General features: G+C 47.6%; 5 protein-coding genes across 24 annotated transcripts; all 5 read left to right on the forward strand.

Moving 5' to 3' along the window:
• The first annotated feature begins 27448 nt into the window (after positions 1-27448).
• Positions 27449-35007, forward strand: LOC125536513 (constitutive photomorphogenesis protein 10-like). Of its 2 annotated transcripts, XM_048699740.1 has the most exons (11): positions 27449-27774; positions 27937-28129; positions 28324-28431; positions 28747-30003; positions 30191-30218; positions 30305-30347; positions 30507-30559; positions 31936-32252; positions 32463-32536; positions 34494-34641; positions 34776-35007. In XM_048699740.1, the coding sequence occupies exons 3-11, from the start codon at positions 28368-28370 to the stop codon at positions 34871-34873; spliced, it is 2082 nt and encodes a 693-aa protein (XP_048555697.1). In that variant the 5' UTR covers positions 27449-27774; positions 27937-28129; positions 28324-28367; the 3' UTR covers positions 34874-35007. The 2 variants fall into 2 exon arrangements, with proteins under 2 accessions (XP_048555697.1, XP_048555696.1); XM_048699739.1 differs by lacking the exons at positions 27449-27774; positions 27937-28129; positions 28324-28431; ... (2 more) ...; positions 30305-30347; positions 30507-30559 and adding an exon at positions 31624-31880 and having other exon boundaries at positions 31998-32252.
• Positions 35008-35150: 143 nt separating this feature from the next.
• Positions 35151-37241, forward strand: LOC125536512 (involucrin-like). The gene has a single exon (XM_048699738.1). The coding sequence runs from the start codon at positions 35643-35645 to the stop codon at positions 36885-36887; it is 1245 nt and encodes a 414-aa protein (XP_048555695.1). The 5' UTR covers positions 35151-35642; the 3' UTR covers positions 36888-37241.
• A 4556-nt stretch (positions 37242-41797) lies between these two features.
• On the forward strand, positions 41798-44245 carry LOC125536514. Of its 19 annotated transcripts, XM_048699744.1 has the most exons (6): positions 41806-42070; positions 42402-42481; positions 43192-43343; positions 43464-43525; positions 43662-43720; positions 43753-44199. In XM_048699744.1, the coding sequence occupies exons 1-5, from the start codon at positions 42035-42037 to the stop codon at positions 43701-43703; spliced, it is 372 nt and encodes a 123-aa protein (XP_048555701.1). In that variant the 5' UTR covers positions 41806-42034; the 3' UTR covers positions 43704-43720; positions 43753-44199. The 19 variants fall into 19 exon arrangements, 10 of the variants coding, with proteins under 10 accessions (XP_048555707.1, XP_048555699.1, XP_048555701.1 ...); XM_048699750.1 differs by lacking the exon at positions 43662-43720 and having other exon boundaries at positions 41800-42070; positions 42402-42856; positions 43192-43338; positions 43786-44245; XM_048699742.1 differs by lacking the exon at positions 43662-43720 and having other exon boundaries at positions 41800-42070; positions 42409-42481; positions 43786-44199.
• A 2644-nt stretch (positions 44246-46889) lies between these two features.
• LOC125536518 (chlorophyll a-b binding protein 7, chloroplastic) lies at positions 46890-48379 on the forward strand. Its single transcript, XM_048699753.1, has 5 exons — positions 46890-47174; positions 47275-47312; positions 47425-47728; positions 47835-48045; positions 48142-48379. The coding sequence occupies exons 1-5, from the start codon at positions 46972-46974 to the stop codon at positions 48157-48159; spliced, it is 774 nt and encodes a 257-aa protein (XP_048555710.1). The 5' UTR covers positions 46890-46971; the 3' UTR covers positions 48160-48379.
• Positions 48380-48591: 212 nt separating this feature from the next.
• Positions 48592-50723, forward strand: LOC125536517. The gene has a single exon (XM_048699752.1). It carries the CDS (start codon positions 49451-49453, stop codon positions 50681-50683), a length of 1233 nt encoding a protein of 410 aa, XP_048555709.1. The 5' UTR covers positions 48592-49450; the 3' UTR covers positions 50684-50723.
• Positions 50724-70649: the final 19926 nt, after the last annotated feature.

The following is a 70649-nucleotide window of genomic DNA, read 5'->3' on the forward strand; positions in this document are numbered from 1 at the left end:
CGGACACTACTCTTGGTGATTACAATCTTCTATGAAGGACTTGGAGGAGGAACCCGCCTTGCAATGTCGAAGACAATTTGCGCGCCGGACTCGTCGTCATTGAAGCCTGGTTCAGGGGCTACTGAGGGAGTCCTGGATTAGGGGGTGTTCGGATAGCCGGACTATACCTTCAGTCGGACTCCTGGACTATGAAGATATAAGATTGAAGACTTCGTCCCGTGTCCGGATGGGACTTTCCTTGGCGTGGAAGGCAAGCTTGGCGATGCGATATTCAAGATCTCCTACCATTGTAACCGACTCTGTGTAACCCTAACCCTATCCGGTGTCTATATAAACTGGAGGGTTGTAGCCCGTAGAGAATCAACTCCATACACAATCATACCATAGGCTAGCTTCTAGGGTTTAGCCTCCTTGATCTCGTGGTAGATCTACTCTTGTACTACCCATATCTTCAATATTAATCAAGCAGGAGTAGGGTTTTACCTCCATCGAGAGGGCCCGAACCTGGGTAAAACAAAGTGTCCCCAGTCTCCTGTTACCATCCGGCCTAGACGCACAGTTCGGGACCCCCTACCCGAGATCCGCCGGTTTTGACACCGACAGGAAGGAAGAAGTTTACCGTCAACCATGCCTTCGATCTCGCCGAAGCCGGCAGTCAGCATTGCCTCCTTATCAGTCCAAGCGGAGCGTTCGGTCTCGAACTCGGCAAGGAGACCGGACTCCTTCACCTCCACCTCTTTCTGAGCCATCTTGAGAACCTCCACCTGCTCCGCCAGCTGCGTGGCCAGCCGGTCACGCTCTTCGGCCAGCTTGCTGCACTCCTCCTCCCTGGCGCGCAAGGCGGTCTCGGCTTCACCAAGCTGCTGCTGCAGGGCAGCGTTGGCCTCCGCAAGAGGGGAGAAAGGAAAAGGCATTAGCAGCCAACGGAAAAGAAGAATAGTTGCCAGGGAGATCTGGCCCGACTACTCAGCAGTCGGCCCGAATCTCGGGGACTACAGCCCGTGGGTGCGCCAGCGTGCCCCCACGGAGAAAGTAAACAAGGACTTACTCTGGCTCTCCGACAAGTCGATGGCCCGTCGGTCCAGCTCTCGGACGTTAGAGTTGAAGGAGACTACGCGGAGGTTGTGATAGTCCTATAAAGAAGATAGCGGATGAAGTCAGTACTCAGAGCTCGCCAAATAAAGCTCCGAGCTGCATGCTCAGCAGCAGGCCCACAGAGAAGTACAAGAAATACAAGAGTCAAAGATGAAGAGGCATACCCGGATGGCCGCTCGCGACTCCAGGAACGCCTGGTTGCACCGCTTCAGGGCGTCGGCTTCGGCTCGAAGTTTGCCTTGGACGTCCAGGATCGCCTGGTTCAAAGGACCCATCCCGCCTCCTCGCACCCAGTTGGCGGCTGCGGCGCTGGTTTCCTCGGCGTCCGGGATCAAGGAGCTCGCGGCACCGACTTCCAGCGCGCGCGGTGCCGAAGCCGCCTTCGCAAACCGGCGGCGTGATGGTGTGTGGACCTCAGGAGTTGGGCCCGTCACCATCTCGTTTTCGGCTAGTGGCGCTGGCGGGTCGGCCGACTGTTTATCCTACGCTCCCTCGGACGGCGGTGCTGGAGCACGACTACGTCCAGCATGACGACGTCGCTGCCTTCCCTCTCCATGACCGGGTGATCTTCACTGGCACCCCCAGTCGGCGCCACAAACTCCGGCGGTGGCAGCATGGAGTTCAAGGGGACGACGAAGAGCGGCTCCTGGCGGCGTGCAGTTTCTTCAAGTGCTTCTTCGCGGCGGCATCGGCCTCGGCCTCCGCCAGCTTCTTCAGCGCGGCGGCCTCCCGCTCCTCACGCGCGTTTCGCTCCTGCGCCTCCCGGAGGTCGGTCGCAGGATCGATTCGCCGGCTGGTGGTGGAGGCCTCCGCCGACCCGATAACGGAGGCGGCGGCCGACTTCTCGAGCAAGAGCGGAGCCCTAAGTCAAGAAGACAAGGAGACAAAGTTCAGATAGAATCAATGAGAAAGGAAGGCACGAGAAAGGATACTTACGCCGACACCATGGGAGGGGCCTTCGGGAGTTTCTGAAACTTGGCCGCCTTCGCGGCGGCTTCCTTCCGCCTGGTCGCGGCGGTTGGGTTCTTGGCCTTCTTCGGCGTGCTGCCGAACAAGGCGGCGCCCTGTTTGCGCTTTCACATACCGCCTCGTGCAGTCGGCACGACGGATGGGCCCGCGTCAGCCTTGTCGGCGCCTTGTGAAGGGCGCGGCTCCTCCCCCTCCTCCTGGAAGTCGTTCGGCCACGACTCGACGCCGACTCCATCTTCAGAGCCGTCTGCTTCGTAGATGCCGCCTGTGGCATCATCTTCCAAGGCGGCCGCCCCTAAGTCGGGGTCGTCCACGTCGCTCATGGCTCGGTCCGGCAAGTAGGGGCCACCCGCCCCCACGATAGCGGGCGTCACCTCGGACATGTAGATCTGTTTCAAAAAAGCAAGAGGCCGACTGGTCAAATCGACAAGACGAAATCAAAAAGAAGCACGGAAGGGGGAAAAGGTTGAAGGGCTTACGACAAGCGGTGGGTCCGCGCGGGAGTATGGCTGCTTGCCGAATTGCCAGGACCCGTCCAGCTTGAGGTCAGAGATCTCGTTCACCAAATTCGCCACCTCGGCAGCCGGCATCTCCTTGGTACTCAGCCGGCACAGGTCGCGATGCCCACTCATCCGGTAGATCAAGTGAGGCCGGCCTTGGAGCGGGAGAACCCAGCGCGCAACGAAGGCGACTAGCAAGTCGGACGCTTTGAGGCCTTCGGCCTCCGTCAGCACCCGGAGTTGGTTGATGGCAGCGGCGCCATCTGCCGACACTGGCTTCGGCTTGTAGCCCCAGTTGGCCCGAGGCTCTGCTGGCGGGCCGGCTTCGTAGGCCGGCAGGTTGAGGAAGTCGACGACCGGGTTGACGTTCTCCACACAGAAGTAAGATTGCTGCCACATCTTGACTGACTGTGGCGGCTTGATGGAGGGGAAGGCGTTTCCTTGGAGACGGATGGCGCACGCCGACGAAGGCACCGCACTGAGCAGCCACCTCCCGGACTGAGGTGCCCAACTTGGTGTAGAAGAACGCTCCCCACAACTCGATGGTGGGAAGGATGCCGAGGTAGCCTTCGCACATGGTGACGAAGGCGGATACGAGCATCACGGTGTTGGGCGTGATGTGGTGAGGTTGGAGATGGTAGAAGTCGAGGAACGAGCGGAGGAAGCCACTCGTCGGCAGGCCGAAGCCGCGGATGAAGTGCGAGCGGAAGACGACCCGCTCGCCCTCTCCCGGCACCGGCGAAATCTCCCCCTCGGGAGGCACGCGTGCCTTCACGTAGCCACCGCCGGGAAGACGCCGTGTGTCGCGGAGGAAGGCGATGTGGTCATCGTTGACGTTCGACCCGTCCCAGTCTCCTCCCCGCTCGCGCGCCATGAAGAGCTTGGCGAGGCAAATGGCGCGGCAGGGGAGCCGGGGATCGAAACAGGGCCAAGAAGGGCCCAAGGCGGAAGAGCTCGACGGAAACGGCGGCGGCGGCACTCCAGCGGAGCTCGAGGGCGCTGCGGCGAGAGGAGGAAGAAAGAGGCAACAGTGGGGAAGGAGGAAGCGCGTGCTTCGCCGCTTCTCCTCCTCCCCCTACTTATAGCCGTCGGGCTACGAAGCCGAGGGGGCGGGCGTGAGATCATGGGATTAACTGTGCCCACGACCCCACGTCCCCTTGTTTTATCACGCGAGTTACCGCGCGCGGTAACTCCGCGAAGAAGCTCAACCGGCCGCCTCGGCCGCGACGGATCCGCTCGCGTGCCGAGGCCCGGTAGTGGCGAGCCTAGCCTGCTGACGCGTCCCATCACGCGCGTGGGCTGGCAGGCTGGCCCGGTTGGTTGGCACCAAGTGGCACGCCCACGGCGAGCGGCGGGCATGGAGGCTTCGCTAGTACGCCACTTGATTCCCGCCGTTGCATTCGAAGTTTTCGGTCAAGTCCGACTAGCCGTGGCCAACTCCCTTCACGTGGTGCGCTAGGAGTCGGATGAAGCTTCAAGACCAGAGCACTCGGAGAAGGAAACTGTTGAGGCTTCTCGGCTAATCAGCTGCAACACCTCACCAGCTTTGGGGACTACTGCCAGAGTAATGGGCCACGGGTAGCCTAACCCAAGTCCCTGAGCCTTTCAAGACATCGGGGCTGGCTGCGCCCCTCAAATACACCAAGAAGAAGTGCCGCCTTCTGGTGGCCGGCTGTCCCAAGCGGCCGGCTGCCGGAAGGCGGCCGAGTTCAAGAAGGTGGCTCCAAGACGGGTCGACTTCCTGCGGGCAGCCTCCAGAGAGGCCGGCTCCTAGCAGGCGGCCCATCGCGCCCTCGGAGTCTGTGCTCCCATTTAAGAAGACGAGACAGGGTGAGGCTACAGTGTAACCCATCCCCCCCCATATCCAGGGTCGGGCGTGGCCACAGTGCTCCATACAGGCGGAGATCTCTGCCTGTACGTGGCACTGTTGCCACTCCGTCCCTAGCGCCCTTGCTGGCAGGCAAGGCCCTGTTCCCACGGCGACCTGTCGGTACGGCCGGCAGGCGGCGGGCCCTACTGGGCAGCGAGAGCCCGGGAGTCGGCGGAGGCCTGACCAGTCAGACCTGAGGGAGGCCGGCTCCCAGCAGGCGGCCCGTTCCTCCCTCGGGGCCCGTGCACCATTAACCAGATGAGACCCGGAGTGGCTACAGTGATCTCCCACTAGGCGGCGGGACTGTAGCCACGCTCCCCTGACCAAGTGATAACCCACAAGTATAGGGGATCACAACAGTTTTCGAGGGTAGAGTATTCAACCAAATTTATTGATTCGACACAAGGGGAGCCAAAGAATATTCTCAAGTATTAGCAGCTGAGTTGTTAATTCAACCACAACTGGAAACTTAATATCTGCAGCAAAGTGTTTAGTAGCAAAGTAATATGATAGTGGTGATAACGGTAGCAAAAGGTAACAGTAGTAAAAGTAATGTTTTTGGTATTTTGTAGTGATGATAGCAATAGCAATGAAAAAGTAAATAAGCGAAGCACAACATATGGAAAGCTCGTAGGCAATGGATCGGTGATGGAGAATTATGCCGGATGCGGTTCATCATTAACAGTCATAACCTAGGGTGACACAGAACTAGCTCCAGTTCATTGATATAATGTAGGCATGTATTCCGAATATAGTCATACGTGCTTATGGAAAAGAACTTGCATGACATCTTTTGTCCTACCCTCCCGTGGCAGCGGGGTCCTTACGGAAACTAAGGGATATTAAGGCCTCCTTTTAATAGAGAACCGGAACAAAGCATTAACACATGGTGAATACATGAACTCCTCAAACTACGGTCATCACCGGTAAGTATCCTGATTATTGTCACTTCGGGGTTAACGGATCATAACACATAATAGGTGACTATAGACTTGCAAGATAGGATCAAGAACACTCATATATTGATGAAAACATAATAGGTTCAGATCTGAAATCATGGCACTCGGGCCCTAGTGACAAGCATTAAGCATAGCAAAGTCATAGCAACATCAATCTCAGAACATAGTGGACACTAGGGATCAAACCCTAACAAAACTAACTCGATTACATGATAGATCCCATCCAACCCATCACCGTCCAGCAAGCCTACGATGGAATTACTCACGCACGGCGGTGAGCATCATGAAATTGGTGATGGAGGATGGTTGATGATGACGATGGCGACGGATTCCCCTCTCCGGAGCCCCGAACGGACTCCAAATCAACCCTCCCGAGAGGTTTTAGGGCTTGGCGGTGGCTCCGTATCATAAAACGCGTTGATTTCTTCTCTCTGATTTTTTTTCTCATCGAAACTCAATATATGGAGGTGGAGGTGGAGGTGGAGTCGGAGACGCAACAGGGGGCCCACGAGGTAGGGGGCGCGCCCCCCACCCTCGTGGCAAGGTGGTGGGCCCCCTGGCCTTCATCTTTGGCAGGTATTTTTCTTATTTTCTGAAAAGTTTCTCCGTGAATTTCAGGTCATTCCGAGAATGTTTGCTCATGCACATAAATAACACCATGCTAATTCTGCTGAAAACAGCGTCAGTCCGGGTTAGTTCCATTCAAATCATGCAAGTTAGAGTCCAAAACAAGGGCAAAAGTGCTTGGAAAAGTAGATACGTTGGAGACGTATCAACTCTCCCAAGCTTAAACCTTTGCTTGTCCTCAAGCAATTCAGTTGACAAACTGAAAGTGATAAAGAAAAACTTTTACAAACTCTGTTTGCTCTTGTTGTTGTAAATATGTAAAGCCATCATTCAAGTTTTCAGCAAAGATTATAACTAACCACATTCGCAATAATGCATAGGTCTCAACTTACTCACATCAATAGCATAGTCAACTAGCGAGCCATAATAATAAAACTCGGATGACAACACTTTCTCAAAACAATCATAATATGATATAACAGGATGGTATCTCGCTAGCCCTTTCTGAGACCGCAAAACATAAATGCAGAGCACCTTTAAAGACCAAGGACTGACTAGACATTGTAATTCATGGTAAAAGAGATCCAGTCAAGTCATACTCAATGTAAACTAACAATAATGAATGCAAATGATAGCAGTGCTCTCCAACTGGTGCTTTTTAATAAGAGATGATGACTGAGCATGAAAGTAAATAGATAGGCCCTTCGCAGAGGGAAGCAGGGATTTGTAGAGGTGCCAAAGCTCGGTTTTGAAACAGAGGTGAATAATATTTTGAGCGGTATACTTTCATTGTCAACATAACAACCAAGAGATGGCGATATCTTCCATGCTACACACATTATAGGCGGTTCCCAAACAGAATGGTAAAGTTTATGCTCCCCCTTCCACCACAAGCATCAATCCATGGCTTGCTCGAAACAACGAGTGCCTCCAACTAACAAGAGTCCCAGGGGGAGTTTTGTTTGCAATTATTTTGATTTAGTTTGCATAAAGCATGGGACTGGGCATCCCGGTGACCAGCCATTTATCTCATGAGTGAAGAGCGGAGTCCACTCCTCTTGAGAATAATCCACCTAACATGGAATATACAGACATCCCTAGTTGATACATGAGCTATTCGAGCATACAAAACAGGATATTTATTTGAAGGTTTAGAGTTTGGCTCATACAAATTTACTTGGAACGTAGGTATATACCGTATATAGGTAGGTATGGTGGACTCATGTGGAATAACTTTAGGGTTTAAGGAGTTTGGATGCACAAGCAGTATTCCCGCTTAGTACAGGTGAAGGCTAGCAAAAGACTGGGAAGCGACCAGCTAGAGAGCGACAACAGTCATGAACATGCATTAAAATTAATCAACACCGAATGCAAGCATGAGTAGGATATAATCCACCATGAACATAAATATCGTGAAGGCTATGTTGATTTTCTTTCAACTACATGCGTGAACATGTGCCAAGTCAAGTCACTTAAATCATTCAGAGGAGGATACCACCCTATCATACCACATCATAACCATTTTAATAGCATGTTGGCACGCAAGGTAAACCATTATAACTCATAGCTAATCAAGCATGGCATAAGAAACTATGATCTCTAGTTGTCATTGCAAACATGTTTATTCATAATAGGCTGAATCAGGAACGATGAACTAATCATATTTACAAAAACAAAAGAGGTCGAGTTCATACCAGCTTTTCTCATCTCAGTCAGTCCATCATATATCATCATAATTGCCTTTCACTTGCACGACCGAATAGTGTGAATAATAATAATAGTGCACGTGCATTGGACTAAGCTGGAATCTGCAGGCATTCAATAAACAGGAGAAGACAAGGCAATATGGGATTTTTTGTCAGATCAACAATAATGCATATAAGAGCCTCTTCAACAATTTAATCATGGTCTTCTCCTATCGACCCCCCAAAAAAGAAAAGAAATAAAACTATTTACACGGGAAAGCTCCCAACAAGCAAAAGAAGAACAAGAAATCTTTTTGGGTTTTCTTTTTAATTACTACCACGAGCATGGAAAGTAAACTAATTAAAAGCTATAGCTAATTTTTTTTGTTTTTCTTAAGGTTTATTAAACACACAAGACGAAAGCATAAAAAAGGAAAATAAACTAGCATGGATGATACAATGAAAAAGTATGAGCACCGACATCTAGCAATGAGTGTGTGAACATGAATGTAATGTCAGTGGGAAATACGTACTCCCCCAAGCTTAGGCTTTTGGCCTAAGTTGGTCTATGGCCATGGCTGGCCTGGCGGATATCCATAATAGTAGCTGGGGCCGTACTGTGATGCAGCAGCTATCGCCTGCTGAGCTGCAGCGTGGCGACGAGCGGCCTCCTCTCTCCTCTCGTACTCATCTGCCTCCTCTCTGGTAATAGTATATCCTCCTCTTGCCTGATAATCAAAGAAAGCACGAGCAGGGAGAGTAATACGGACAACACGGCGTCTGTGAAAGATTAGTCGATACTGGAGAGGTGATTCATTCCTCTCGACAAACTGGTGTGAACCATAGCATTAAAATCTAGATAGGCAGGAGGTAATTCAATATCATCTTCGCGTACATCTATACCAAGAAAATTAGCTATGCAGGTTGCATAAATTCCACCAAAGAAATCTCCATTACGTCTATTAAGATGCAACCTACGTGCAACAATGGCTCCCAAATTATATGATTTGTCTCCTAACACAGCACTCCTAAGAATACTAAGATCGGGGACACACATGTGACATGCCTCATCTTTACCATTTATGCATCTACCTATGAAGAGAGCAAAATAATGTATAGCAGGAAAGTGAATGCTCCCTATGGTAGCTTGTGTAATATCTCTAGATTCTCCCACAGTTATATTAGCAAGAAAATCTCTAAATCCAGATTTGCGAGGATCCCTTATACTACCCCATTGTGGAAGTTTGCATGCAGTGGTAAAATCCTCTAAGTCCATGGTATAAGATTTATCATAAAGATCAAACAGGACAATTAGAGAATTACATGAAGTTGAAAATTCAAACCTCCTCACAAAGGAGCTAGTAAGATCATGATATTGACTGCACTTCTCTTCTTCGAAGCTCACGAGATCAGCGTTACGCAAATATGTGTTGAATTCTTCTTTTATTCCTGCTTGATCCATAAAATTTTCAGAAGGCCACTCACAAGGACGCACTGGAGCGTCTCTTGGTGGCTCTTCGTCAGCATCACGCATTGCAAGCCTGGGTCCTTGCTTCTTTGAAGAACCACCTTGGAACATTTTCCTAAGCATTTTTCTTCCTCTGAAAAATTCTGAAATTTTTAGTAACTTCAAAATAAAAGTAAACCAAACTCAATAATATTGATAGCAACTACTCCTACAAGTGCCTAGGGCCTATATCATGCATCAAAACTACTTTTGACCATATAAATTTGTCATGCAAGCTCAAGAACAGGGTCACCTAATCAGCAAAAATTTGCAATGAATAAAGCACTAGAACAAAAACCAATTGGACCAATGGAGGAGTCACATACCAAGGAACAATCTCCCCAAGCAGTTTTGTGAGAGGTGCTTTGAGCAAGGAGATCAAAAATGGCAGCAAAACGAGCTTGGACTCGGGTTTGAGCTGGTTATTCGTGTTTGGGGAGGAAAATGAAGTGTGTGCGTGCAGGAATAAGTGGAGGAGAGCCACCATGGGCCCACGAGGCAGGGGGCACGCCCTCCACCCTCGTGGCAAGGTGGTTGGCCCCCCTGGTGTGTTCTTTGTTCCATAAATCCTCAAATATTCTAGAAAAAAAAATCATATTTAATTTTCAGGGCATTTGGAGAACTTTTATTTTTGAGGTATTTTTATATTGCACGGATAATCAGATAACAGACAGAAAAATATTTATTTTATTTTATTTTATGTAAATAATAGAAAGTAAAAGTGGGGTACAGGAGGTTGTGCCTTCTAGTTTCATCCATCTCATGATCATCAAAAGGAATCCACTAACAAGGTTGATCAAGTCTTGTTAACGAACTCATTCCGAATAACATGGAACCGGAGAAATTTCGAATAACACTATGTTACCTCAACGGGGATATGCACATCCACAATAATAAGAATATCATATTTCTTCTTGACAGTAGGAAGAGGAAATTCAAAATCTCCAAATATAATCGATGGCATTTTTCCAATAGAGTTGATACTATGAACTTGAGGCTGTTTCTTCGGAAAGTGTACCGTATGCTCATTACCATTAATATGAAAAGTGACATTGCCTTTAGTGCAATCAATAAAAGCCCCTGCAGTATTCAAAAAGGATCTTCCAAGAATAATAGACATACTATCGTCCTCGGGAATATCAAGAATAAAAAAGTCCGTTAAAATAGTTACATTTGCAACTACAACAGGCACATCCTCACAAATACCGACAGGTATAGCAGTTGATTTATCATCCATTTGCAAAGATATTTCAGTAGGTGTCAACTTATTCAAATAAAGTCTACGATATAAAGAGAGAGGCATAACACTAACACCGGCTCCAAGATCACATAAAGCAGTTTTAACATAGTTTCTTTTAATAGAGCATGCTATAGTGGGTACTCCTGGATCTCCAAGTTTATTTGGTATTCCACCCTTAAAAGTATAATTAGCAAGCATGGTGGAAATTTCAGCTTCCAGTATCTTTATTTTATTTGTAGTAATATCTTTCATATACTTAGCATAAGAATTGGTTTTGAGCATATCAGTTAATCGCATACGCAAAAAGATAGGTCTAATCATTTTAGCAAAGCGCTCAAAATCCTCGTCATCCTTTTTCTTGGATGGTTTAGGAGGAAAGGGCATGGGTTTCTGAACCCAAGGCTCTCTTTCTTTACCATGCTTCTTAGCAACAAAGTCTTTCTTATCATAACATTGATTCTTTGATTGTGGGTTATCAAGATCAACAGCAGGTTCAATTTCTATGTCATTATCATTACTAGGTTGAGCATCATCATGAACATTATTATTAGCATTACCACTAGTTTCAGGTTCATTACCAGATAGAGTTTCAGCATCAGAAATAGAAATATCATTTGGATTTTCAGGTGTTTCAACAATAGGATCACTAGAAGCATGCAAAGCCCTATCATTTTTCTTTTTCTTCTTTTTAGAAGAACTAGGTGCATCTAAATTATTTCTTTGAGAATCTTGCTCAATTCTCTTAGGATGGCCTTCAGGATACAAAGGTTCCTGAGTCATTCTACCAGTTCTAGTAGCCACTCTAACAGCATAATCATTATTTTTACTATTCAATTCATTGAGCAAATCATTTTGAGCTTTAAGTACTTATTCTACTTGAGTGGTAACCATAGAAGCATGTTTACTAATAAGTTCAAGTTCACCTTTAACATTAGCCATATAATCACCCAAGTGTCCAAGCATATTTGAATTGTATTTCAATTGTCTACCAAAATAAGCATTAAAATCTTCTTGCTTAGCCATAAATTTATCAAACTCATCTAAGCATGGGCTAGCAAATTTAGTAAACGAGATTACAGCTTTATCATATCTATAGAGAGAATTTACCTTTACTACCTATGTCGGGTTATCAAGACCATGAGTTTCTTCAATAGGTAAAGGATTAAGATTATATGTTTCTTCAACAGCCAGTAAAGTAAGACCATGTATTTCTTCAATAGGAGGTAAATTCTTAACATCTTCAGCTTTAATACCCTTTTCTTTCATAGATTTCTTTGCCTCTTGCATATCTTCAGGACTGAGAAATAGAATACCCCTCTTCTTCGGAGTTGGTTTAGGAATAGGCTCAGGAGTTGGCTCCGGAGGTGTCCAATTATTTTCATTTGTCAACATATTATTCAATAGAATTTCAGCTTCATCCGGTGTTCTTTCCCTGAAAACAGAACCAGCACAACTATCCAGGTAATCTCTGGAGGCATCGGTTAGTCCATTATAAAAGATATCAAGTATTTCATTTTTCTTAAGAGGATGATCAGGCAAAGCATTAAGTAATTGGAGAAGCCTCCCCCAAGCTTGTGGGAGACTCTCTTCTTCAATTTGCACAAAGTTATATATATCCCTTAAAGCAGCTTGTTTCTTATGAGCAGGGAAATATTTAGCAGAGAAGTAATAGATCATATCCTGGGGACTACGCACACAACCAGGATCAAGAGAATTAAACCATATCTTAGCATCACCCTTTAATGAGAACAGAAATATTTTAAGGATATAAAAGTAGCGAGTTCTCTCATCTTTAGTGGACAGGGTAGCTACATCATTCAGTTTAGTAAGATGTGCCACAACAGTTTCAGATTCATAACCATGAAAAGGATTAGATTCAACCAAGGTAATTATATCAGGATCAATGGAGAATTCATAATCCTTATCAGTAACAAAGATAGGAGAAGTAGCAAAAGCAGGGTCAGGTTTCATTCTAGCATTTAGAGATTGCTTACTCCATTTAGCTAATAATTTTTTAAGTTCAGTTCTATTTCTGCAAGCTAAAATGGCTAAAGAAGCATCTTGATTAAAAACATAACCCTTAGGAATGGCAAGTGGTTCTTCATCATCACTTTCATCAGTATCATCAAATTCAATATTTTCAATTTCTCTAGCCCTAGCAAGTTGTTCATCAAGAAAAGCACTAAGTGGCATAGTAGTATCAGGCATAGAGGTTGTTTCATCATAAGTATCATGCATAGCAGAAGTGGCATCATCAATAACATGCGACATATCAGAATGAATAGTAGAAGCAGGTGTAGGTGTCGCAAGCTTACTCAAAACAGAAGGTGAATCAAGTGCAGAGCTAGATGGCAGTTCCTTACCCCCCCCCCCTCGTAGTTGAGGGATAGATCTTGGTTTTTGGATCTCTCAAGTTCTTCATAATGATAAGCAGATATATATCCCAAGTGACTCAAAGAATAGAGCTATGCTCCCCGGCAACGGCGCCAGAAAATGGTCTTGATAACCCACAAGTATAGGGGATCGCAACAGTTTTCGAGGGTAGAGTATTCAACCCAAATTTATTGATTCGACACAAGGGGAGCCAAAGAATATTCTCAAGTATTAGCAGCTGAGTTGTCAATTCAACCACACATGGAAACTTAATATCTGCAGAAAAGTGTTTAGTAGCAAAGTAATATGATAGTGGTGATAACGGTAGCAAAAGGTAACAGTAGTAAAAGTAATGTTTTTGGTATTTTGTAGTGATGATAGAAATAGCAACGAAAAAGTAAATAAGCGAAGCATAATATATGGAAAGCTCGTAGGCAATGGATCGGTGATGGAGAATTATGCCGGATGCGGTTCATCATTAACAGTCATAACCTAGGGTGACACAGAACTAGCTCCAGTTCATTGATATAATGTAGGCATGTATTCCGAATATAGTCATACGTGCTTATGGAAAAGAACTTGCATGGCATCTTTTGTCCTACCCTCCCGTGGCAGTGGGGTCCTTATGGAAACTAAGGGATATTAAGGCTTCCTTTTAATAGAGAACCGGAACAAAGCATTAACACATGGTGAATACATGAACTCCTCAAACTATGGTCATCACCGGTAAGTATCCCGATTATTGTCACTTCGGGGTTAACGGATCATAACACATAATAGGTGACTATAGACTTGCAAGATAGGATCAAGAACACTCATATATTGATGAAAACATAATAGGTTCAGATCTGAAATCATGGTACTTGGGCCCTAGTGACAAGAATTAAGCATAGCAAAGTCATAGCAACATCAATCTCAGAACATAGTGGACACTAGGGATCAAACCCTAACAAAACTAACTCGATTACATGATAGATCCCATCCAACCCATCACCGTCCAGCAAGCCTACGATGGAATTACTCACGCACGGCGGTGAGCATCATGAAATTGGCGATGGAGGATGGTTGATGATGACGATGGTGACTGATTCCCCTCTCCGGAGCCCCGAACGGACTCCAGATCAGCCCTCCCGAGAGGTTTTAGGGCTTGGCGGCGGCACTGTATCATAAAACGCGATGATTTCTTCTCTCCGATTTTTTTCTCATCAAAACTCAATATATGGAGGTGGAGGTGGAGTCGGAGACGCAACAGGGGGCCCACGAGGTAGGGGGCGCGCCCCCACCCTCGTGGCAAGGTGGTGGGCCCCCTGGCCTTCATCTTTGGCAGGTATTTTTCTTATTTTCTTAAAAGTGTCTCCGTGAAGTTTCATGTCATTCCGAGAACGTTTGCTCCTGCACATAAATAACACCATGCTAATTCTGCTGAAAACAGCGTCAGTCCGGGTTAGTTCCATTCAAATCATGCAAGTTAGAGTCCAAAACAAGGGCAAAAGTGTTTGGAAAAGTAGATACATTGGAGACGTATCACCAAGCATGCATCATTAGCACCACGGCTACAGTAATCAGCGGCCGGCATGACCCGCAAGCGGCGGGAGCAGCCTGTCGGCTCCGTACTAGACCAGTCGGCAGGGCCCACCAGGCAGCGGGCCCCAGCAGCCGGCGAGGAAGCCAGAGACCAGAGACACTGACAGCCGGGTCCTACACCCGGCCAGATTACCATTGTACCCCTGGGGGGTAGGCCTATATAAACCCCCAGGGCACCTATGCAAAGGGTTCCCAACCTGTTAGAACTAGACTCATACCTAGAGGAAGGAGAGAGCGTGCCTTTGTTGTTGCAAGTTTTACGTGGCTGCTACGGGCTTAGCAAGAACTGTTCTAACCTACGCATCAAAAACCACAATACGGTATAGTGATTGCTTTTTGATCTTCAGAAAGAACCCTGTTCATTGAATCCGATTCAACTAAAGTTGGAGAAACTGACACCCGCCAGCCACCTGAGTGCAAAGCACGTCGGTAGAACCAATCTCATGAACGCGGTCATGTAATGTCGGTCCGGGCCGCTTCATCCAACAATACCGCTGAATCAAGAAACAACTAGTGATGGCAAGAAATATGTATATACCCACGCCCACAACTCCTATATGTTCTACTCGTGCATATAACATCTACGCATAGACCTGGCTCGGATGCCACTGTTGGGGCACGCAATATTTCAAAAAAAATCCTACGATCACGCAAGATCTATCTAGGAGATGCATAGAAACGAGAGGGGAGAGTGTGTCTACGTACCCTCATAGACCGAAAGCGGAAGCATTGAGTAACGCGGTTGATGTAGTCGAACGTCTTCGCGATCCAACTGATCAAGTATCGAACGCACGACACCTCTGTGATCTGTACACGTTCAGCTTGGTGACGTCCCTCGAACTCTAGATCCAGCTGAGGTCGAGGGAGAGTTTTGTCAGCACAACGGCGTGTTGACGGTGATGATGAAGTTACCGACACAGGGCTTCGCCTAAGCACTACGACAATATGACCGATGTGTGTTTCTGTGGAGGGGGGCACCGCACACGGCTAAAACAATTGTCAACTTGTGTGTTCTAGGGTGCCCCCTGCCCCCGTATATAAAGGAGCAAGGGGGAGGCCGGCCGGCCCTCATAGGACGCGCCCAAGGGGGGCAATCCTACTCCAAGTAGGAGTTGGACCCCCCCCCTTTCCTAGTACTACTAGGAGAAGAAGGAAGGAGAGGGGAAAGAGAATGAAGGAGGGGGCGCCGCCCCTTCCCCTAGTCCAATCCGGACTAGGCCCATGGGGGCGCGCGGCTAGCCCTTGGCCGCCCCTCTCTCTCTCCTCTAGGCCCAATAAGGCCCATTACTTCTCCGGTGGTTCTGATAACCCTTCCGGCACTCCGATATATATCTGGTGACCCTCGGAACTTTTCTGGTGTCCGAATATAGTAATCCAATATATCAATATTTACGTCTCGACCATTTCGAGACTCCTCATCATGTCCGTGATCACATCTGGGACTCCAAACAACCTTCGGTACATCAAATCACATAAACTCATAATACCGATCGTCATCGAACATTAAGCGTGCGGACCCTACGGGTTCAAGAACTATGTAGACATGACCGAGACTCATCTCCGGTCAATAACCAACAACGGAACCTGGATGCTCATATTGGTTCCTACATATTCTATGAAGACCTTTATCGGTCAAACCGCATAACAACATACGTTGTTCCCTTTGTCATGGGTATGTTACTTGCCCAAGATTCGATCGTCGGTATCATCATACCTAGTTCAATCTCGTTATCGGCAAGTCTCTTTACTCGTTCCGTAATGCATCATCCCATAACTAACTCATTAGTTACATTGCTTGCAAGGCTCATAGTGATGTGCATTACCGAGAGGGCCCAGAGATACCTCTCCGATACACAGAGTGACAAATCCTAATCTCGGTCTATGCCAACTCAACAAACACCATCGGAGACACCTGTAGAGCATCTTTATAATCACCTGGTTACGTTGTGACGTTTGATAGCACACTAAGTGTTCCTCCGGTATCCGGGAGTTGCATAATCTCATAGTCATAGGAACATGTATAAGTTATGAAGAAAGCAATAGCAATAAACTAAACGATCATAGTGCTAAGCTAACGGATGGGTCAAGTCAATCACATCATTCTCTAATGATGTGACCCCGTTCATCAAATGACAACTCATGTCTATGGCTAGAAAACTTAACCATCTTTGATTAACGAGCTAGTCAAGTAGAGGCACACTAGTGACACTCTGTTTGTCTATGTATTCACACATGTACTAAGTTTTCGGTTAATACAATTCTAGAATGAATAATAAGCATTTATCATGATATAAGGAAATATAAATAACAAGTTTATTATTGCCTCTAGGGCATATTTCCTTCACAATTAGGATCTAGGAGAGCTGATTTGTAAGATTTGGGTAGAGAGGAAGGAGATAGAGATGTATGAAGATTGAGACGACCTTTTGCAGGTAAACGAAACTCGGACTTGGCACATGTGCGCATGGTATGATCATTAGTCGGAGCTGGAATGGGAATAGCATGAGTGGGAGGGGTGGGTGAAGATGTGGTGGACGCGTCCGGCGCAGCGGAGGAAGTGGACGCGGGAGATGGCGGTGAAGACTGCGGCGGCAGGATGTCTGCTGCGACAGAGTGTAATGGGTTTTCCTCTGCCAGAACAGAGGTGATGACAGAAGTGATCGTGGTAGGATCCGCTACCGCGGTAGAGGATTCGGCTAGTTTCGCTGGATAGGTCGGCGGGTGAAAGAAGGGAAGATGATTGCGGCGAGAGGGACTAGTGGACGGCATGGGTGAGTTGGGATCTAATTGTTGCCGCTCGGAAAAGGGAAAATGTTTTCAGCGAATGTTACATGACGAGACACATGAACACAACCACTAACAAGATCTAGACAACGATAACCCTTGTGCTCATCAGAAAAACCTAGATGGATACATGGGGTAGAGCGCGGGGAAAGCTTGTTAGGAGAAGTGGAGTAGGAGTTTGGGAAACAAAGACAACCGAAGACGCGAACGTCAGAGTAATTTGGATGAGAGAGAAATAAAGAGAAGTAAGGAGTAGTTTGTGGGTTAACTTTGGATGGATGAATATTGAGTAAATATGTGGCCGTGTAGAGGGCCTCAGCCCAGAACTTCGGAGGCATAGAACATTGAACAAGCAGAGTGCGAATGATGTCATTAAGAGTACGAAGAGAACACTTGGCTTTGCCGTTTTGAGGGGAGGTATAAGGACATGAGAAGCGCAAGAGAATTCCATATTGTAGAAAGAAATTCCGATTTTTTAAAGTTGTCAAATTAACGACCATTATCACAATGGATGAATCTTATAGGGAGGAAAAAGTGGACCGAGACATAGCGCTGAAAGTTAAGGAATATTTTATGAACGTCAGATTTTTTGCGTAAAGGACAAGTCCAAACATAATGAGTAAAATCATCAAGAATCACGAGATCATACTTAAAACCAGATACACTTTCTATGGGTGATGTCCAAAGATCACAATGAAGTAATTCAAAAGGAAAAGTACTAGAGGATTGATAGGAACTAAAGGGAAGGCGAACATGTTTGCCCAATTGACATGACTGACACATAGAAGAATTATGAGAGTCTCTATTACAAGGTATTGAAAATTCACTAAGAAGTGCGGATAACACATTTTTATTGGGATGGCCGAGACGTTGGTGCCACAGATCAACAGAGGCCACCATAGATGTTGGAGGAGCAGCGACCGGAGCACCATGGAGAGAATATAAATCACCAGAGCTATTGAATCAAGCAATCTCGGCTTTGGTCGGGTAGTCTTTCACAGACAAACCAAAGGGGTCAAACTCAACGGAAACATGATTATCAGTGGTGATTTGGCGAGCAAAAATCAGTTTTTTAATAAGAGCAGGAGCTACAAGAACATCACGAAGAAGCAAAGGATTAATTGGGGATTGGATTTGAGCCTGGCCGACACAGTAAATAGGAATAGAAGATCCATCACCGAGAGTAATAGAGGGAGAAGATGAAGGTGTGCAAGAAGAAAGCAAATTACTCGATGCAGACATATGACGAGAAGCACCAGAATCGAAAATCCAATTCGTACCTGAGTTTCCTTGTGCAGCAAAGTTGTTCATGGCTTGTAGAAAAGCAGCTTGATCTGAGCTCGGAGTCGAAGTAGAGGCCGGTGTAGTCATGGGAGCTTGCGGGTGTGGTGTGTCGGCAATAGGGCCGGCATCGGCGTAAAGAGAGAGACACCATCATTGTACTGCTGCATGTAGGGGGACGATGGAGCGCCATAGGATGCATAAGGACTGGTGTTGTAGATCGGTGGTGCGTAGGAGGGAGTAGCGTGGTACGCAGCCGTTGGCTGTCGAGGCACGAGGACAGGCGCGCCAGTGTGAGGGCGACCACCGGGCTGCCAGCCACCGGTATAGGCAGGTGGAGTACCATATGGTGTCGGGGCCGACCAAGGCATAGGCCACGCCTGGACTAGCCCTGTCCATGGATCAAGAGATGGGCGCCATCCGGGCAGCGGCGGTGGTGCAGTTGATGAAGACGGGGGCGGTGGTGGTGTAGTTGGTGGAGCCGGGGCGGAGCAGGAGCGGGCGTCGTGCGGAACTGTGGCGGCCTAGGGTTTTTGCCCCGGTAGTTGGGACTTGGACGCCAGCCGGATGGTTGAGAGGTGTTGTTGGTGGAGGTGGCGGTGGCGGCGTCGACGCAGGCGGATGAGGAGAAGTAGTGAAGACCTGAGGACGGGAGTCCTTCGTAGTTAGGGCACGATCGGCCCATTGGAGCATCGAGCGAACCTCGGCGAAGGAGGGACGCAGATGCATCATAGGGATGAAGGAGGCCTGCTTCTCGAACCGCTCGCTGAGGCCGACGAGGAGGGCGTTGATGAGCTGGCGATCATCGGTCGGATCACCAAGTTCGCGGAGTTCATCCGCGATCGCCTTGAGGCACTGGCAGTAGACGTCAACTGGTGAATCACCTGGCACCGTATTCCGAAGCTCGGTGTGGAGATTGTTGGCGCTAGCGTCGACGTTGTCCTGGAAGAGCTGACGAAGGGCCGCCCATAGATCGGCGGCGGAGGCACCGTCACAGTGGACGAGATTGAAGATCTCTGTGGAGACTCGCATGTAGATCCATTGAATAATGGCGAGATCATCCTTGACCCATTGCAGATCATGAAGTTGAGGAAGAGAGTCGTCGGCAACGTGAGAGCGGAGATTACATCGCCCAAGGTGGATGTCGAAAAGGTGACGCCAATGGTAGTAGTTGTGAGAAGCGAGGTCTAGGGTTACGGGGATGTAGGGGCTAGTATCGGAGATGGTGTCGGTGAAGGGGGGTGGAAGGGGGTATTGGTGGAGGTAGAGCTAGAGTAGAGGTAGAGGCGGAGGAGGCCGTGGCCGCAGCGATGATGGCGACGTGCCGCTCGAAGTAGCCGGGCGGGGGGCGACGGTGGTGGGGTTGGCGGGTTAGCCATACCCTAGGATCGAAAGTCTGATACCATGTAGAATTGTATTGAATAATTCTTGATGCAATATTGTGCCGATACAAGAAGTATATATAAGAGCTAAGTCGCACCTGATCTAGCCTTATTACAAACCGAGTAGGAGTCATAATCTCTACTATTAAAGGAGAATCTGCCATCATCGTGATGGTTCGACCTTGTTCGACCCCCCTCCTATCGCTAGCTATCGATAGTCCTCCCACCGCTTCTTCCATCCCCGCCCGAAAAAGGCAAAAAAAACCACGACCCACAAACGCATGATCCCACGCCCACGCAGCCTCCTCGTCTCCCGCACCCCATGGCTCCCGATCCCGTCTCTCTCCCGGCTCCTGAGAAAAAAATGTCTCCTGCTCTCGCCTCCTCGTCCGCCCCGCGGTCATGTTCCAGGCTGTCGGCGCTGGGATCCAGTCCCATGAAGAAATTCTCTGCTGCTCCCTCTTATCTGTACCACTCTAGATCGCGTCCAACCATCGGCGAGCTTGGCGGTGGGCGGTGGCGCAGAAGTAGAGCGCCAGTACTTCAGCGCTAGGGGACGTACTGGACCTGGGGATGGTGTACAGGTGCAGCCATACGACTCGGCCATGGCGGATGCGCTGTCCGCCGGGAACGCCAGTACGCCACCGTTGGGGACGCCGTGCTTGGCCGCGGCGCAGAAGGAGAGCGCCGGCATGTCGGCGCTAGAGGATATATATCGACAAATTTCTATTTTTCTTCTCTGTTCAGGTATCTATACTAAAGGTTGCAGTACAACACTAGCTGGTTACAATTTTGTAGATTTCCTTTTACCCTTAGTTTGTGCTCCCTCCGATCCATAATAGGGTAAAAGGAAATCTAGAAAATTATAATGCTAAGTAGTATAGTCCCTTACGGCCTAAGATACAAGTTAAAAAGTAGTATAGGATATGGGAGCAAAAGGTTCAGTGAAAAACTTCTAAAACCTGAGATGGAAGTATATTTTGTAGGCTTGTAGTGCATGTTCACCTGTACGAGCTAAAACTTCCTTTGTGTTTGTGGAAGTGTAGCTTGCCATTATCAGTTGAGTATAGGGCCTGACTAGCGTTTTGGTCTTTCATTTAATTTTTACAGCCTCAAGTTTAATGTTTGAATTCTTATATCGACCACATCACTAAAGTTTGGTTGGATTATGGTTGAATGTTAAGTCGAAAGAGGGATCGACCTTCAATGTTGCCTCGTCAGGCTGTTGAGTTTCAACGAGTTCTAAATCCATTCCCCCATCGTATGTCGATTGCCTTCTTCCTGATGTTTCCCCTTAGTGGCATTGTTTATTTGGTGTCTTTTTTGTACAAAATTACTTTATGATGTTCATCCCGCTAAGCCGCAGGGGAAATAGTACTTCGAGTATTTGTAATTTTGAATGATAGTCAATCAATCAGTCGTGGATCAGATGGCATAGTAAGTTTGTTTGCATTTCATATGGTAGTGACAGAGGCTCTTTTGCTCCAATCAATCAGTGGGAGATCAAATAGCTTAAGGTTGTCGTACACAATGCAATGTAACTAGAATAGTCTTTATCTTTTAATCACTTTCCCAGTTACATTTCTTCTAGAATTCAATTTTTACTTTGTGATTTATCGGCTTTTTGTTAGATGATTCATGCTTCTAAATACAATGCAGACCAGGCTCAAACATCAGGATACATGCCAGCTGCAAAGCAAATATATTAAAGTTGCTCAGGTGGATCTATTTTTGTTCCTGCTCAGGTGGATCTAATCAAGACAACTTATTCACAATCTCCCATTTCAACTGCAGCAATGTGGGGTGGCGCATGTGGAGTACGAGGTACCGAGGTAGAAGAGAAGATGGAGAAGGTGGTTATTCCGGCCTAACATTGAGTGTTGAATGTGGGGTATATGAAAATACTTGAGTTGAAGAGCATCCGGTACCTGAGATAATTGATCGAGGTGATGCATGACTTGAATAAAAAGAGTTGTGAGAATATGAAATGAGGAAATTATTGTTTCTGATTGCATCTTAATCTATAGACGAATTTGTATGTCGCTTGCATTGACGAATTGAAGAAACTCCCGTCGAACACCTTTGATGGTTGCAATTCTCATACAAACATCATTTAAAAAGTAGCAACAAATGTTTTATTCTTAAAAAAACATATTTATGCCATCTAAAAACTTTTTTTTATTCCGTGGCAACGCACGGGCATCCAACTAGTCCTAATACAAGTTGTATTCTAACACAGATAACAATATTTGGGTAAAAAATGCATTTTCTATGATGCAAGCACTATCCTTCAGTGTTTGGCATGCTGATCTGCGTCTAAATAAGGCACATGTTTCCTCCAACGCCTCTGTATACAAACCTCAAACAATATATTAATCGAAGTACTTTCCCAGATTTCCACTCTGTTCATGTGCACCCCGACCACCGAACATGCATGCATTGCAGCATCCGGTACACGACAAGGTCCGGAAAGGTTGAATTTATTTTCATAATTCATCTTGGCGTCAGTTTTCTGTTTGGGTAGCTAGCTGGAGTAGTATTGTTTATAAACAAGAAAAAAGAAGGTCCCACTTGCGCCCCTGAATCGGTAAATCCATTTACCAGAAAAGGGGAAAAACAAACTTCACCTCATGTCACTCCCACGAGCGACATGGGCGCCTCCCTCACGCCGGTGCCTAGGCCCTTCATCTCTCAGTCCCTCTCCTCGCCATCGCTGGCGGCAGCTGGGCCTCTTCCCCCCTTTTGCATGGCATCTGGGTGGAATGGGGCAGGACCACATCACCAAGGTCAGTGTTCTCAATCCCTAACTGCAGCATCAACTCCTCAAGATCGGCGTCGCCAGCAATTGGTGCAGAAGAACTAGTCGCCATGGAAACCCTAGGAGAATCTTTGAGAAAAAACTTCGAAAGGAAACACCCACTGAATACCCCCCCAGACCACGTGTGCCCAGGCCAGGTAGGCGCCGCTAGGGGTGCCCCTTTGTTAGCCCGAGCGAGGACGATGGAGGAAGAGATCATTGACGAGGGAATAATGCTCAACTCCGGGTCGCCTAGGGCATCTTGTGGCGGCGGCTATGGTTTCACCGAGCTGCACCCTTGGAAGCGACGTTGGCGTCCATCAAGCATTTTTTGGTTGATACGTGCATTGATCGAAATGATCGGCACCGACAAATTGCTCTACTTTGGTTTTCCACTTCTACTGCTTATTTACCCTGTCGAATAAATTAAAAGCTGAAAATGAAAACATAAACACGAGTTTCTGGTTTAAACACCCACCCCAAGACGGAATATAAAGAGCCCAGACAGAGTGTGGTCACACGAGTGTGCCCACAGAAAGGCTGGCCGTTTATACGCTGCTCTGGAACCTGCACACTGCCCACTCATCCCACACCGCTTTTCTTTCCTTTTTATACAAATAATAATAATCTCACACAGGCACACCATTACCACGTCCCAGAGGCTAAAAAGGGGCCTCTTTACTCGTTCTGTAACGCATGATCCCGTGGCTAACTACTTAGTCATATTGAGCTCGTTATGATGATGCATTACCGAGTGGGCCTAGAGATACCTCTCTGTCATACGGAGAGACAAATCTCAGTCTTGATTCGTGCCAACCCAATAGACACTTTCAGAGATACCTGTAGTGAACATTTATAACCACCTAGTTACATTGTGACGTTTGATACACCCAAAGCATTCCTACGGTATCTGGGAGTTGCACAATCTCATGGTCTAGGGAAATGATACTTGACATTTTTTTCTTGAATACGCAAAGCTTGTGTATCATTGCATTGATAGAAGAAATAGAATGAGTACAGATAAGGGTACAACACATGACACGAACGCAGACAGGCGTGAACATGGCACCCAGAGCAAAAAGAAAAGAGATGCTCGACCCGAAGAGGGGATACATCATAGCTAAACCAACCAAACCCGAACCAAGAGTGGCAACACCGGACCAACTAGAGCATCAACATCTCGAGAACCAAAACTGAGGACACCGCGAGCAAGCAAGATGGCGCCTTCAAGAAGGAGGACGACGTCGAGACGCCGTCACCATCCGATCCGGAGGAACCGGACCTAGGGTTTCCCCTGAGCTCGAAGAAGGGCGCAGCCGAGGGCCTTGACAGCGCCTCCAAGAAGGAAACGACATCCGCAGACGCCGCCGCTGCTAGCATCAGCAAGCCGAGCAGGGATTTCTCCCTGGCCTGAGGCTGAGCAATCCATAGCCACCGTATCTGGAAACAAAGATGAGGAAGCCAATGCCGGTCGGAGTCACCTTGTCAGAAGAGGGTTGGCGGGGCTACAACTGCCGTCGGAGGGTGGCACCGCCTCCGAACCCACGAGCATTGGATCTGGCAAAAGCGAAGGCTTTGAAGCATACAAGGCAGGGCGGGCGCAAAGCAAGCCACGAGAGGGTGGGCCGACGACGATCAGCAACGCCGGCAAACAAGGACTGGAGGGACGCAGATCCTGGCTACCGTGGCCATAGTCGTCGGGACATTAGAAAGCCAGGCAAGCTGGAAGGAACACAGCTGCTGGGTCACCAAGGCCAGACCCGCCCGGGAGAGGACGCCAGCAGCCATGGACACCGGAAGGGACGCGGGTCCAAGGTCGTCGGGGCCGGAGCAGCGCTAGCAAGCACCCGCCTAGAGGGCTTCGAGACCACCACTAGCACTGTATACTCGCCGCCACCGCGAGAGCCGTCGCCATGGCTCGGGGGATAGGACGAGCCGCCGGTGACGAGGGGGCCGCCAGCAGGAAGGCATGCGACGGACACCCTTGCGACCGGTTGCAGATCCCGCGCACAATCCAAGGGCAGCAGTACCAGCAGCTGGGCCACGGGCGGAGGAGGAGGGAGAACTGCTTGGGATGGCGCCCTGTGGCTGAGGCTGGCACACGGCGGCCGTCGCCGGACCGGCAGAGTGCAGCAGCTGGGAGGGGTGCGCCTGCGCAGGAGCTGCACGGCGCGGGGTAAGGAGGGTGGAGGGAGCACGCACAGGGGCGGATCCGCCCCGCCACCGTCTTCCCGAGGAGCGGCCCGATCAAGCTGGTCGGCCTCCCGGCGGCGGCGCAGCGGAAACGGGCGGGGTGGAGTCCTGCGGCGGTGGCGGATCTGGGGCCGGGGAAGCGCGTGGTGGGGGAGGCGGGGGGTGGGGGGCGGAACGGATTCGCCCCGCCGCCGCCATCCTAGGGCGCGGCGCGGCTTCGCCGGCCGGCCCTCCGGCGGCGGCGCAGCGGGGGCGGGTGGAGGAGGGGTTGCCCGGCGGCAGTGGATGCAGTTTCCCCCGTGTCGCCAGGGAGGGCGACGCGGGGGCGAGGGGCCTGTTTGGGTAAGTAGTTCCAACGGGAGGATCATGATGTGCGAGGGGCTAGCTGATCTTTCTCTAGCTCGTTCCTCTTCTACAGTTGACATTGGAAAAGCTCTAGCAAACGAACTACACGATCTTGTGCTATTCTCCTAATGATGTGATCCCGTTATCAACGGCATCCAATGTCCATGGTCAGGAAACCATAACCATCTATTGATCAATGAGCTAGTCAACTAGAGGCTCACTAAGGACATGCTGTGGTCTATGTATTCACACATGTATTACGGTTTCCGATTAATACAATTATAGCATGAACAATGGACAATTATCATAAATAAGAAAATATAATAATAACTATTTTATTATTGCCTCTAGGGCATATTTCCAGTAGTCCGCAAACATATAGAGGGCCGGATTTGCCAAATCCGGTTGTAGATGCTCTAGCCTTTGCTGAAGAGAAAAAACACTGTTACAGTCCTTATCAATTATCTTGGCAGCAGATACAATCATACAAGTATTCAGAGGAATTCAGAAGAGGAGGACAAGAAAAGGAGTAGCATGTGAGGCTGGAGAAAATGTTCACGAATTATTGAACTGAATGAATAAAGCGGACTTTCGGAGCACGGGTGCATTGAAACACGTTTTTTGGAACTCCTCAAAAATGATGTTTAAAAGATTTTTTTCTTTACATAAATATGCATGCATGTGGTCTAAGTATGTGTGAAATTTCGTTCAATAATACGTTATATTATATGCTTGTAATAGAATGTCTGAATGCTGTGGTTTCATTTGGTAATACAAGTGGAGCCGGGGCCGAGAGCCCTTTTTCTCTAAAAAAGGCAAAATCTTGGCCTCAAAATCGACAAAAAAAACAAGCCCATTTTTTCATTATTTGTCTTTTTTAACTGTCACATGCAAGCACGTATATTCATGAAAATTTGGCCGATATACTACATTGCTATATATGTATGTAAAAGAATCTATTTTTTTTCATGCTGTAAAAATCTTTTTGTTGAACTTCATAAAACCAGACTCAGATGACAATATTTGGGTAAAAAAAAGCATTTTCTATGATGCACGCACTATCCTTCAGTGTTCTGACATGCTGATCTGTGTCTAAATAAGCCACATGTTTCTTCCGACACATGTGTATACAAACCTCAAACAATATATTAATCAAAGTACTTTCCCAGATTTCCACTCTGTTCATGTGCACTTGGACTGCCGAACATGCATGCATCCGGTACAGGACAAGGTCTGGAAAGGTTGAGTTTATTTTTGTAATTCATCTTGGAGTCAATTTTCTGTTTTGCTAGCTAGGGTAATATTGTTTATAAACAAGAAAAAATAAGGTGCTACTTGCGCCCCTGAATAGGTAAATCTATTTACCAGAAAAGGGGGAAAATAAACTTCATCCCGTGTCACTCCCACAAGCGACATGGGCATCTCCCTCACGCCAGTGCCCATTTTTCCGCCCCTTTCCTCACCACCGCCGTCGGCTACTAGGCTTCTTCCTTTTGCGTGGCATATGGATGGAATGGAGCAGGACCACATCATCAAAGTCAGTGTCCTCAATCCCTAAGTGCAGCATCAACTCCTTGAGATCAGCCTCCGCAGCAATTGATGCAGAAGAACTAATCGCCATGGAAACTCTAGAAGCATCTACGAGAAACAACTTCAAAAAGAAACACCCATTGAATACCCCCCCCCCCCAGACCACGTGTGCCCAGGCCAGGTAGGCGCCGCTAGGGGCGCCCCTTTGTTAGCCCGAGCGACGACGATGGAGGAAGAGATCATTGACGAGGGAATAATGCTCAACTCCAGGTCGCCTAGGGCATCTTGTGGCGGCGGCTAGGGTTTCACCGAGCCGCATCCTTGGAAGCGACGCTGACGTCCACCAAGCATTTTGCTTGATACGTGCATTGATCAAAATGATCGGCACCGACAAATTGCTCTACTTTGGTTTTCCACTTCTACTGCTTATTTACCCCGTCGAATAAATTAAAAGCTGAAAATAAAAACATAAACACGAGTTTCTGGTTTAAACACCCACCCCAAGCCATAATATAAAGAGCCCAGACAGAGTGTGGTCACACGAGTGTGCCCACAGAAAGGCTGGCCGTTTATCCGCTGCTCTGGAACCTGCACACTGCCCAGTCATCCCACACCGCTTTTCTTTCCTTTTTTACACCAATAATAATAATCTCACACAGGCACACCATTACCACCTCCCAGAGGCTAAAAAGGGCTCTCTTTTTTCCTCCCCCACCCTTCTTTTTCCTTTTCTAATCCCTCGTGCATCGCCTCCCAAGCCGGATCTACAACACGCGCGGCACTTCAGTCAAATCCCCGCATTTCTTTACTCCCGTCGCCACTCTCAAGTAGAGTACGCTTAATTACGAGCAGACTAAGTTAAACTCCCAAGACACAGAAGCCAGGGAGCCAGCCAAGAGCAGAGCCAGCAGCTCACAGCAGGACACGCGCAGCCGCTCGCATTCTCTGTGCGTCAGCGCAGAGCTCCCCGTGAGGGTACGGCGTGGTCCGCTTCTTGCTCCGGAGGAGGGCAAGTGCGCACCACCCTTCCTTCGTGCCGTCTTCACCTGCGGCGATCTCTTCTCTTTTGCGGCGAGGGAGCCGGCGGAGGAGGAAGAAGCAGCGGGATATCAGGTGGTTTGTTTGCCCCCTTTGCTTGCCGCCGTCCTCTTCTCGCGACTGCGATGTCGCCGCATTTGTTGCTGCGCTTCTTGGAGCCTTGTGCCTGTTTGTCTTCTCTGATTTTCCGCCCCCAAATCCGCCGTCTCACTTGCTGCGCTTCGATCTCCCCTCCAGTTCGTCCCGGGGGTTCTTTCTTTGCTGCAGGGAGCGAGCAACCGTGATCGAAATTACTAACACTCTTCCGCCCGGTCCGGTCACTCGCCGATTTGCTTGCTTCCGGGCACCCTGATCCTGGCCCAGCCCGTCCGTCCATGGTCCGATGGTTCATCTTTTTCAGTGCGCAAGATCGATCTGAGTTCATGCCAAGGTGAGGGCGCGGCTTATTTATTGTACACATTTGTGAATGCATTGTTACCATTCCGCGCAATCTTTCCATAAGAGCATTTCGCATCATTGATTTCCCCCCAAGATTCATTTCGCATTTCAGGAGTTTGGTGCTTAGCAGTTTCTGTTCTTGTAGAGTGATTGATTGAAGTAATGTGCCTGGTCTTGATATTTCAGCTTGGATCCAGAATTTGCAAGAAGCCCTTAGTAGATCATAAATAATGTCGCCGAGGAGGCTAGAGGCCGTGGCGGCGCTGTTCATGCTCATGCTTTTCAATGCTTCAGGTACTTACCAGCACATGGATGCTGTATTAAATTACACGGTGCTCTGCACATGGTTACCATACCTCATTGTGTCGATGCATCTGGCATTTTGATTCCCCACTGTGCCAGTGGCTAGTTTGAGGAAAACATACTTTGTTTGTCCTGAACTGAAGGGAAAAAATCGATAGAGAAAACTGAAGAGAATTTGCTTGATGTGTACAATCATATACTCGCTCCGTCCCAAAATAAGTGTCGCTGATTTAGTACAACTTATCTGCTTTTGTATCTAATTTTTCGTTGCATAAAAATCTGTTGCTGTTTTCTGTTCAATTATAGGAGCTTTTGTTGGTATCAACATTGGCACTGGGGTGTCTGACCTGCCATCAGCATCAGACATAATCTCCACCCTTAAAGCCATGAAGATCCAACATGTTCGCTTGGTTGATTCAGACCATCAAATGCTAGTCGCCCTCGCGAACACCGGAATCGAAGTGATGGTCGGGGTGCCAAACGATCAGCTGCTCCGCGTGGGGCAGTCTCGTCCGGCAGCTGCTGATTGGGTCAACAAGAATGTTGCTGCCTACACTCCGGCAACAAACATCACGTATATCGCCGTGGGCGATGAGGTTCTAACCAGTATCCCAAATGCAGCTCTTGTTCTGGTACCTGCATTGCAGTTCCTCCAGTCAGCACTGTTGGCTGCAAACCTCAATACCCAAGTGAAACTATCAAGTCCTCACTCAATGGATATGATCCCTAAGGCATTTCCTCCCTCCACCGCCACTTTCAACTCGACGTGGAGCTCGGTAATGCTTCCATATCTTCAGTTTCTGAAGAGTACAGGATCTTCCTTCATGCTGAATGCTCAACCATACTATAGCTATGTGGGAGGGCAAGGTGTGTTCCCTTTGGAGTATGCCCTGTTCCGATCACTCAATCCCAACAGTCAGGTTGCGGATCCCAACACCAATTTGTTCTATACCAACATGTTTGATGCTATGGTTGATGCTGCGTACAACTCGATGAAAGCCATGAATTTCACCAATATTTCTGTTATAGTCACTGCTTCTGGTTGGCCATGGCGTGGTGGACGAAATGAGCCGGCTGCTGATGTTGACAATGCTCTGGCCTACAATACAAATCTCATACGCCATGTGCTAAATAATTCTGGTACCCCTAGCCAGCCAAATAACCAAGCAAGCACATACCTATTTGAGTTGTTCAACGAGGATCGTCGGGCTGGACCTGTTTCGGAGCAAAATTGGGGCATCATGTTTACCAACGCAAGTGCGGTGTACTCCCTGACATTTGAAGATGTGGCCACAAATAACACTGACTCGCCGGCTTTGCGCGGGATGTTTTGTGTGGCAAATTCAAGTGCAGCCCATAGTGCATTGAAGCAAAGCTTGGATTGGGTATGTGGCCCTGGCTCCGCAAACTGCAGTGCCATTCAACCTGGGCAGCAATGCTATAAAGCAGATGACATTGTAGCTGTTGCTTCGTATGCTTTCAACGATTATTATCATAGAACACAAGCGAGTGGCGGTACATGCAACTTTAATGGCACAGCAACCATATCATCTACGGATCCAAGTAAGCTGAACTGTCTCTTGAGTATCCATTTCTTTGCTGAATTTTCTGTCTTATTATTCAAGTGTTCCGAAAAAGGGTCCCCCCCCCTGCTTTATTATTCAAGTGGTAACTGTTATGATCTTTGCTATTACCACTTTATTTTGTGACATGAGCCTAAACAAATTTCCTCCTGAATTTAAACTTGCAGGCCATGGATCATGTGTTTTCGCAGGAAGGTGAGTCAGCATTTCCTTGGTGTTATTGTAAGCTCAAACTTCTTTTGTTGCTCTATACTGACGATGAGGTTTGATTCTACCTGCAGCACCGGCGCTAATGGCAGCAACATTGATGCGGCTGCTGGTCCTGTGAGCCAAGACAGTTTTGCCTCACAATCCCAGTCTTGCTGGTTGACTTACCTAGCTGCTGTGCTTCTGCCTGTTGTACTTCTCATGTAAAACATTGTACTGTATGTTGTATTTCAGATGAGACGTGTCGAATTTCTCGCGCCTCTTGTCATTATTTAGAATAGGGAGCCATATTGGTCTCAGTGTATTGAGGTAGATGACATGTATCTCTGGTAAGAAATTGCTCTAGGAATGAATGGACAAGGTGCACTTATTTTGAATGTCAAGTTGGAAAACTTTAATCCTGGAAGGGCTACTTTCTTGAAACATTGGAAGATCCAAATTCTGTGTTGCACATATATCTTTATTTCAGGTGTACAACTGACACCAGCTTCTCCCTCCTTTTCTGTGAGAGCTCAGGATCTTAGCTCAGCATTTCTTTTTTAAGATCTCACAAAGCTTTATTACTGCATAGCAAAACGCTTCAATGTTTACATGGACGAAGACAAGATCGCCGGGCTGGCCTAGCCAAACATTATGACCATTCCTTAGAGTTAAAGCATGCTTTGTGAGATTTCTGGCCTCCACATTTGATGTCCTAAACTCTTAGCCCAGCGTATATTACCGGCCGCAACGGTGTCGGAGGCGCGGGCCTCCCGCATGGCGGTGGTGGAGGTGGTTCCCTCCCACTTGGCCTTGGTGCTGCTGCTCCCGTCACTTGGCATTTCTCTCCAGTCTTCTTGGCCTCGTGTTGGTGCTCGCAGTAAGACAACGTGGGTGGCGGCGCAACCGTGATGGCGCATGGTGTTGGGCGGTGGTTTGATTGGCTGGCTCCGGTTGGGCGGTGAGGTTTGGAGTGCGGGAGAAATCCTTGCCGGTTCGTCCGACCATTCCTTCTTGGAGGGTGTCGGTGGTAGCCATCCCCATTTTCTTCCGCCTATCGGGGGAAACCCTAAGACTCGTTCGGGCAGCAGCGTCGTTGGCGTCGCATCCCTTCTTGAAAGTGCTGCTTGGTACGCGGCAGATTGGAGCCTCGGGCTGTGGTGGTTTGTCTCCGGAGGGTGCAGCGGTGGCGGGTCATCCGCACTTTTGTCGAGCTGCCGTTGTTGACATTTGTTTCTTCTTTTTCTTTTGCGCTTGATGTGCTGCTCACCTCAGCAATGCTATGTGTATGGTGTTGGTTGCTTTGGAATACAAAAGCGGGCGGAATCCTTTTTGGTATATTGCCTGACAGAAAGCCGGGCCAAAATATACTTTTATTTTCTGGGCCGAAATGCAAAGAGTTTTGCCCAAGTGCTTTTCCACAATGGGCTAAGAAAGCATTGAAGCCCACCACGCCAGCCGCCAAAGGGAAGCAGGAGAAAATCCCCAATTCCCCGTTGACCCATTCTTCCCCGGCAACCTAGCTCGGCGACGGCGGACGGCGGCCGGCGCGGGCGGGCGTTAAGTTCAAGCGAGCCTGCCAGCGGCAGGGCGTCGCTGTGCCGCGCTGCAGGGACGGCGCGGAAGCTGAAGCTAAGCGTAGACTGACGTCCGAACAGCACTAGGATTAAGGTCTGTTCCGAAATTTCAGAGCTTGTGATTCGTGAGCTATGAACTGATGATGCAGTTGTCTCAGCGACAGTTCTTCGGATTTCACCTTATTCGGTTTTGCTCTGCCACTGGCCGCAGCCATGTCCTCTTCGTCATCTTTCCCCGGCCCCCGCTTCCCTGGCGCCGGCGCTGGAGCCTCTGGCGGGGGCGGAGGCGGAGGTGGTGGGAGCGGGAGCAGCGTGCGGCCCTGGGGATCGAGCGGAGGGACGTCGGTCTCGTCGTCGGGGAAGCGGATACAGAAGGAGCTGCTGGACCTCAACGCTTCCGACTGCTCCGCCGGTCCCAAGGGCGACAACCTCTACCACTGGCTCTCCACCATCATTGGACCCCAAGGTATACGATTATGGAATCCTTTTCACTTCCTCTTCGCCACTAGCCCATTCAAGACAGGGAGAAGCTCTTAGGAACTTTAGTTTATACTAGTTTAAATTGTGCCATCCATGGGATATAATTAGTACTATAAAGTATGCACTTGTAATTTGGTTTAACTTAATATATCAAAAGGCACCCGTAATTTGTTTTAATGCAGTGTTTTTCTTGTAGGGTCACCATATGAAGGAGGGATATTTTTCCTTGATGTCGTTTTCCCACTTGATTATCCTTTCAAACCTCCTATGGTAAGAACTGATAAGTAACCTTCTTTCGTTTGCTACTGTTTTCTTATGTGACGTGTAGGTTAGCCGAGTTAGGAGGGCAGCAATATCCCCCTGGTTCTAGAAAAAAACAATCCTCAGATGTTGCAAACCTAAGTTCTGTAGAAGGAATGTGATTTCTTTAAGAGAATGTGATATTTGCATATTCAAAAAATCAAGTACAGCCTCAAAATAGTTCGTAAAGAGTGTTATTATTCTTATTGTGTAATTGGAATCTGATTTTCTTTCATTAAGAGCAGTCTTCATAACATGTAAACAGACTAATATAGTGTATGACCAAAGGGGTGAAATTTAATATGCATTAGTAAATTAGGAAGGAGATGCATCATAAAAGTCTGTTGTCCCCAAACTTCCACAGTCTACTACCGTAATTCAATAAAAAAGGCCTAGAAAGAGGAAGCTGTATCGAGCTGTCCATCAAAGAATTAAGATTGATCCAGAAACAGCATGTCAATAGGAAATTTTTTGGAAGCATGGAGAAACCAGCAAGGATTAGAACACTATAAGGAGCACAGATTAAAAGAAAAGTATTACGTAAAAGCGAGTTTACTTCGCTGCTAATTAATGTTGCTTTTGTTTACCCGAAAAAAAAATGTTGCTTTTGTTTCTTCTGAAGTGACGTATGTTTGCCGATGCCTTGAGTGTAATAAGACATTATGCATCTTTCCGTCATAATGTCGGCCATGTGTAAAGAAACATATCTGAAGTTTTTATTTTACAGTTGCTATTCAGGAAAAATAATTGTGTGTGGTTGCTGAGATGTTGTTTTCTTAGGTGTCCTCCTGACCTATGTTGTGGCAAGCTTTTAGCTAATGCTTTGCCGTGAAAAGATTTTCTGGAAAAGGATTTTGTCCACCGGAAGCCTTATTACTGTGTGATTGAGATCACCTTTATCCTTTGTTGACATATTGTTTGTATTGGCATATCTTGGCTTAGAGCACAAGTCTGATAATTTTGTAAATTAGAAAGCCTGATACACATATATAACATATCTGTCTATTTACTGGTTTGGAGGTCCAATTATTACCTTTGACAGATGACTTGGTGGTAGGTTGAGACGGGAGGGGTCAGAAACAGCCAACCTCCATTTTCAGATCTCAGCAATGGAACAATGCTAACACTACTTTCACCTACCCCACAGCTGTACAGAGTGCTACATTTACCATGACTAGCAAGATGCCCGTGCATTGCACGGAGCGTCAAGATGCATTTTTTTTTATAAAACACATGTTGTGATTGACCCATGCGGAAGTAATCCCATGTGTAAAAACTAATGATATCTCGAGAAAGAGAAGAGATAGGGTGAGGAGGAGTGTAAAAACCCATGCGGCCACCATGCCAGATTGTTCCAGAGGTTTCCTTTTTTAATTGCTCAACAATGAGGTTGTGGGAGATAAGGATGAACAAGGGAAGGCCTTATCTGCAAATGTGGAGAGAGGTGCGGGTATCTTTTTGCAAAATTGCCATAGTTTGCTTTCTATCCGTCAGATATAGATCAAACGGTCTATCTTGCAAGATGGCAGGCACACCATCATCACCAACTCGGTTTTTTATAAGAGTAGAGACAAGCACATGGCACCATGCATAAACGAAATGTAGGTCACCACAACAATTATAGTCCAAACAATAAGGCAGGAGCATGTGAATTTTCTCAAGGTTTTGTAAAATAAAAGATCTGCCTGCTATACTGTAGGCTGTAGCATACCAACATATATGCTGTACGGCTCTGATGTTTGTGATTTTACAACCAATGATTGTCATGATTTTATATCTGACAGTTATATTTTATAAGTATTCTTACATTGCCTTATGTTCTGCTCTAATGTGTTAGATTTAATTGCTGGAACCCAGTAGTATAATTTAGCACTGGGGGACCTTAACTTGCGGTTACAAACTGACAGTTGTGCTGTGACTCTTCAAGGTGACTTTCAAAACAAGGATTTACCACTGCAACGTTGATTCCACTGGGGCAGTGAGTTTGGAAATTTTGAAGGATGGCTGGAGTCCAGCTTTAACTATTTCAAAGGTGCTACTGGCGATCAAAGCCATCATCACAAATCCGGATCCATGTATGTTCCAACATTACCAGTATCATTCTCTGAATTTAGGAAAGGGAATATTCTAATACTACTGTATAGTGTCTACATAGTTGTTGCTTCGTTTCTACTGGAAAGCCTTACATTATGATGTTTTGTCTGTGCAGACAACCCACTTGTGGACAGCATTGCACGTTTGTACCTGACTGATAGAGCTAAGCATGATGAAATAGCTGCTGAATGGACATTGAGGTTTGCAAGATAGGGAGTCCTTTCTGTAACTAAATAAGGAAATTTGACTCTGTAAATGAATAATCTTGTATGTAACCTGAGATATATAACATTGGAAAGGATCCAATACATTAATCTGAGTTGTGCCATAAAGATGTGTTTGCATTATTTTGATGTTTAGTTGTGAAATTGGCTTTAATGGTTTACTTCTCAAAGTTATCCCTAGCAATTCTTAAGTTCAATTCTGTGCCCACTTGATTTGTTCAAAGGGAAAAGTTCCTGGTAGTATGGAAGTTTCAGTGGCCAAAACACTGTTGTATATCAGTCAAACTACGAAAAGGCCTACGAGTCAAATCTTTCACTTGAAACCAAATTTTCGCTGGCTATCATTCCTAGGTTGTTGGGCATGGCTTCAATCATACATGAATGATGTTTATTTCCAAAACTCTGCCTACCTTTTATCATTCCCCTGTACAGTGGTTCATGGTATACTGTCATCCAACATAGTACGACCGCTATGCAATGGAAGCTGGACAAATATTTCAAATGTTTGCGGCAGAATATTGGCCCCTTGCTTACGAATGCTAACTTCAATCCCACTTCATGGAGGAATGAAAGGCTACTACGACAGGTACTGATCTTCTAAATGGACAAATCAGACTAAACCTTTGAAAGGGACATTCCACCAGTTCACCTGTTCACAGAACAGACTGCACACCTCAGCATATCAGTCGACCTATAACTCCTCCATCCCACAGAAGGAGCAAGCACTCTTTCTGGTGATCTCCTCTAGACCACAAACAATGGCCACCGAGTGTGAGGTGAACAAATCCCGCCGCTTCGATCGCGGCATGTCGAGGCGGACACGAAAACCAGTGAGCCTCGTCGCTTGTTATGAAGATCGGTATGTGCCGCCCCTGGCACGACAGCTGCTCCACGAGGCCAAGCTGAAGAGATTGCTCCGGTGCGAAGATACAAAAGAGCTGCAGGCACCTCAGCAATGTGAAGATGCAGAGCAGCAGCTGGAGATTCCACTGGCACCACATGAGTGTGAAGGTGTTGAGAAGAAGGCACCAGAGCAATATCAAGATGAGCAAGAGAAGAAACCGCAGCAATATGAAGATGAAGAGCAGGAGAAGAAACCACATCTGCACCAAGATGAGGAGCAGAACATACCAGAGCAATATCAAGATGAGGAGGAGACAGAACAGCAACAGCAAGATGATGATGCGCCAGAGCAATGCCTAGATGAGGATCAAAAGACACCGAAGCAATACCAAGATAAGGAGTTGGAGGAAGAGGAGGAGCAAAACATACCAGAGCAGTACCAAGGTGAGGAGTTGGAGGAGGATCAAAAGACACCAGAGCAATACCAAGATGAGGAGTTGGAGACCGAGGAGGAGGAGCAAAACATAGCAGAGCAATACCAAGACGAGGAGGAGGAAGGGGATGAGCAAAACATACCGGAGCTATATCTTGGTGAAGAGCAAAAGATAGCACAACAATACCAAGATGAGAAGGCACCAGAGGAATGCCATGTTGAGGAGCAAACGGCACCAGAGAAGTGCGAAGACGAGGAAGAGAAGACATGCAAACAATGCCAAGATGGGGATGAGAAGCCATCAGAGCAATATCAAGACGAAGATGAGAAGACATCAGTGCAACATCAAGATGAAGAACAGAAGGCACAGCAGGGAGGCCGAGACACGAAGCAGAAGACCCTGGCGCAGCGCCTGAGCGGAAAAAAGCCGACCGCGCCTGTCGGCGACGTGCCACGGCTTTCCCTTCTGGAGCTGATACGGGAGAAGCAGCTTGGCAATGGCGAAGCAAAAGCTGGCAGGGACTTCGGCTACGGGGAGAATGCCATCGCTGACCATAGAGCAGCAGCAGCAGCAGCTGGCGGCACAACATTGGCTATGGTGATAAGGAGGCCCGACGGAGGGAAGAAGAAGTCGCCGGGAATCGTCCGCCGCTGCGTGAAGGCCTTGAACCAGATGATCAAGGCCAAGCATGGGTCCAAGAAGAGCGTGCCTTTCAAGGAGGTATGAACACAGGTACACAGTTTCTTACTATACTCCGGACATCTCAGAATAATGCAAGATTGCGCAAAAACTAGATTTTGGGCAATGACGCAATATGATGAGCAAATTCTGCCAGGGAACTCCACAGCAAACCCTGCCTTCTACCTAGAGCAGATCTGTTATCAGAGATGTTGTTTTATGGCATCTGATCAGTTATGTACTTACTCAAACGATGTACCGGATGAAACATCAGCGAGTCTATCTAGATAATCTTCGAACTATTTACTGTATAGAATCATGGACATGAAGGAGTTGCTCAGTTCTACCGACAGTTTCTCCCGGGTCGGCAAGGGTGTGCTGGTGCGCACTCCCTTTCGTTTCTTTTCTGGGTCACATGCCTTTTTCATTTGTTTTGGTGTATGATGAATGTTGAGATTGCAAGTTAGTGGAGGAAAAGGTGAGTAGACAGGGGAAAATCTGTGAGGCGGTCTATTTGATGATGCAACATGGTGTGCACATCACATAGCTCTGCTCCTTTTGTGATCTATCTATCACAAGATTTGACATTGTCTACAATTACCAGAGCAGGTGCTCTTTTCAAAAGAACAGGGTCGCTACCACACCGACAGAAATGTAGGGCCGACGTGCACAGAATCTAGAGGATCCCTCGGTTTCAGACCTATGGAATTTTGGAAGGAAAAAAATGCTGCACCGAGCTATCCTATCAATAGTACGGCTTAATTAGGATTCAGTCATAAAGAAGAAATCAATAGTATTGATTTCACTAGGACTCGATCATGAAAAAAGATGCATATAATTTTACATGTGCTGTCTTATTTTCCTCTTTACTTTGGGGAAGAGGGCATGTCCATATAACTCACGAAGATCATTAGACCCCAAATCACTTGTCCTAAACATCGACACTGATGATGGTGTGGGAGGCGTAGTTTCTGTCGATATTGAGGCGTCTGTGATGACTTTGTCAATCTTCAAGCTTCACGAATTCGACCTGGTCTTCAATAGGCGTTGTGTAAGTCAAGGGTGGAGCTCTTGTTAGGACAAGGGTGGGCACTCCCCCTGCCTTGATTTTATGCGATTTTTTCTAGATATAGGTAAAAGTTAGATTCATCGCTAAAATCACTAACATAATACAGACGCGAGCAATTTTAACATGCTCCTTCTTACCCCCTCTTTTCACATGGGAGGTAAGAACTTACCACCCATGTGAAAAAAGGAGGTAAGAGGGAGACACTCATACATATACATATACACTTATCCCTATGAACACATGCATGCACACCCTATCTGAACACATCCAAGAGACTGAGCTGACATATCATTTTAAAATTCGCAAAGTCGTCACAGACGTCTTTGTAGTCGACGTGAACATCTCCTTTCACTGAAAGTACATCATCGAAAGAACTAGAATAAATCGAAAAAAGCGAGCACCAACGTCAAATCTAGTACCTAAACCCTGATGGGTTGAGAATACCAACGTTCTCCTAACCATCCAACTATAAATTGGTTCACTAAAAAACACTTATGTGAAAGAAAAAACGGCTAAGAAAATCGCCTATCCCGTGCTATTGGCCTTTCTGGGGCTGTATGCAACGCACTAGCCTGTATGGTCTTCGCTCCAGTCCACGACACAGTCGATCGTGACTCACGGAGGCACGAGTTCCTTCGTTGCTCCATGCACAAACCCTACGGAGAGAATTTCTTATTTGACCTTTTCTTAAAAATTTGGTTTTCTTTTTGGCCTCAAAAATCATTTTTTTTCTTATTTGACATTTAAACTTTATTTTATGCCTTATGTGACACTTTCATTCATTTTTTCATCCAAATGTGTGAACTAGCACGTGCAAAGACAATTTTACCCCTGATGATAGTATCTCACCAGAAAAGGGTAGAGAAGGGCATGAACGAATAAAAAAAAGGGAATCTGCACTCTTGCCTCTTTCCTTTTTCCTTTCCTTCCTTCCTTCCAATCCAGTCTGCTCTTTCCTTCCACCATTGCCAAATCCGCCATGCATTGCAACTCGGTCTGTGAGAGCCTGGCACGGCCTGCATCAGGCCAACTCCACCGCGCGACTCTATCCTGTCCGCCCTCGTTCGTTTGGGGTAAAAGGACGAATAGCGCAGCCCAGCGCACGGCCTCAAACGGACAAATGTCCGGATTCCGTCCGTTTTCGACCCATCCCCGGCCCAAACTTGCGCTCGGTTTAGGGTGAAACGGACGCGCGCGGACGGCTTGGACGCACGCCCTTGTCCCCCCTGGCCCGCCTGTCGGGGACACTAGCAGTCCCTCCGCTCCCAATGCTTCCACCCTCTCTCTCTCACCCCGCCCCGCCGCCAGCGCTGCCACTATTCTCCGACCGCCTCCTCACCGCGCAGCCTCCGGCCGTCCCTACCAAACTACTTCTCGACATGGCCGCCACCATGCCCGTGCTGTGGCCGTAGTTTTAGCCGTCGATCGGAGGTTTGGCCATCGACGTCTTTGCCGGCCGCAGAGGGGACAGGACCACCGGCGATGCAGCACGACGTCCTCGGCAGCTCCCGACGAGAGCTCCACAGCGGCCAGTAGCCGGCCGGCAACCACCCCTGCTGCGTCGAGGTGATCATTGCAGCCTCTTCGCCACCACGCCCGCAAGGTGTTCGGCATTTTGCCCACAAAGGTATGGACAATGAAGACGAGTTTTTCTTCCATCACTTTCTTTCTTCATCGGACGATTCGTCGTCGGATGATGAAGATATTGTGGTGGCTGCACTGGTCGTTCACGACCACATTCAACGACAGCTTCCTCGGTACAGGGGGTCACTCCCTGGCCGTGCTCCCAACCTGAACCGCAACAGAGAGAGAGGGCACGCCCTGCTCTATGTCGATTACTTTGCCAACACCCCGCTCTTCAAGACGGATAAATTCCGTTGCCATTTTCGAATGGCAAGGCATGTGTTCAATCGTATCCGAGAGGGAGTGGTTGCTCATGACCCATACTTCGAGTGCAAGACGGATGCCCTTGGCAAGCTTGGATTCTCCTCTTACCAGAAATGCACCACGGACATCCGCATGCTTGCATATGGAATTTCAGGCGATCTGGTGGATGAGTATGTGCGTATGAGTGAGAAAACATGTCTGATGTCAATGTACAAGTTTTGCCAGGCTGTGATCGAGGTGTTTGGCCCAGAGTACTTGAGGCAGCCAACTGCCGCTGATACAGAGAGATTGTTGGCGACCAACGCAGCTAGAGGCTTTCCAGGCATGCTTGGCAGCATAGATTGTATGCACTGGGAGTGGAAGAACTGTCCATTTGCTTGGCAGGGCCAGTACAAAGGGCATGTCAAGGCGTGCACTGTCATATTAGAAGCGGTGGCATCATATGATCTTTGGATATGGCATTCTTTCTTCGGCATGGCAGGTTCTCACAATGATATCAACGTGCTGCAGCGTTCTTCAGTCTTCGCGAGGCTTGCAGAAGGCCACCATTACAACAAGGGATACTATCTAGCAGATGGTATATATCCTCAGTGGTCAACTTTTGTGAAGACAATCTCGAAACCCCAAGGTGAGAAGAGAAAGAGATTTGCCCAAATGCAAGAGAGTGTTAGAAAGGATGTGGAACATGCTTTTGGTGTGCTTCAATCCCGGTGGGGTATCGTTCGAAACCCTGCACTATCATGTGATGAAAGGAAGTTTTGGGAGGTGATGACTGCTTGTGTGATCATGCACAATATGATCGTCGAGGACGAGCGTGATGAGAGTATCTTCGACTAAGGATTTGACTATCAAGGTGAAAATATTGAGCCCCCGCACCAAGACCCGGCCACATTTGAACAGTTTGCTCAATTCCATTGTGAGATGTGTGATTGGCACTCTCATTTGAATCTTCAAAATGACTTGGTTGAGCACGTGTGGGATCACATTGGCAACCAATAGATGTATTGGTCCATTTTATGTTTAGTCAAGACAATTTCGATTTGGTTGTAAAAATATTTTATTAAAGACAATTTTAATTGGGTTGTAAAACTATTTTAATTTTCAGACAAATATTTGGGTTGTAAACTAGTTTTGATGAAAATTTGGGCATTTTTGGCCTTGACGGACAGGATAGGGCAAAAGGATGCGTCCGCGCGGTGGGCGCACGGCCACCGCATCCCAGGACACGCTCGGACACGACCCCAAATCGCTACCCAAACGGACAGAATCCGGACAAAACAGACGTCCGTTTGGGGTCACGCGGTGGAGTTGGCCTTAGGTTCTGTGTCCCTACGATAGCCTCTTCCTCCTCACCGCGGGTTGGGGCGGGCGAGGGACCCGCGGTGGTGTACCACGAGCGCACGACGCTGATCCGGGTTAGAGTAGGCTGGAATTACCCGTGCCACCCTCCTGCAATCCCTCCCAAGCCATAGGTTGTATCTTCCTCCGGTGCGCCGAGGCCGCTGCCACCTCCCGTGCACGGCAGCGCCAAAGCCATAGGCCGTATCCGTCCATCCGTACATCAAGGTCGATACGAGGTGGTCGTCAACTGGGGCCTCCCCTGTGTTGATGGAGCTGGCCATGGGCTGTTGTACGCCGGCGCCGTTCCGGAATGATGTACGACTATGCCAACTACAGCCACCACATCTTTCACATGTACATGCTCGTTGGGATTTTATTTTCATGCACCGATCCAATCACGTGCACACATCCATCCGGTGTGTGTATAGTGTATAAACATGCATGCAGGGACTCGACCAACTAATAAACGGGCTAACAAACACACTATATGTGTCACCATGACACGACTAATCTATAATACCTAAATAGCTCATCCTCATTATCCTATTTCTTTTGACATACAGCCAATCCACATCAACTGATCGCCACATCATCATTCTACAACCGGCTTACGGATGGGACCAACCAATGTTCAGCAGTGCAGAGATCGCCACCTCAGCGATAAGTTACCAGTGTTCGTGAACCCACCAAAGTAAAAGAAAAAAAAGCTTTTCCGCAGTCATCTTTCCCCCAAGTTTTCCCCACGCCGGCGGTCAGAACCAGAGGAGCCCTCCTCGGGCCGGCGCCTCCCCCGCCGCCGCCATCAAGGCCCGGAAGCAATCGCCCGCTCAGCCGATTTACTGGTCCAGGTCACCTCCGCCGCTGTCACGGCGGGCAGGGCTCCCGGCCAGTCTCCGTCATGGCCGCCGCCACCTCCGACGCTCCCCGGCCACAGGTGCGCATTAACTCGCCTGTTGATTGACCTTCCCGCTACCACCCTATTGCCGCCGCTATCCTTTCGCCTCCACGACGTATGCTCTGCCGGCCACAAGTGCCCGTGAAAAACTGAAACGGCCCAAGGCACTACAGCATTCATGGCCTCTATAGATCGCCCTCCATTACCCTACAAATGCGGAAAAATTGTTGCTGCATTCGCGTTTAAAAACCAGTCTATGCTGCCATCGTCATCCACTCTGGACCGTCCTCTACTCTGGAAGTTGTACTGCCCCTAATATTAGCCACACTGATTTTTACCACCTCTAAGCTTATTTTAATGATTTTCTCAGATTGCAGGTTGGGTCGAAAGGTGCTCGATGATTCGCTTCATAGGACTACTGCTGCTCGGATTGATTTCGTTGTTACACAGGTCTTTTGCTAATCCCGTTTGTCCAGATTGTTCTTTGCTGCGACTTGCATATGCAAAACTCATACAGTGCTAATATGGAATATCAGGCTTTCACGTTTCATAGTACTTCTTATTTCTTCTTCTCAACACAACTTCTCTCATCCGAGAAAAAATCACGGATGATTGGTTCCCATATTATTTTCTGTTTTGTGTGTGTTTATTGTACATTTGATTATATCCATTTCTAATAGGGATAATATGTTGATGCTAGAGCTTAAACTCTAAAATCGGAAAAGGGCGGTGTGTTCAGGATGTGGTTGAGAGAATAGTAGTTGGCAGATACTGGATTACCTGACCAGAAAGAGTATCATGGAATTGGATACGGACTTCCCTCAGGTTTTTGCAATTTAGATTAGCAAATCACTTTTACTATGTACGAAACTGATCTGTTTCTTCTCATTTAGGATAGACGCAGTAAAAAAGATGTCGTCATTATTCTTATTTTCCTTTGTTACTGAAGATTATTCCGTACACAGACACACACACACACACGCAACTGTGAAGGTATATGTGTTTTTTGTTTTTGGACAAGTCATATACATGTTTGACTGGTAATCATGATGCCTTGCTTCCTTTCTTTGCTGAAATTTTACAACAATGCCTCTACTAACCTCATTTCAATTGATGAGTACAGACCTTCTGTTTGTTTTTGTGTGTGTTAAATGGCATAGGAATTTCTCCCCTGGAGCTTTCCAGTTCAGAGAACTGAATTTGACACTCCAAATCATAAGACAACATTCAACATTACTACGCAAGGGAACTTCAGAAAATATTTTCCTGTCCCTGGTAGAAACAGAACTGAAGATTACACCCTTCAGGTTAGGTATGGACACTTCAAATCAGTAGACACCTTTTTTTCTTTCTGGTATTGCTTCCAAAATCATGATTACATTCATATCACAAAACAGTCAAAATGCTAAGCTAAATTGTACTACAACAACAGCCTATCTACAACTACAGCCAGCAGCTACAACAGCTGAGCGCACATCACATGGGCCTAGCCAAGTACGTTTACATTGCAAGACAGTCTCGACGACATTGACAGAGCAAAATTTGTTGTATTTTTCCCATCAATTGTTTTGTTCTGTGGTTGTTCTGATGCTGAACATAAAATAAATGTATGCTTGCTGCTCATTATCAGGCTATGAGGCAGACAAAGCAACTACAAAAGAATGTATCCTAGCTACCTTCACCAATATGTTGCAGCAGCAAGTCAAGCCACAGAAAATATATGAATGATTGCTGTTAATTTCATTGGAATGCAGGAATGGCTGACCGAGAGCAGTGTGCACATCTCTGAGGCCAAACGAGGTGTTGGAGTCGAGGATTTGACACAATTTGGATCGAATTACTGCTATCTATCCAACCGATCTTTCTCTCCTCGGCTCTTGGTAGTTCGTCCCTGAGATTGGTTTTCTATGCCTAAGAAAGTGGAATGGAGGGAGTAATGCCTTGAGGTCTTATTTATTATAATTATAGTCAATGTAGTTCCATTTTCATATTGTAGAGATGATATTCGTTGTGTTACCTTGGGCCTGTAGGGTATGTCAACCGGCTTTACCTATGGAACACTTAGTTTATTCCCAGTACTTTATCAGCAATCATTTTTGTTAAAAGTAACTGTATGCCACCACAGTGGCAAGAGTTCATTCTCTTAATAGGATACTCTTGCATTGCTATGAACTTGGCCTCGGATCAGATTTTATTGAACAATATTGCATTTTATTGTTAGCATCCCACAATCCATTAAGTTATTTAGAAATTATCACGTATGCTATGTTCATTCAACCATATCATTGCTAACAAGTATTTCCTTGTTTAATGAAATGTTTTTGAAGCAAACATTCCCGCAGCAACGCGCGGGGTGTCATCTAGTTACTAGCAGTACTAATGCACGCGACCAAGACTAGAACCAACAGATAGAAGTTATAAGAAGCTTAATGTGTACAAATTAATATGCTACAATAGGGGTGAATGAATTTATCACTGTTCCACTCATCATCATATTATTATTATTATTATTAGTCATATAAATACCTTTTTGTTTACTTATTCAAACATGAAAAGAAAATATCACATTACCTTTGTGTTTGCATGTAAATAATCTGTTCACATACTGTACTAGGGGCAAAGCAGTCTTTTCATGTCAAACTTAACACCGTTAATAGATAAAACTGACGGAAGTGTCACATAAGGAACAAATTGAAATTTGAGTGTCAGAAAAGGGAGAAAACAAAATTTTGGGCCAAAAAGGGAACCAAATTTTAAGAGAGGGCCAAATAAGAAATTCTCTTAACCCTAGGAGCCACGAGCAGCCACGGGGCGACACGCATTGGGGGCGGGGGCGCGTTCCTGGCGGCCAGCAGGAGGGGCGCCTGAGGCTGGCGCCCAGAAGTACTGGCATCCGGCGGGTGCCTCATCGCGGAACTCCTCCTCGTCAACAGCGCCACACACGCCCGACACGTTCCATGTTTTCTTTGATGATCAGGACAACGCATGCAGGTATTTTATTAATTATTTATTAAAACTTTACAAAGTAATACATCAATAACTTTGAAGTCATCATTTTAGCAACAACGGTCGTTACTCCTATTAACTTGATGAAAGGGTTCAGATTGTCGGGGCCGCATACCAGACCTTACACTAAAGCCAACATCTAACGCTGGTGGCCTCAACCTGACGCGCTCCATGTGGCCGCTGCCGAAGGACACGAGGATGTCCTAAAGCTGGAGTACTTGGAAAGCCCACGTCTACTTCTCTCGGCTTCTTGTCCTCTTTTATTTTTGCGAAAAAAAATCAGATGTACAAAACACCTCAAACATAATAAAAATTTCGTCGAGGTTCATGGACCACCGAACGACCATTGCCGCCGCCAGAACGAGCCGCTTCTTGTCCTCCTTGAACTTCCATTGTATTTTGGTCATGAACTTCCATTGTATTTTCGTTATTATATGTTTAGGATCGCATCAAAGTATTTATGCACATGAAATGTGTATGGACTACTCCTACTTTGGTTTTGCATACAAGGAGTTATGCTTGAGAGCCTTGCCTTTTTTTTCCGTCCTCTGCTACTGGCGCAAGTGCATGTATGTAGTGGTGTGAGTGTGTGCTATATGTGTTTGTATTGTAATCGACATTTCTCCAAAAAAATTAAAACCCACAATAGGAACTAAAATTTTCTTTAATTGGGGGAGCCTCGAACTTTTTTAAGACCCTTGCCACACGACAAATATTTTGGTCTCGCCACATATGCCCCTCATTTACCACTAATAAGGCACACATGCATTGCATGTAGGAACTTAGATAATGAAAGCATGGATGAGTAGCTAGTATGGTATAATACCAAAGTATGTAGGAGCTTAAAAATGAGATTATAGTTATAAAAATATTTAAAAATTGCGGGTATAATACGAAACTCATGTGAAATATATACATCACAATTGTCTTTAGGTATCCCGTATTGTAGTGAGTAGCTAGTATTGCATCTTGAAAAACAAATGAAATCTATTTCGCAAAAAAAAAACAAATGAAATTTATGAAGGTGTTGTCATAGCCTTGAACACAAGAAAATCATAATGTAAAACTGAATCACAATTCTTTTAGGAGAAAAAATAACTTGAGGGAACTAAGGTATGGAAGAATCTAGAATAAATAAGAAGTGCCTGTGATGTGAGGGCTGTGCATTGTAAACCATACACTAAAAAAAGATCGGTATATTTTTTATAAAATTAGATAATTTAAATATAGAAGATTCTAGAATGAAAGAGAAGTGATTGTATTTCTATTGCGGAGGCCATGAATACTATTGCTACGGGATGATAACCAAAAATACCGCTCGATAACCAAACATCATCCGTTAATCATTAAAATTGCGGAGGCCATGAGTTGTGACTGTACCTCTATTGCTAGCTAGTACTATAATATAAGAGCGTTTAGTGTAAAAACGTTTTATATTACGAGATGGAGCAAAAACGTTTTTATATTATGGGACAAAGAGAGTAATATATTCAGTTTTTCCTTGAAAAAAAATCATTATCATTTCTCTCTGGATACATGTTCTTTTTCTCCGTGGACACATACATTGTCTAAACAGAAAATCTGCGTGGATATAGGCGCATATCATCATGCCGATAGTACGTACAATGAAGGCTGCAACTCGCGTGTCAAATGCGGAGCACGTCGTCCAATCGCGAGCCTCGGCCCCGATTTTCATCAGGTCGCGCCCGGGATGGCCTCCACGTCAGCAAGGCCCCGGCGCGGCGGAGCCAGGGGATCGGATTCTCCCTGCCGCGTGGCACGCCACGGCCGCGCTCGCTATCTCCTCCCGGATAAGCCAGGGCCACCCGGCGCCGCGCGCCTAGATCCCCATAAACTGCCGCGCGCACCACACGCTCAATTCCACTCTCACACCACGCACGCGCACAGCCAGCGAGCGCACCGGTGCAGCAACGATGGCGCTGGTCTCCTCCTCCTCCGCCGCCACCGCCGTCGCGGCGCTCCCCAGCAATGGGCTGGCCGGCGCCCGGAGCTCCTTCCTCGGCGCTGCCGGCAAGGCGGCGGCGGCGTCGCGCGCGTCCTTCGCCGTGCGCGCCGCGGCGCCCGAGAGGCCCATCTGGTTCCCCGGGAGCACCCCTCCCCCGTGGCTCGACGGCAGGTTGGTACTCGGACACGCTGCGCCCATGCATGCCGGAATATGCTGCGATCGACTCTTGACACTGACCGTGTGTGTGTGCGTCTCGTTGTTCTTGATGCAGCCTTCCCGGAGACTTCGGCTTTGACCCCTGGGGTCTTGGTAAGTCCTGATCAGTCTCTCACATCACATCTCATCCCTGCTAGTGTGATCTGTTGTCGTTCTTGGTAACATCGATCGACATGAACAATCTTTGATCGATTTTGCGGTGTAGGATCCGACCCGGAGAGCTTGCGGTGGAACGTGCAGGCGGAGCTGGTGCACTGCCGGTGGGCGATGCTGGGCGCGGCGGGCATCTTCATCCCGGAGCTGCTGACCAAGATCGGCATCCTCAACACACCGTCGTGGTACACCGCCGGGGAGCAGGAGTACTTCACCGACACCACCACCCTCTTCATCGTGGAGCTCATCCTCATCGGCTGGGCCGAGGGCCGCCGTTGGGCAGACATCATCAAGCCCGGCTGCGTCAACACCGACCCCATCTTCCCCAACAACAAGCTCACCGGCACCGACGTCGGGTACGCACAGTCGCACACACATATGTCAGCGAACTTGTCACGTGCATGGCTCTCCTTGTACTAATGGGGCTAATCAAGTGATGTCTCCGCGTGTTGGAAACCTAAGGTACCCCGGTGGTCTGTGGTTTGACCCGCTCGGCTACGGCACCGGCTCGCCCGAGAAGCTCAAGGAGCTGCGCACCAAGGAGATCAAGAACGGCCGCCTCGCCATGCTCGCCGTCATGGGCGCGTGGTTCCAGGCCGAGTACACCGGCACCGGCCCCATCGACAACCTCTTCGCTCACCTCGCTGACCCCGGCCACGCCACCATCTTCCGGGTACGCGTATGCTACACATTATATTGGTACTATATATGTGTGTATGTATGATTTTTTGGGTACTGATGTATGACCCTTTTTGGTGTTACGTTTTAGGCCTTTGCCCCCAAGTAAGGAACACGGTGGGAGTTAGCAACTAATCCGAGGAGTGTGCTACCACGGGGAAGAAGATCGCTGGTGGAACTTGATTTTTTTCTTTCCTGGGAAGTAGACCGTGGATGATGGTATGTAATTGTGGAGCAATGCATGCTTGTTGGATGTGTACTTGTACCCTGGTGTTGTAGCCGATGTAAAAAATGAATACCCTTTTGAACATTATTATGTTGGCATTGTCTACGAGTCTCGCCACGTCGCCCAATGGTCTAACATTACAAGAGCATACACAGCCGTACTTAGCAAATCCGGCCCTTTAAATATTCGCGGACTCGCTTCGGATGACCCAGGACAGTGTCGGACAACCGCTCAGGTCTCTTGCCAGACAACCACACTCCTCATATCTAAATTCTCAAATCCATGTAAATACACATTTTTTTTTCTCGAATACGCAAAAGAGAAGAAAGAGAGTTGTACTAATGACCGTCCTCAAACTGATCATTAGTACAAGCGACACGATCGCACAGAACATGGCGTGAGCTATACTGCCTCGACGACCTAATTGACCGTCCTCAAACGCATGGCCTACGTCTCAGGGATCATGTTTTCTAACCCGGTAGCCCCAGCAGTTGCCCAAGTCCTCGGCTATGTGCGAATGCTATTGAGCACCCACAGGATCGACGACTGCTCCATGTCGAAGACGCATGCATTGCGAGCCTTCCACAGGAGCCAGGATGTGAGGATGATCAGTGAGGATATGCCTACCTGTCGCCTTGCCGGCGTCGCACCATGAGACGCCGGCCACCACTCAAGAAAGTCATCATCCGGCAACGGAGGGGCTGCCGTGTCACACCTGCTCCTGTGTAGTAGTGGACTAAACAGGGAGAAGGGTAACTAGGCTGAGCCCAATGGGCGTCTTGGGCCGCCTGTGGCCAAGCGTGTGTAAGCAACTACTTAAGTCTCCTGCTACGTTGTATTTGTCAGCGAGCAATTGAACTCTCTCATTCTGAATCTCAATCCCCTTCTCCTACCTCGCCTCATTGTCTGCTCTCCTCATCCCAAATTCTCTGTGCGATCGATCCCCTTCCAAGGTTCGGTCGTCACAATTGGTAATCAGAGCCTTCAATTTGTCGGATTTTTTCCCCACCGCGACTCCCATACTCCCTTGGCCGGATCGGTAATATCCACCGCCGTAGGTGTGATTTCACTCCGGTGAGGTCGCGCGAAATCCTACGCGGGGTTCGATCTGCTCGGGGCGGGAGCCACGGCGCCTTCCAAACCTTCTGTGCAGACGCGACAACTACTAGCCACCATGGGGGAGCAGACCAGCAACCTCACCGCCCTGATGGAGACGCTCCTCTCCAGATTTGACGAGGAAAAAGTGCTCGCGGACAAGCAGGCGGAGGCGCAGACAACATTCAACACTCAAGTCTCGCAGGAGCTAGAAAGCTTGTCGAAGCAGATCGGGCCACCCAGGCAGGCAGAGGTCGATGATGTGCGCAAGGTTGCGTCTCCGTCGGCTTCGTCGGCTCCGTCGACGGGCTCGCAAGTCGATGATCCCTCCGCCCCTGCGCCACGCCCAAGGGTAACACGGGAGGCCCCGACACCACCGGAGGTCTGTCCCGCACCGCCTCCGAGCGCCGTACCAATTCCTCAAGTCATCATCGGCACGACTCCGTTCCCGCGGCTTACCAACGAAGGGCTGCCTCTGCTTCCTCGTCCCGCTGATCATATTGGACTGCAGGAGCGCGGACCACAGCCAGTCACGCGCGATGAGTACTACGCCCGTCCTCCCAAGCATCAGTTCCCTCGGTTCGATGGTGAGGCACCGCGTGTTTGGTTGGATCGCTGTTTAGCTTATTTTGAGCTGTATAGGGTGCCGCCGCACAACTGGGTGGCGACTGCCGCGCTCTACGTCGATGGCCACGCCGCTCTCTGGCTTAGAGCATTTCGTCAGATGCATACAGACATTACATGGGAAATGTTTCGCCGTGCAATTGTGGAGGAATTTGGTCCTGAAGAATTTGAGTCCACAATGCACAACCTGCTGCAGCTTCGGCAAACAGGGACAGTGGCAGAATATAGACAACAGTTTGAAGTCCACATGTATAATTTGCTAGCGTTGGATGCCTCTCTCAGCTCTAAATTTTTTGTCACCCAATTCCTGTTGGGCCTAAAGGATGAGCTCCGAGAAGCAGTCCGTCTTCAGGCACCTACCAGCATCACAAGAGCGACGGTCTTTTCTCGAATTCAGGAGGAGGAACTTGAGATTCAGCATCCTCGTTTTCGTCCGTGTCTGCAGGACGGCCACTGCCCGTTCCAAGTACCTTGCCAACACTCGGGCGCCCCCCTCCAGCACCTGTCTTGCCCACTGCAGCAATACCTCCAGCACGTGCTGTTCCGACACCCAAACCGGCTACTGACGATTTTGGCCACGAACGCCAACTTCGCGACTACAGGCCACAGCATGGTCTTTGTTTCAGATGTGGGGACAAATACTCAAGAGAACATCAGTGCAAACGGTCAGCTCAGCTGCTTACAATAGAAGTGGGTGATCATGGGGAGGTGCTATCCGATGAAGCTGTCAGGGCATTGCAATTGTTGGACGAACCGGATGGAGCCGGGAACCCCGAGTGTTGTCTGCTCTCTGCACATGCTGTCGAAGGAACCGAAACTGCGGAAACCATTCGTCTCCGTGCCACGGTGGGCAATCAAACCATGTTGTTGCTAGTGGATTCTAGAAGCACTCATAGCTTCGTCAATGCTACTTTTGCAGCTCGAATTGGTGCAGCAACCACTAACATCTCTCCAATATCAGTGCGCGTCGCTAATGGTCAGAGATTGAATTGCAGTGGTGTGTCAGAATTAGGAGTTTATGATGCAGTGTTGGGTGTGGATTGGTTAGCCCAACACAGTCCGATGCAGTGTGACTGGCAACTAAAAACTATGCAATTTGAAGACGAAGGCAAGACAGTGCATCTGACAGGAGTGCGATCAGATGGTCAGCCAGCTCTCGGTGCCATGGATGCAGCTACCTTGTGGCAAATGCATGATTCCAACGAGATTTGGGGAGCAACACTTCTTGAAATTCAACTGACCGAACCAAGTCCAGACTCTGGACAACCAATTCCTCCAACAATTCAGAAAATTCTGACAGAGTTTAGTGAAATTTTCGAAGAACCAACTCAGCTGCCCCCGCACCGACAGTATGATCATGCCATTACCCTGGAGCCAGGGGCCGCACCAGTGAATTGCCGCCCATACCGATACTCGCCATTGCAGAAAGACGAAATAGAGCGACATGTTAGTGAGATGTTAAAAACTAGAGTGATTACACACAACATGAGCCCGTTCGGTGCCCCAGTACTGCTTGTTAAAAAGAAAGACGACACTTGGCGCTTTTGCGTGGATTATAGGCGTTTGAATCAAGTGACGATAAAGAACAGATTCCCTCTTCCCGTCATTGACGAATTATTGGATGAACTGGCAGGCGCCACGCTCTTCTCCAAAATTGATTTGCGTGCAAGCTATCATCAAATACGGATGAGAGAAGGCGATGAAGAGAAGACGACCTTTAAAACCCATCTTGGCCACTACCAATTCCGGGTCATGCCATTCGGTGTTACAAATGGACCACCCACATTTCAGTGCGTCATAAATTCTGTTTTCTCGGGTCCGAATCGCAAGTTCATCATCACCTTCTTGGATGACATTTTGGTATTCAGTCCTTCCCTGGAAGAGCATGAGGAGCATTTGCGCATAGTATTTGCCACTCTACGCAAGCATCAACTGTACCCGAAGCAGTCCAAATGCTCATTTGCCCAGCCCAGTGTCAAGTATTTGGGACATGTGATTTCTCGTGAGGGAGTCGCGATAGATGTAAGCAAGACAAGGGCCATGAAAGCGTGGCCACGACCAACAAATGCAACAGAGTTGCGCAGGTTTCTCGGACTTACAGGTTACTACCGCAAATTTGTGCCTCGATATGGCATTCTGGCGAAGCCGCTTACTCAACTCCTCACTAAGAAGGGTTTCAATTGGTCCGAACAAGCTCAAACAGTGTTTGATCTGCTCAAGGAGGCGATGGTGAACACATCGGTGTTGGCCCTTCCCGATTTCAATCGCCCATTCTGGATCGAGACCGATGCGTGTGACACGGGCATAGGAGCAGTCTTAGTACAAGATGGTCACCCAGTTGCTTATCTTAGCAAAGCCCTGGGTGTTCGCAATCAACGTCTATCCATCTACGAGAAAGAATTTCTCGCTGTGATGATGGCCTGGAGAAGTGGCGTCCATATCTCTAGCTCGCCCCATTCGTCATTGTCACTGATCACAAAAGCTTGTATCACCTCGGTGATCAGCAGCTTGAAACAGAGCTCCAACGCAAGGCGATGTCTAAAATGGTGGGGCTTCAGTTTTCATTCAAATATAGGCGCGGCCCGGACAATGGCGCGGCGGATGCGCTATCCCGAGTCGGTCACCTGCTCTCAGTAGATGCTTTGACAGTTTGCCAACCACAGTGGCTTCAAGAAGTTGCAAATTCCTATGAAACTGACATGGACAGTCAATATTTGCTCCAACGTTTGGCATTGAACAGTCCAGATGATCAGGGGTATGAACTGTGACAAGGAGTGATTCGTTGTCACAACAAGCTTTGGATAGGTGCCAACACCGCACTACAGACTAAGTTGATCAGTGCATTTCATGCCAGTGCAATTGGTGGCCATTCTGGTGTTACTGCAACCTATCAGCGCATCAAGAAACTGTTTGCTTGGAAGGGTCTCAAAGCTGCAGTCGAAGATTTCGTGCGCCAATGTTCCGTTTGTCAGCATGCAAAACATGAACACTTGAAGACACCAGGCTTATTACAGCCACTGCCCATACCAACAGAACCTTGGCATGATCTCACCATGGACTTTGTCGAAGGTTTACCATCATCAGAAGGGTACAAAGTGATTATGGTGGTAGTGGACCGCTTCACCAAGTATGCTCACTTTGTTCCACTCCGCCATCCCTTCACTGCAGCTACTGTGGCAAGAGCATTCTAGGACAACATCATCAAGTTACATGGGGTGCCACACTCGATTGTCTCCGATCGTGACTGTATTTTTACCAGTGCAATGTGGCGTGCTCTGCTAGAGGCCGTCGGGACCAAACTCAGCTACTCAACTGCCTATCACCCGCAGACCGACGGCCAAAGTGAGCGTGTCAACCAGTGCCTCGAAATGTACCTCTGTTGTGCCGTGCATGATACACCCAAGCAATGGCGCAAATGGCTCCCCATGGCTGAATTCTGGTATAACACTACCCATCACTCCTCACTCAATACATCTCCTTTCAAGGCTCTGTATGGACAAGAACCTAATTTGGGAGGCTTGCCTACAATCGCAACACACCTTCCAGAAAATACTGATGCTGATTTGGATTGGGCCAAACACAATGATAGACTACGCACGCAACTAACCCGTGCTCACAACATGTGCAAACAAAAGGCAGACAAGCATAGGACTGAGCGAGCATTCGATGTGGGAGCTTAGGTACTACTCAAGCTTCAACCTTACGCTCAATCCACAGTGGCCAATCGTCCATGTCCCAAGCTGGCATACAAATTCTTTGGACCATTCACAATGGAGCAACACATCGGCGCCATGGCATACAAGTTGGCATTAACACCGGACAACAGAATACACAACGTATTTCATGTCTCCCAGTTGAAGCCATTTACACCAGATTACACACAAGATCTGAATGAGGAGTTCGACAACGCGGCCTCCAACCTCACGTTCCTCCCAGATCCGACCTTTCCTCGGGTCGTGGCTATCTTCGGTTGGAGGAGGGGAGGATGAAGATGGTGAAGTTCCGGGCCTCGCACACGGCTCTCGCGGTGGGCACTTCCCGTGCCGATCCTCCCACGGCGCCGCCGCCGCCGGCGTCGTACTTCCAAGCGCCCCCGGCACTCGTCTACCAACCGCCGCCCCTGCCCCTGATCGTCGCCACGGGGGCGCCGCGGCAAGAAGCAGCAGCAGCACGGCGTGGGGGGGGGGGGGGGGGGCCCCCCCCCCCCCCCCCCCCCGGGGGGGGGGGGGGGGGGGGGGGGGGGCAGCCGCCGCCGCCGCCGCAGCTGTCCCCGGCCCCCTGGGTCGCCGCGACCAACCATTGGACGAGGGTGGTCCATGCGTACATGATGCCCGTGCCGCAGGCTCCCGTCCCGACAGGGATCCTCGGCCCCCGCCCCAACGCGTATCAGCCGTTCTTCGCCGCCCCGGGTGGCTACCCCGTTGCGGCCCCTTCGTACGCCGCCCCGGGTGGCTACCCCGTCGCCCCTCCGGCCGCGGCCGCCGCACTCCCCCCGGCCCCTAGGGATCCGGCTCTCCTTGCAGCGCTTCACTCCGCCCCCTACACCCAACATGTACATCGGAGGCGACGACTGGTATATAGATTCCGGGGCTACCACCCACATGACTTCCAACCCTGGTAACCTCAACTCCGTATTCCCAGTTTCTACCGCATGTCGTATCACTATCGGGGACGGGTCTTCCCTTCCCATTACTCATGTCGGTCATGGTTCCTTTCCGTCTAACTCTACGCCCATTCACATGTCTAATGTCTTAGTTTCACCTGAGTTAGTCACTAATCTCATTTCCGTTTGTTCTCTTACACGTGAAAATCCTATAACTGTTGAATTTGACGAAGTGGGTTTTTCTGTCAAGGACGCTCGTACCCGGATGGTGCTCCACCGATGTCACAGCCTGGACGGCTGATACGTCTCCAACGTATCTATAATTTTTGATTGCACCATGCTAGATTATCTACTGTTTTGGGCAATATTGGGCTTTATTTTCCACTTTTATATTATTTTTGGGACTAACCTATTAACCGGAGGCCCAACCCAGATTTGCTGTTTTATGCCTATTTCAGTGTTTCGAGGAAAAGGAATATCAAATGGAGTCAAAACGGAACGAAATCAACTGGAGAAGTTATTTTTGGAAGGAAACCTACCGGATAGACTTGGACCCTACGTCAGAAGATGAAGGAGGTGCTCACGAGCGTAGGGGGCGCGCCCACCCCCCTGGGGCGCGCCCCCTGCCTCGTGCCCCCCTTCGGTCCACCGACGTACTCCTTTCACCCATATATACCCACATATCCTAAAACTTCCAGAACGAAGAATAGATCGGGAGTTCCACCGCCGCAAGCCTCTGTAGCCACCAAAAGTCAATCGGGACCCTGTTTCGGCACCCTGCCGGAGGGGGGGGGGAACCCTCACCGGTGGCCATCTTCATCATCCCGGCGCTCTCCATGACGAGGAGGGAGTAGTTCTCCCTCGGGGCTGAGGGTATGTACCAGTAGCTATGTGTTTGATCTCTCTCTCTCGTGTTCTTTATTTGGCATGATCTTGATGTATCGCGAGCTTTGCTATTATAGTTGGATGTTATGTTTCTCCTCCCCCTCTACTCTCTTATAATGAATTGAGTTTCCCCTTTGAAGTTATCTTATCGGATTGAGTCTTTAAAGATTTGAGAACACTTGATGTATGTCTTGCCGTATGTTTCTCCTCCCCCTCTACTCACTTGATGTATGTTTTGGTGATCAACTTGCGGGTTCCGCCCATGAACCTATGCATAGGGGTTGGCACACGTTTTCGTCGTGATTCTCCGGTAGAAACTTTGGTGCACTCTTTGAGGTCCTTTGTGTTGGTTGAATAGATGAATCTGAGATTGTGTGATGCATATCGTATAATCATACCCACGGATACTTGAGGTGACATTGGAGTATCTAGGTGACATTAGGGTTTTGGTTGATTTGTGTCTTAAGGTGTTATTCTAGTACGAACTCTAGGGCTGTTTGTGACACTTATAGGAATAGCCCAACGGATTGATTGGAAAGAATAACTTTGAGGTGGTTTCGTACCCTACCATAATCTCTTCGTTCGTTCTCCGCTATTAGTGACTTTGGAGTGACTCTTTGTTGCATGTTGAGGGATAGTTATGTGATCCAATTATGTTATTATTGTTGAGAGGACTCGCACTAGTGAAAGTATGAACCCTAGGCCTTGTTTCCTAGCATTGCAATACCGTTTACGCTCACTTTTATCATTTGTTACCTTGCTGTTTTTATAATTTCAGCTTACAAATACCTTTATCTACTATCCATATACCACTTGTATCACCATCTCTTCGCCGAACTAGTGCACCTATACAATTTACCATTGTATTGGGTGTGTTGGGGACACAAGAGACTCTTTGTTATTTGGTTGCAGGGTTGCTTGAGAGAGACCATCTTCATCCTACGCCTCCTACGGATTGATAAACCTTAGGTCATCCACTTGAGGGAAATTTGCTACTGTCCTACAAACCTCTGCACTTGGAGGCCCAACAACGTCTACAAGGAGAATGTTGTGTAGTAGACATCAAGCTCTTTTCTGGCACCGTTGTGGGGAGGTTAGCGCTTGAAGGTATATCTTTAGATCTTGCAATCGAGTCTTTTAGTTTCTTGTTTTATCACAAGTTTAGTTTATAAAAGAAAACTATAAAAAAATGGAATTAAGTTTGTCTCATATGCTTCATCTTTTTAATATCTTTCATGAGTATGATGGAAAGGATAATTGTGCTCAAGTGCTAGAAGAAGAAATCTATAAAATGTTTGGCACTAAATATTTGAATGATGAGCATTGTTGCAATGTTGTTAGTATGAATTCCTTGAATATCCATGATGCTAATGATATGCAAAGCCACAAGCTTGGGGAAGCTATGTTTGATGAAGATGATATTTTGTGGCCCACCAAGTTTTGATGAGCAAATTTATTACGATGAAAGCATGCCTCCTATTTATGATGATTATATTGATGAAAGTGGATTTGGAGAGGTCATGACTTTATTTTGTGATGAATCCACTATTTCGGAAGAGGTTCCAATTGATTATGAGAACAAAGTTGCTATCTATGATGATTATTGTGATGACTTGTATGCTATAAAGAATAATTATATCCATGAAACTTGTCATCATGATTTTAGTTTTCAATTGGATTATGCCTCACATGATAATTATTTTGTTGAGTTTGCTCCCACTATTATTCATGAGAAGAATTTTGCTTATGTGGAGAGTAATAAAATTTCTATGCTTGTAGATCATGAAAAGAATGCTTTAGGTGCTGGTTATATTGTTGAATTCATTCATGATGCTACTGAAAATTATTATGAGGGAGGAATATATGCTTGTAGGAATTGCAATAATATCAAGTTTCCTCTCTATGTGCTTAAAGTTTTGAAGTTATGCTTGTTTTACCTTCCTATGCAAGTTGATTCTTGTTCCCACAAGTTGTTTGCTCACAAAATCCCTATGCATAGGAAGTATGTTAGACTTAAATGTGCTATCCATATTCTTCATGATTCTCTTTTTATGTTACAATTCTTATCTTTTATGTGAGCATCATTGAAATCATCATGCCTAGCTAGGGGCGTTAAACGATAGCGCTTGTTGGGAGGCAACCAAACTTTATTTTTGTTCCTTGCTTTTTTCTCCTGTTTAGTAATAAATAATTCATCTAGCCTCTGTTTATATGTGGTTTTAGTTGTTTAATTAGTGTTTGTGCCAAGTAGAACCTTTGGGAAGACTTGGGAAAAGTCTTGTTGATCATGCTGTAAAAAACAGAAACTTTAGCGCTCACGAGAATTGCTGCCATTTTTATTTGGAGAGTGCTATTTAGTTAATTATTTTTTCATATTATTAATATATAAATTACTCACATCGAGCAATTTATTTTAGAATTTTTGGGGTTCCAGATCTTGTGCTAGCTACAGATTACTGCAGACTGTTCTGTTTTTGACAGATTCTATTTTTCGTGTGTTGTTTGCTTATTTTGATGAATCTATGGCTAGTAAAATAGTTTATAAACCATAAAGAAGTTGGAATAAAGTAGGTTTAACACCAATATAAATAAAAAATGAGTTCATTACAGTACCTTGAAGTGGTCTTTTGTTTTCTTTCGCTAACGGAGCTCACGAGTTTTCTACTTTAAGTTTTGTGTTGTGAAGTTTTCAAGTTTTGGGTAAGGATTCGATGGACTACGGAACAAGGAGTGGTAAGAGCCTAAGCTTGGGGATTCCCAAGGCACCCCAAGGTAATATTCAAGGACAACCAAGAGCCTAAGCTTGGGGATGCCCCGGAAGGCATCCCCTCTTTCGTCTACTTCCATCGGTAACTTTACTTGGAGCTATATTTTTATTCGCCACATGATATGTGTTTTGCTTGGAGCGTCAATTTATTTTGTTAGAATTTGCTTACTGTTATTTATAAATTTTTTTTGCATCTTTTATTTCAATAAAAGTGGCATTGATAGCCTTTACTATGCCTATTTTAGAAGTCCACATGTTGCTGTTTGAAAACAGAAAGTTTACCGCTGTTGCAATAATTCCCTAGAAAAGTCAGAATGTGATAAAATGTTGAAACCTTTTGCATATTAAGATATGATACATTTACTACAGTGGTAATTTTCTTTCATAATTTTTGGATCTAGGGAAGTATGGATGTTGCTGCATTCTTCACAGACTGTCCTGTTTAGGCAGATTGCTGTTATGTTTGCATTGTTTGCATATGGTTGCTTCTTTAATGATTCTATTTGAGGATAGGAATATTAAATATGCAGAGGAATTTATTATGCAATGTTGAATAATAATTTTAGTGATTTGCTATAGTAGAGTATGACAAGGTTTTGGCAATGGTTTATACTAACTTATCTCACGAGTCCTTGTTGAGTTTTGTGTGGATGAAGCTTTTGAGATTTAGGGAGACCATGATATGAGAGGAGTTAAGGAGACACAAAAGCTCAAGCTTGGGGATGCCCAAGGCACCCCAAGATAATATTTCAAGAAGTCTCAAGCATCTAAGCTTGGGGATGCCCCGGTTGGCATCCCACCTTTCTTCTTCAACAACTATCAGTTAGTATCGGTTGATCCTAAGTTTTTGCTTCTTCACATGATATTTGCCATTATTAGATGTCATTTTATTTAGTTTTGCTTGCTGTTTGAATAAAATACCAAGATATGAAATTCTTAAATGTTAGAGAGTCTTCACATAGTTGCATAATTATTCGACTAGTCATTGATCTTCACTTATATCTTTCGGAGTAGTTTGTCATTTCCTCTAGTGCTTCACTTATATCTTTTAGAGCATGGTGGTAGTTTTATTTTGAAGAAATAGATGAACTCTCATGCTTAACTTAGATTATTTTGAGAGTCTTAAATAGCATGGTAATTTGCTTAAAATTCTAATATGCTAGGTATTCAAGAATAATAAAATTCTCTTATGAGTGTGTTGCATACTATGAGAAGTTTGATACTTGATAATTGTTTTGAGATATAAAGATGGTGATATTAGAGTCATGCTAGTTGAGTAGTTGTGAATTTGAGGAATACCTGTGTTGAAGTTGGTGATTCCCGTAGCATGCACGTATGGTGAACCGTTATGTGATGAAGTCGGAGCATGATTTATTTATTGATTGTCTTCCTTATGAGTGGCGGTCGGGGACGAGCGATGGTCTTTTCCTACCAATCTATCCCCCTAGGAGTATGCGTGTAGTACTTTGTTTCGATAACTAATAGATTTTTGCAATAAGTATGTGAGTTCTTTATGACTAATGTTGAGTCCATGGATTATACGCACTCTCACCCTTCCACCATTGCTAGCCTCTCTAGTACCGCGCAACTTTCGCCGGTACCTTAAACCCACCATATACCTTCCTCAAAACAGCCACCATACCTACCTATTATGGCATTTCCATAGCCATTCTGAGATATATTTCCATGCAACTTTCCACCGTTCCGTTATTATGACACGCATCATCATTGTCATATTGCTTAGCATGATCATGTAGTTGACATTGTATTTGTGGCAAAGCCACCGTTCATAATTCTTTCATACATGTCACTCATGCATCATTGCACATCCCGGTACACCGCCGGAGGCATTCATATATAGTCATATCTTGTTCTAAGTATCGAGTTGTAAGTAAATAAAAGTGTGATGATCATCATTATTAGAGCATTGTCCCAGTGAGGAAAGGATGATGGAGGCTATGATTCCCCCATAAGTCAGGATGAGACTCCGGACGAAAATGAATAAAAGAGGCCAAAGAAGCCTAAATAAAAAAAAGAGAAAAGAGGCCATAAAAAAAGAGAAAAGGCCCAAATAAAAAAAAATGAGAGAAAAAGAGAGAAGGGGCAATGCTACTATCCTTTTACCACACTTGTGCTTCAAAGTAGCACCATGATCTTCATGATAGAGAGTCTCCTATGTTGTCACTTTCATATACTAGTGGGAATATTTCATTATAGAACTTGGCTTGTATATTCCAATGATGGGCTTCCTCAAAATTCCCTAGGTCTTCGTGAGCAAGCAAGTTGGATGCACACCCACTAGTTTCTTTTGTTGAGCTTTCATATACTTATAGCTCTAGTGCATCCGTTGCATGGCAATCCCTACTCACTCACATTGATATCTATTGATGGGCATCTCCATAGCCCATTGATATTCCTAGTTGATGTGAGACTATCTTCTCCTTTTTTGTCTTCTCCACAACCACCATTCTATTCCACCTATAGTGCTATGTCCATGGCTCACGCTCATATATTGCGTGAAGATTGAAAAAGTTTGAGAACATCAAAAGTATGAAACAATTGCTTGGCTTGTCATCGGGGTTGTGCATGATTTAAATACTTTGTGTGGTGAAGATAGAGCATAGCCAGACTATATGATTTTGTAGGGATAGCTTTCTTTGGCCATGATATTTTGAGAAGACATAATTGCTTTATTAGTATGCTTGAAGTATTATTATTTTTATGTCAATATGAACTTTTGTCTTGAATCTTTCGGATCTGAATATTCATATCACAAGTAAGAAGAATTACATTGAAATTATGCCAACTAGCATTCCACATCAAAAATTATCTTTTTATCATTTACCTACTCGAGGACGAGCAGGAATTAAGCTTGGGGATGCTTGATACGTCTCCAACGTATCTATAATTTTTGATTGCTCCATGCTAGATTATCTACTGTTTTGGGCAATATTGGGCTTTATTTTCCACTTTTATATTATTTTTGGGACTAACCTATTAACCGGAGGCCCAGCCCAGATTTGCTGTTTTATGCCTATTTTAGTGTTTCGAGGAAAAGGAATATCAAACGGAGTCAAAACGGAACGAAATCAACTGGAAAAGTTATTTTTGGAAGGAAACCTACCGGATAGACTTGGACCCTACGTCAGAAGATGAAGGAGGTGCTCACAAGGGTAGGGGGCGCGGGCGCGCCCCCCTGCCTCGTGGCCCCCCCTTTGGTCCACCGACGTACTCCTTTCACCCATTGAGGGAGTCCTGGATTAGGCGGTGTCCGGATAGCTAGACTATACCTTCAGCCGGACTCCTGGACTATGAAGATACAAGATTGAAGACTTCGTCCTGTGTCCGGAAGGGACTTTCCTTGACGTGGAAGGCAAGCTTGGCGATACAGATATGTAGATCTCCTACCATTGTAACCGACTTTGTGTAACCCTAACCCTCTCCGGTGTCTATATAAACCGGAGGGTTTTAGTCCATAGGACAACATACAGAACAACAATCGTACCATAGGCTAGCTTCTAGGGTTTAGCCTCTCCGATCTCGTGGTAGATCTACTCTTGTACTACCCATATCATCAATATTAATCAAGCAGGACGTAGGGTTTTACCTCCATCAAGAGGGCCCGAACCTGGGTAAAACTTCGTGTCCCTTGCCTCCTGTTACCATCCGGCCTAGACGCACAGTTCGGGACCCCCTACCCGAGATCCGCCGGTTTTGACACCGACATTGGTGCTTTCATTGAGAGTTCCTCTGTGTCGTCGCCATCAGGAAGGATGCCTCGCCCCGTCTTTAAAGACGGCACCGTTGCTAAGGGAGCTTTGGCTGTTGGCCAAACCCTCCGGCTAGGTGGTTTTCTTATGACCGCCTGTTTGGCTTCTGCGCCGACGATAACCTCTCGAGCCATCAAAAACAATCTTCATGTCAGCTTGGAACTCGCCGAGCAGTTAGATCCAATGGAGCTCTCCTCCATAAACGAGCTCTTGGATCGCATCGCCGCCCTGGGAGTCGCTACGGATTATGATCAGATTGGGCCTAAGCCCGATCTGAGAGAGATTAACTCTCCCCAAGTCACCCATCACGTTGCTGTGGTAGAGGGACAATGCGGCGACCCTTCATCTATCTTAAGGACTAGCTACGTCTGGATTCCCGATCCCTCCAAGCCGGATACCCGCGGAGGGGAGGATTTCACCCAAGACCTGAACTTAGAGTCAGGCGACGGGCTGGATTCATTGGACAACATCCAGGAATCCAAATTTTCGAGTTCGGAAATTCCTCTGCCTCTGAGCCTCAGATGGGATGAGGCTTCAGATTTAATTCCACACACCCACCCGAACATAAGCGAACTATCCCAAATCAGGCAAGAGCCCGAAGAAACAGTACATCATTACTGGGCCAGATTCCTCCTGGTTAGGAGCAGGATAAGGGACTGCCGTGAGGAAGACACAATCTCAATCTTCTGCAATAATTGCACGGACAAGGGAATCCTCAACGCCACAAGTCGCCGTGATATTACACGCTTCACTGACTTGGCGTCCATTGTACGAAAGTACTGTGCGATGGAAAGCGCCTGGAAAACCAAAATAAAATTTTGGGACGATCCGGCCCTGAATACAAACCCAGTCCGAAATAAAAGGGTGCATCATCGCCAGACACCCGGGTCAAACACCAAAAAGCAAAAACCCTCTACAGGGCATGGAACCGTACTGGAAGGATGGCTTAATGGACCCTGTAAAATTCACAGTACAGAGGACGCCACACCAACTCACAGCCTTAGAGCATGTTGGATACTCCGGCAGGTGGCCAAAATTGGCGAAGATCTCCTAATTCCAGAGGCCACAGAAAGCCACCCCAGAGACACCAATACGGTATTAACAGTCTTCGAGATTTTCGCGTCAAATAATATGCGAAAAAGGACACTTCGCAGCCTTGCCGAAGTCTACCAAGTAGCAACAATAAACCCATGGAGTGACACGGCTATTACCTTTAACACCAGTGATGAACCTAAATTCCGAACAGCCCGAGCACCAGCCGCATTGGTCCTCAGTCCAATAGTGGATGGCTTTCGTCTTACCAAGGTACTCATGGACGGCGGCAGCGGATTGAACCTCATTTATGAGGAAACCCTTCAAAAAATGGAAATAGACTGGAACCGCATTGAGCGAAGCAGCACAACCTTTAGAGGAATAATCCCCAGTCGGGAAGCGCGCTGTACAGGAAAAATCACACTAGATGTGGTGTTCGGCACGCCGGATAATTACAGGTCCGAAGAGGTCGCGTTCCATGTGGCTCCGTTCAGCAGCGGTTATCACGCTCTGCTAGGGCGGGAAGCGTTTACAATCTTCCAAGCAATACCCCATTACGGGTACATGAAGCTCAAGATGCCCAGGCCTAATGGGATCATCACTCTCGCTAGTGATCCGGACATAGCACTCTGCGCCGAAAACAAGACAGCCGCACTGGCCCTCAAGGCACTATTCGAAGCCCTAGCGGCTGAGGAACTGACTGCGCTGCGCTCCACGGTGAATAGGGACGATGTGGTACTCGACAAAAGATCCAAGTCCACCTCCTTTAAACCGGCGGACGAAATAGTCAAATTCCAAGTCCATCCAACGAACCCCAATAAAACAACTTCCATCGGGGCACAGTTAAACCCTGATGTAGACATCGCACTACGAGAGTTCCTACGAGAGAACTGGGACATTTTCGCCTGGCACCCTTCAGACATGCCAGGAATCCCACGCAGGCTGGCCGAGCACAGCTTAAATATCCTAAAAGGATTCAAACCTGTCAAACAAGCTCTTCGGCGTTTTTCCGAACCTAAGAGACATGCCATGGGAGAGGAGCTAGCAAAGCTATTGGAGGCTGGATTCATCAGAGATATAAAACATCCGGACTGGCTAGCAAACCTGGTGATGATACCAAAGAAGGAAGTGCGTTGATTTTAAAGACCTTAACAAGGCTTGCCCAAAGGATCCCTTCCCCCTCCCCGCATCAATCAAATTATCGATGCTACCGCAGGACACGATTCGTTGTGTTTCCTCGACGCATATTCCGGCAACCATCAAATCAAGATGGCAGAATCAGACCAAGCCGCAACGGCATTTATCACACCATACAGCTCATTCTGCTTCAACACAATGCCCTTCGGGCTCAAAAACGCTGGCGCAACATATCAGCGCATGATTCAGACATGTCTGGCAAACCAGATCGGCAAAACAATGGAGGCATATGTAGATGATGTGGTCGTCAAAACAAGACATGTCGAATCTCTAGTAGACGACTTGAGGCTCACATTTGATAACCTCCGAACATACGACATCAAGCTCAACCCGGAAAAATGCGTCTTCAGCGTCCCAGCCGGAAAGCTCTTGGGCTTCATTGTATTCGGTAGAGGAATTGAAGCAAATCCAGCCAAGATCCGAGCTCTGTCACAATTGGATATCCCAAAGGACCTCAAACAAATACAAAAGTTAACCGGATGCGTGGCGACTCTAAGCCGCTTTATCTCCCGCTTGGGAGAAAAGGCCCTACCCCTTTACCGCCTCCTTCGGCGCACCGAACACTTCGAATGGACGGATGCAGCCACGGCCGGACTCGACGAAATAAAAGCCATATTGGCAACGAACCCAGTCCTGGCCGTGCCAAACATTGGCGAGCCAATGCTATTGTACATTGCAGCAACACATCAGGTTGTAAGCGCAGTGCTCATCATCGAACGAGAAACGGACGGACACAAATTCGCCATTCAAAAGCTGGTCTATTATGTGTCCACTGTCCTCACTCCGTGCAAATCACGGTACCCGCATTATCAAAAGATTGCTTACGCGGTATTCATGGCATCCTGGAAGCTACGACACTACTTTCAAGAGTGTTCAATAACAGTAGCCTCGGAAGTACCACTTAACGATATTATAAACAACCGTGACACAACGGGCCGGATTGCAAAATGGGCCATTGAGCTCCTCCCGTTCGACATAACTTATAAGCCACGGCGAGCCATCAAGTCGCAAGTCTTGGCCGACTTCGTCGCAGAATGGACGGAGGCTGAACTCCCTAAAGAGTACGACACATATTCAAATTGGATCATGCATTTCGACGGCTCCAAGATGTTGGCCGGATAGGGGCTGGCGTCGTTTTGACGTCCCCCACAGGAGACACAGTTCAATACGTACTCCAGATTATGTACACAGACTCCAACAATGCAACCGAATATGAGGCCCTTTTACATGGTCTCCGGATGGCAGTATCCATGGGCATTCAACGCCTAGAGGTGCGCGGGGACTCGAACCTCACAATATCCCAAATAAATGGAGACTTTGATGCCAAGGATCCAAAAATGGCAGCTTACCGCAATGCCGTCCTAAAAATGTCAGCTCGGTTCGAAGAGCTTGAATTTCACCATATAGCCCGGGAAAATAATTAGGCGGCAGATGTCCTGGCACGCATCGGCGCAAAACGCGATGTAGTCCCCCCCAACATCTTCTTGGAAAGGCTGTTCAAGCCATCCGTAGTATGGGAAGGGGAGCCGAATAATAACAGCCCGGACCCAGCCGCACTGCTCGACACCGAACATTCTGACACAATCGGAGGCTCTGCCAATGAAATAACACCTTCAGCCCACGTAATAATGGCCGTCATCGCCCCGTGGACAGAACCATTCCTCGCCTGCCTCACTAGGCAGGAACTCCCCGAGGACCAAAATGAGGCACGCTGCATAGTGCGGCGATCCAAAGCCTACAAAGTCCACGAGGGAGAGCTTTATAAGAAAAGCACTACCGGAGTCCTTCAAAGGTGCATCTCCGAAGAGGAAGGGCGGAACCTCCTGGCTGAAATTCATGCCGGACTCAGCGGTCATCACGCTGCAGCTCGGTCCCTTGTAAGCAAGGCCTTCCGTACAGGCTTTTATTGGCCGACGGCCCGGGCAGATGCCCAGGACTTAGTCCAACGATGCGTCGGTTGCCAGCTCTTTGCAAACCAAAGCCATATGCCACCCATCGCCCTCCGAACTATCCCCATCACTTGGCCCTTCGCGGTCTGGGGGCTTGACATGGTTGGACCCCTTAAAGGCGGAACCCACAAGCAAAAATACTTACTGGTCGATCCGGTGATAGACTTTATATCCGGGGTTGTACACCGTTACGGGCCCCCACAGCATCATCACTGATAACGGCACGAACTTTACGGCCGACGAGGTAAAACTCTGGTGCAAAAACATGGGCATCAAGCTCGATTATGCTTCCGTCTATCACCCACAAACTAACGGCCAGGTCGAACGTGCAAATGGTCTATCATGAGCGGCATCAAACCCAGATTAGTGCGGTCCCTCAAGGAATCTAACACGCACTGGGTAGAGGAGCTCCGACTCCGTACTCGGGGGCTGCGGAGCACGCCAAATCGCACCACCGGATACACAACATTCTTTATGGTGTACGGCGCAGAGGCAGTTTTGCCTTGCGACATAATTCATGACTCACCTCGAGTGCGCATGTACGAAGAAAGAGAAGCCGAGCTCGATCGGCAGGACAGTTTGGACGCATTGGAGGAGGAGCGTGACGTGGCAAAAGCCCGTTCCGCATTCTATCAACAGCAGGCTCGAAGATACCAAAGCAGAGAAGTACGGGCCAAAAATTACAACATTGGCGAATTAGTTCTACGCCTGCCGGACAAGAAAAAGGACAAACTCAAGCCCATGTGGGAAGGTACCTTCATAATTGACCAAGTCCTGACTGGTGGAGCGTACCGCCTGCGAGATGCATCGGATAACCGACTCGAGCCGAACCCATGGAACGCAGCCCGTCTCCGAAGATTCTATGCCTAGCGCCGGACTCTGTGTTCGTCTCCTTCCTCTGTCCATTTTTTATATACTTTCTGTCTTACATTTCTCTCCTTCTCCCCTTCCTTTCTCTTATAGCCTTTAAAGGCTCATCAAATGACGTGCTATTCGCACTCATCAAACCTGGGGGCTTCTTTTAACAGAAGCTTATTTATACGGGCTTCATGTCCAACACATGTGTTACACTTCCGCATGTACCTTTTATTTCACCATTATATGCATCGATATGACTTAAGTTTTGGCCAAGCTAGGTTGCCTGGCTCCTGTGCTTACCCCTACGTTCCCGATTATTCGGCTAGGCAGTAAAGGGAGCACCTCTGCGATTGTTACTGCCGGATTAGCCGGATGTGTACCTCAGACTGGGTGAAGCCGAAAGCTAGCGTTCTTAAGGGAATATTCGGTCGGTGACCTAAAAGATGATCTTTTCACTTATTTATTTATGCGCCCCCAGATGCTTTTTCCCACGTCTTTTTCGCAGAATGGGCATGCACTTTAGGGCATGCCTCCCAGGGAAAGGAACCCCTAACGGAACTATTCTCCCTGGAAGATGTTTCTTACTAACCATGTAATATAACATAACTAGTCGGGCACTTGTCTATTCATGCACTAATGACCCCTATGCCTGGTCTACATGCATTCCCCGGTTCTTATATAACCGCATGGGAATTTGGACACACTCCGGACCGTCAGGTCCCGAGGCTGAAGCGAAAAGGTCGGCCATGACAAACGATCTACAATCCGGCTAGAAGGCATTATAAATGTCAATTTTACATAGTCATTCTGACTGATTGTATTCCTCTTCAATACCATCTAACAGGCTGTCTAATTTACAGTCCTGCTGGGAATACTTTGCGGCCAATTCTACTTGGCTGTATACTAAGCTTACAGGGATCTCCTTCCCATCGGGCCCCACAAGACCGACCTCGGCCATGTGGTTGGGGTCAGCCTTTGTGTACCGCGTCTTCACCATGGCCCAGGCCTCCCTAGCGCCTTGACGGCATGCCGATATCTTCCACAATCGGAAGCGCCGCCGTGCTCCCTTTAGCTTCTCCGCAAGCTCTCCAAGACCTTCGGGCATGGAGATGGATGGCCACAAGGCCTGGGCGACGCCTTGCATCGCCTGCCGAACTCGCTCGAGCAGTTGCGAGAGCTCGGGAAGAAGGTCACCCGTAGAACCGGGCATCTCCTCTGCAGGACAACCTGTTAGCACACCTACAGACATTACTCTGTTCGTCGACTTCGCCGCCAAACTTTTTTTCAAAGGTTCGTTCAAGCACTTACTAAATATGCCGCGCCAAAGCCGCTGATTCTCCTTAACAGAGTCTGACAGCTGGGCATGAACATCTTTTAGGTCGACGCCCAGCTTGGTGTTGGCATCTTGGAGATCGTTCTTCTCCCGCCTCACCTTTGTCAGCACCTTCTCACCAGCCTTCAGCTGGCGTAGGAGTTGTTGCCTTTCTGGACTCAATCCGGCGCCATCTGCAATTTCATTTGTCAGATTCGCACCCATGCTGTGCTTCGCAAAATACTTATCTTTCGAAGTGTATATTACCAGAGGGGGTCTCCTTGGGCTCCCCTGCCGCGGCTAGTGCGGCCTCAAGTTGGGCTTTGCACTCTTCCAGCTCCTGGGACAGTAGGGAATTCTTTTCTGTAAGAACCTGCATAACAAATGATCCTTAAATTAGTTATTCTAACTGTTTCAAGTCTCGGGGGCTACTGGTATATATATATAATTACCAAAATTTTCTTACCCGTATGTATTTTACATATTGCTCCGTGGCTCTGGCTAGACCATTTTGAGCGGCACGGAGGTACGCATTTCCCGAATTGAAGGCATCTAATGCCTCTCGGGAGAAACAAGCGTCGCGAAGAATTGTCCGGCGACGCCTGTGGTTCATGGCACTCTCCACCTCAGAGTTGGTGGCAGACAACCTGTCCACATCTTCAGTCGGAGGAGCGTCTGGTGCGCGCCTTGTGTTCGCCTCCACCTTCGGACCAGGCTTTGGAGCCTGGTTAGTGGAGGCGCGATTGACAGCCTCTCCGGATATAGTCCGGCGAGGTCTCTTTGTCCTGAACAGAGCACGAGTATTAATATGCCTTGAAGGTATAACACCTGGGATAAGGGGGAGCGCCATACCTTTGCGCTGACGCCTCGGTCCGGACTGCACCTCTTTTCTACCCACGGGGCCCTGCGGCCCCTCGTTGGCTTGTCGCCGCAGGTTCGGCCTCCCGTCTCAAAAACCTCCCCTGCAAAGCTCGGTTGTAATCAGGAAACTGAAAACCCGAGAGGGCAGACCCCTATTCGGGGTACTGGGACTTCGATCTCAGTTACCTGGGAGGCTAGGATTAGCCCTGGGTAATCGGCCGTAATGGCCACCAAGGCGTTGTCCTTGCTCAACTGATGGAACACTCCATCAATCAGCTCCACAGATAAGTCCGGATCCTCTTGAGAGGCCGGGTCGAGGGACAGTCCTGGGTCCTCGGGTTGTGGAGGAGGGCTGTTTATTTCTTTAATAGCCTGGCGCAGTTCCTGCGTTAAAGTCGTTAGACTGAATATTTAACAATGGGAATATAAAACGGATGGGCAAGTAAACCACTTACCCAGCTTGGGGGATTGTACATAGAAAATCCACCCTGTGGGTTGACGCGGAGAAATTCCTCCTCTTCTCCCTTGTACAAAGCGGACAAGGTCTTTGTTAGGGCCGCAGCCGAATCCGGTCCCTTACGGCCGTAGCGGGTGGCGTCGTCCTCCCCATTGAAATCCCACATGGGGTGGCCTCTGTACTATAGCGGCTGCACCCCTCGCATGATGCATGCGGCCATGACCCCGATCATGGTCAGTCCGGAATGAGCTAACAATCTTATCCGGCCCATCAGGTAACGGACGTCCTTGTCACTTTCCCTCTGAGGGCTCCGTGGATGCCAACTTAGGCGCTTCTTTAGTGGAGCACTGTCGAACTCAGGGAGGCCGATCCGGATAGGATCCGGCAGCGGGACGTCCTCTATGTAAAACCATTCCGAAGACCAGTCCTCGGACGCCTTCTTTGGGGTTCCGGATAGATATCCGGTCCCGGCGATGCGCCACACTTCGGCTCCGCCCACTTGATATATCGACCCCTTCTGAGAATGGGGCACAAGGCAGAATAGCTCTTTCCACAGCCCGAAATGAGCCTCAACACCCAAAAACAGCTCGCAGAGGGTTACGAAGCCCGCGATATGCAATACGGAGGCAGGCGTAAGATTGTGTAGCTGGAGGCCATAGAACTCCAGGAGCCCCCGGAGAAACGGATGGATTGGAAATCCGAGCCCTCTTATTAAATAAGGGACGAGGCATACCCACTCTCCTTTGGAGGGATTAGGGGCACTCTCCGCTTGCTCTCCGCCATTATAGATAGCAAGACCGTCTCGAACCGGGACCATATAGGTCGGGGGGAGAAATCCCTTGGTCTGGAGCGTCACTAGCTCGCTATGCGGGATGGAGCATCTCTCCCAATATCCAGGCTGAGGGCTGGAAGGGCGAAAGGAGGAGTTGTGACGGCTGGCCATGGTGGTATGGACCTTTGTCG

Source organism: Triticum urartu, chromosome 2, assembly GCF_003073215.2.
Source record: "Triticum urartu cultivar G1812 chromosome 2, Tu2.1, whole genome shotgun sequence".
NCBI lineage: Eukaryota > Viridiplantae > Streptophyta > Magnoliopsida > Poales > Poaceae > Triticum > Triticum urartu.

Bases quoted from the DNA above. Each gene is read 5' to 3' on its own strand.
- LOC125536513 (XM_048699740.1), top strand. From the start codon at position 28,368: ATGTCGCCGAGGAGGCTAGAGGCCGTGGCGGCGCTGTTCATGCTCATG. The intron at 30,004-30,190 runs GTAAGCTGAACT...TTAAACTTGCAG, and splicing joins CATATCATCTACGGATCCAA to GCCATGGATCATGTGTTTTC. The intron at 32,537-34,493 runs GTAAGAACTGAT...TGACTCTTCAAG, and splicing joins ATCCTTTCAAACCTCCTATG to GTGACTTTCAAAACAAGGAT.
- LOC125536512 (XM_048699738.1), top strand. From the start codon at position 35,643: ATGGCCACCGAGTGTGAGGTGAACAAATCCCGCCGCTTCGATCGCGGC.
- LOC125536514 (XM_048699741.1), top strand. From the start codon at position 42,035: ATGGCCGCCGCCACCTCCGACGCTCCCCGGCCACAG. The intron at 42,071-42,401 runs GTGCGCATTAAC...TGATTTTCTCAG, and splicing joins CCGACGCTCCCCGGCCACAG to ATTGCAGGTTGGGTCGAAAG. The intron at 42,482-43,191 runs GTCTTTTGCTAA...TAAATGGCATAG, and splicing joins TTGATTTCGTTGTTACACAG to GAATTTCTCCCCTGGAGCTT.
- LOC125536518 (XM_048699753.1), top strand. From the start codon at position 46,972: ATGGCGCTGGTCTCCTCCTCCTCCGCCGCCACCGCCGTCGCGGCGCTC. The intron at 47,175-47,274 runs GTTGGTACTCGG...TTCTTGATGCAG, and splicing joins CCCCCGTGGCTCGACGGCAG to CCTTCCCGGAGACTTCGGCT. The intron at 47,729-47,834 runs GTACGCACAGTC...TGGAAACCTAAG, and splicing joins CTCACCGGCACCGACGTCGG to GTACCCCGGTGGTCTGTGGT.
- LOC125536517 (XM_048699752.1), top strand. From the start codon at position 49,451: ATGGGGGAGCAGACCAGCAACCTCACCGCCCTGATGGAGACGCTCCTC.